Source organism: Patella vulgata, chromosome 3, assembly GCF_932274485.2.
Source record: "Patella vulgata chromosome 3, xgPatVulg1.2, whole genome shotgun sequence".
Taxonomy (NCBI): domain Eukaryota; kingdom Metazoa; phylum Mollusca; class Gastropoda; family Patellidae; genus Patella; species Patella vulgata.
The window spans coordinates 3,003,125-3,075,213 of NC_065881.2; the positions used below are offsets into that span (position 1 = coordinate 3,003,125).

Below are 72,089 nucleotides of genomic sequence, written 5' to 3' on the forward strand. Positions count from 1 at the left end.
TTAGTCTTGTTCATCCAGTCATCTCAAAAAATTAACATGGAAATTGGTTATTGTAAACCTTTTCACAAGATATTCTCAGCCAACTCTGAATTATAAACAATTTTCTTGCTTACATTATCTTTATTTGCTATTGAAGTCACCAAATATAGTAACTTTTGAAACATTAAGAGCCATATTTTAAAATTTGAAGCATATTTTCAGATAGACACTATGTACTCAACAGCCAAAAAACTCTACACTCCAAAATCCCACTGCCAACCTGTTTAATTAGAAAATATCTGCAAATTATTTATTTAATGTAATTCTTTTTCTCTATATAATCTTCATTTAGACGTAAAGTCATCAAATATTGCAATAATTGAAACATTGAAATCTATAATTAGTATTTAAAACCAGATTTTCTTATTGACACTAAATGTACTTAAAATCTGTATGCTCTATTGTATATAGGTGTGCAAGATACAGGCAATGTTTTTATTTGTATATATTATATTTTACTTTTTAATCTTTTATACATACTCAACTCTTATCCTATACATATTATAAATAATCAAAAATACCTGTTTTTATTATTGTATATTACTGTATTTTACTTTGCCTGTGTGTCTTATATAGTAACAGTGAATAAGTAAAAAATAAATTAAAGGTGTGGAAATTATAAAATACTATCAATATTATAATGTATAATTATATTCTGTGAATAAATATATTACAAGCTAAAATAAATATTAATAAATCATGTATTATATACCTGACTGATATCATTACAATATCATTAGACCTCTACTACTAATCAATGAAATTATATGTTATGATGCCTCGTTTAGTCATAAAATACTATATTACTCGTCTTATGATAGCAGGTGTTTTAATGTTGATTCATTTCACTTGAATAGAAGTTCATTATACCCATTATAAATAATTACATCACTAGTACATTATAGCTTAGATTAACATTTGTTACAATTCTGATTCATTCCACATGGGAGCCACATTGGATCAGTGAGTAAGACATTAACTCGCTAACCTGGAGGCCCCGTGTTTAACCAATGCGTTGATCGAGAAAGTCCGCCCACATCAGTGGTGTAAGACGGAGGGCCTAGCAATGGACACCGTAAAGTCTTATGGATGGGACGAAAAACCGAGGTGAGGTTCTGCGAACACAGTGGCGTGCACGTAAAAGAACCCTTGACATTTGGAATTGGAAATAAGAGTAGGCTGTAGAGTCACTGTCCGTGCAAAATTTCCCTCATAGCACACTGTATGGCGTATGTCAGGTATATAATACATGATTTATTAATATTTATTTTAGCTTGTAATATATTTAGTATACTAATGAGAACAATTTTGCCCGGACAGCGGCGTTCATCGAATGTATTTTACGTGCACGCCGATGTATGAATTGAAAAGTAATGTGGTAGTAAGCACCGTGATATTAAGGGTATATCTTTTTTTTCTACCTAAACTTCATCTCCGCAAACACGTTCAATCTAGAAAAGTCTACAAACTGTTACTTTAGTGAAGTGTGTTGAGAGATCCGGCTCCTACTTGACAAATAGGTAAGACGATATGAACATCAATATATAAGATATATAACGTGATTTAACTGACAGATGATATATATGCAACATAGATAATAATCTTCATTCAAGTTAAACCAACTGTATCTATTTATTGTTAAGTCTTACGCCAAGCTGAATAAACTATATGATTTATTGTCATTAACAAATCATTGTGTGGTTAACAGTGTCTAATTAAAAACTATAATTATATTAATTCATTTAAGGTGACAAACGGTTGCACATACCCTCCAAGTAGCACAATAAACCCTAAAATCAATAACGTAACATTCTGGAATTACAATAATCAGTAGGGGAGATTATAATCTATTGTTTAATACTGTGATTATATTCAAGACAATAAATCATATTCTAAACCACAAACAAGCCATAGCACGAAATACCTTCTAGTGCCAACATTTTAATGTATCTAGAATTTTCTACATCTAGTCTACTGCATCCAGATTTTTAAAGCGCGTTAACAATATGTCATTTTGGGATTAACATATCGTGCAATTCATATTCATTTGACAATCGGACTAAAAATGTTGATTAACTTAAAATCGACCGTTTTATAATGCTGTCATTTTGGGTTTCGAAATTTACATATAGCTTTAAATTAAAGGTCTGACTATTTATTTGATTCGTTCAAACCAGTGATGTGTTAAGATAGATATAGAATATGTTAATACAGCCGTCGTAATGCTAGGCTCTACTCGATAAGTCTCGATCCTTCGTCTCGTATGATCTTAATACGAATTCTAGATATCATGTTAGGTATCACTGAAACGCACGTTCATTTCTATTTCAAATATTTAAATAATTTTCTGGCACATTTATATTTACATACTTTGAAAAAATGAAATGAAATGGTGTTTAATGTCCTACTGTTCCAGTCCGACCGGGATAATGAAGACGGGCATACAGTGTGCTAAAAGGGAATGTTTGCCCGGGCTGCGACACTATGGCCTACTCTTATATCGAATTCCAACTGCAAAAGGATCTTTTACGTACACGACAATGTGTACACCCGAATGATTAGACAGTTTTCCTTGTCAGGCCCTGGTCCTGCAACCACTGACAAGGCGAAAGCACGAAGGAAAATCACCGACATACTTTCTCGGCCAGTGTAGGGATCGAACACGCGACATACAGGATAGCGAGCCAGCGTCTCGCCCACTTAGCTGCCCTGGCTCCTTACTTTGAAAAAAAGATAAAAAAAAATCTAATCTGTATCTTTTAACAACGGACGTGACAATGAATAGGGTCCGTCGGATACACCACTGGCAAATAAGAATGTACGTTTCCAACGTCTTCCAAAGTCCTACTCAATGAGCCAACGTGGCTCCAGAACAGTGTATAGTCTAAAAAACGAGGACATTGTGCATGTAAAAGAATCCACCACTATTGGAATTGGTTAAGAGCAGATGGTATCGCCGCCTGTCTGACAAAGCTGCCCCCCCCCCCCACATAGCACACATCGATGGTCTTGGGTGGCCGAATTGTTAGCGCGTGTGCGTTGTATCATAAGGTCAACTAGTGTAGTTTCGATTCCCCGGCTGTTCGTGACAAGGAATAGGATCGCCTGTCCAACCTCGTTGATTTTCTATGGTTCCTCCGGTTTCCTCCCACTGCTAAAGAGCTCTACGCGCAAGCGAATTATTGAAATAAGATTGAACCATGTTAGTCCCGAATAACTTGGTTTGTGTCGAGTGGTCGTTAAACACACTCTCTATCTTCCCCCTCTCTCTATCTCTCTCCATCTCTCTCTCTCTCCCTCCATATCTCCCTCTCTCTCTCTCTCTCTATCTCTCTCCCTCTCTCTTTCTATCTCTCTCCCTCTCTCTCTCTATCTCCCCCTCTCTATCTCTCTCTCCCTCTATCTCTCTCTCCCTCTATCTCTCTCTCTCTCTCTCTCTCTCTCCCTCTAATGTATCTTTAACTATTCCCCAGATTAACAAAGGACTCCACGAACGAGGCTAGACATATTCCACAAGTCATATCAAACGGCGACCCATATTCTTATCTGGAGAGCATGCGCCATAAATACTATGTAGACTGGAATAACCAGACACTAGAGATTGCCATTCAATTGAGACTTCCCCGAACAGAACTGATTTGAAATTAGAGTCTCGGTTATTCATTTTTGCATTTAATTAGTTTTCAAAAATTGTATCCCAATCCGCTAAATATCGCAGGCTAGCGATGATATCGAGAGTTGATTATGGTCTGGACAAGTTAATTAATGTCTAATTAATAATTTATATAACATTTCAGGCCTAAAGAAAGACATGCAATAATCCGATTTAGCTCTTGTATAATGTCTGTTTAAGCCACGTTGATATATACCCAGATTCGTTATTTGACACATAATTAAGAAAACAAAATCATAATACAAACGCTGGATAATCTCCCTGACTGGATTCAGTCGGATTTAAAACGGGTTTGTCATTAAATTGTCGCGACAACAAAATGGCCGCAGGCGTACTTCATAGCGAGTAACATAGATCGATGGAATTTCTATATTGTATATATCTTTGTAAATACTGGGCAAAATTGAACCAACTTATAACTGATATTACAATTAGATATTTGTCTTCCACCAGCGAGCCACGGTGGCTGAGTGGGTAAGACGTTGACTCACTGACCTAGTGGTCCCGTGTTCTATCTCTGTGTTGACAGAGAAAGTACCCCAATGTAGTTCCTCCTTGTCAGTGGTACAGGACTGCAGACCTGACAAGGGACAACGTATACTGGCTCGGGTGGGACGAAAAACCGAGGTCCCATGTATGTGGCGTGTACGTTAACGATCCCATGAGAGTAGGCTGTAGAGCCACTGTCCAGTCTAAATGTCGCTCATAGCACACTGGTAATGAATCTGGATTATCTAGTTTAGGTAGCGTAAACAGAATTAAACCGGTAGCTGAAAGAAACGGCAGTGGCACCTGAATTAAATGGAGGTATGGTCTTAACCCAGCGGGCACGCAACGTTGTTACAACATTGTGACAACGTCAATATTGGTCGTGACGTTGTACAACGTGTTTTCGACCAATATTCGACGTTGTATTTACGTCATATACAGGTTGTTGACACAACGTTGTGACAACGTTGTCACAACGTCATCAAAACGTTATCAAAACGTCATATACAGGTTGTTGTCACAACGTTGTCACAACATCATCAAAACGTTATTCTAACGTCATATACAGGTTGTTGTCACAACGTTGTCACAACGTTATCGAAACGTCATATACAGGTTGTTGTCACGGCGTTGTTACAACGTTGTTACAACGTTGCCACAGCGTTGTAACAACGTCTTCAAAACGTTATCAAAACGTCATATACAGGTTGTTAGCACAACGTTGTCACAACGTCATCAAAACGTTATTCAAACGTCATATACAGGTTGTTTTCACAACGTTGTCACAACGTTATCAAAACGTCATATACAGGTTGTTGTCACGGCGTTTTTACAACGTTGTCACAACGTTGTCACAACGTCTTCAAAACGATATCAAAACGTCATTATTATACAGGTTGTTGTCACAACGTTATCAAAACGTCATATATATGTTGTTGTCACAGCGTTGTTACAACGTTGTCACAACGTTGTCACAGCGTTGTAACAACGTCTTCAAAACGTTATCAAAACGTCATACACAGGTTGTTGTCACAACGTCATCAAAACGTTATTCAAACGTCATATACAGGTTGTTTTCACAACGTTGTCACAACGTTATCAAAACGTCATATACAGGTTGTTGTCACGGCGTTTTTACAACGTTGTCACAACGTTGTCACAACGTCTTCAAAACGATATCAAAACGTCATTATTATACAGGTTGTTGTCACAACGTTATCAAAACGTCATATATATGTTGTTGTCACGGCGTTGTTACAACGTTGTCACAACGTTGTCACAGCGTTGTAACAACGTCTTCAAAACGTTATCAAAACGTCATACACAGGTTGTTGTCACAACGTCATCAAAACGTTATTCAAACGTCATATACAGGTTGTTTTCACAACGTTGTCACAACGTTATCAAAACGTCATATACAGGTTGTTGTCACGGCGTTTTTACAACGTTGTCACAACGTTGTCACAACGTCTTCAAAACGATATCAAAACGTCATTATTATACAGGTTGTTGTCACAACGTTATCAAAACGTCATATATATGTTGTTGTCACGGCGTTGTTACAACGTTGTCACAACGTTGTCACAGCGTCGTAACAACGTCTTCAAAACGTTATCAAAACGTCATACACAGGTTGTTGTCACAACGTCATCAAAACGTTATTCAAACGTCATATACAGGTTGTTTTCACAACGTTGTCACAACGTTATCAAAACGTCATATACAGGTTGTTTTCACAACGTTGTCACAACGTTATCAAAACGTTGTCACAACGTCTTCAAAACGATATCAAAACGTCATTATTATACAGGTTGTTGTCACAACGTTGTCAAAACGTCATATACAGGTTGTTGTCACAACGTTGTTAAAACGTTGTCACAACGTTGTCATAACGTTATCGAAACGCCATATATAGCAGTTCGAACCTTGACCTCTGATTGTCAAACCAAGGTCACCACGAGACTCCCAGGGGTCAATTTACTTTAAATAGTCACGACCTCAAGATCGTCAGATCCGAATTGGGATGGGCGAGTTATCTGCCCTTAGACCACACCGCTTCAATGCTCAGCTATTTCACTTTCTAGGGAAATTTGCCCAAAAAATGTCTTCCGATCGCCCCGAGATTTAGTGACCCGGTAGACTGACCCAACATTTGTTCTTCATTTTTTAAAATCGCCAACCAAAAGTCGTGACCTTGACCCGCTAGGGGCCCGGGAAGTATTTTGGTTTTTGAACCCTAGGGGCCCATCTAATAAAGTCAGGACCACTGGACCTTGACCTTCCAAAATGTCATCTCGGTCCACATGACCCCGGTAGGTCAAGGTCATCTGAAAGGGTCAAGGTCACCAAAATATCTACTGAGTCGGATGCTCGCGGGCACATGGTGGGGCCCCGGGTCTGCGCGGGAAATCAAAGGTCATGACCATGGATAGGCAACTCACAGACCTTTCGAATGGGGCCTTGACCTTTGACCTGACCCTTGACCTTGGGATCGAAAAAGTCCCAAACTTCATGTACCACCCAGACTTTCGCTAATAAATGTCAAGGTCAAAGTCGTGACCCGCTCCCGCAAGGTCAGTTTTGGGGTTGAACCCTGAGTCAAGGTCATGACATTGCCTGACATTCCCTGTTCCCGGCAGCAATTTAGGTAAAAAGTAACATTCAAAATCCCGAGAGAAAGTGAAAGCGGAACTTTCACAATGTTATTTGGAAGAAAATATTTTGCTTGTCAGTAAAATAAAGGGCCCGAAATTCGATGACTTTTAAGTATAATAAAACATTTTCACTTTCTTGTCATTGAACACGGCGAATTTGTACTGCATTGATTGCGGATTAAAACATTTCGTCGGATCCCAATCGGCGGTGTTCGACATCGATCATTTATTTGTTTTATAATTGGTGTAATAAATAGGCAATACTGGTCTACTTTCATGTTGCTGAACACACGGGTTGGGAAAGCAAGAGAAGGCGTTTGCGTCCGTCAAGTACTATACAAAATGTATAATGGACTGTAAACGAGATGTCTGTCCCGCGCCTAAATGTCACGGTTTTTACATCCCGTGTTTTTCAATCGAAATAATAAAACAAAGCACAGAAAATAGTGATTAAAGTATATTGTGTAGTGTGCAGCGTTTGCTACACAAATTCAGTGCATAATACGGGCCTAAAACAGGAATTGCAATGCGCTTATCTATAGAAATTGACGTATGATCTCGGGTACAGTTGTATTGGTTAACGACGTAGATCGAGATTTAATAACACAATACAAACTATAATACATTTTAATTAAGATGCTTCTGATGCTTCTGGGACTCCATATTGGTTTTTTGGTTCGTGCCGAAGGTAAGTTCTATTATTATTTTAACTCGCAACTGTGTATGTGGAAATGAAATGGGGTTTAACGTCCTACTGTTCTGCTCCTAACCTGGGCTAATGAAGACGGGCATAGAACACTAGAGTTTCAGCTTACTTGTATATACAAAACCGTCTTCCCGAGTTGTTAGCCTTTTTATTTTGCTGTGTGCTTCATTATTTTCTTGGTCGGTTTCTGTTAATATGTGCTCTTGACACTCGACGATGTCATCTGCTCGTATAAAATTATAATATGTTAAATGAAATGGTTACAAAATGAAATAAAATGAAATGGATTTAACGCCCTACTGTTTGTCTATTGAATACGGGACATATTCCACATTGTACATCGAATTCAAACTGCAAAGGAATCGTTCACGTTCACGTGCACGTCCATGTATACAAAGGACCTCGGTTTTTCGTCCCATCCGAACGACTATACGTTGCCCCGATAAACTTTCTCGGCAAACACAGCGATCGAACACGGGGGGGAGATACAGGAATCACATTTTTGACAGATTCTGCGTTAAAACCTGGGATATAATTGTTACTTAGGTAATTTTTATCATGGTACCTGATGAATATTTAATTTTAGTAAGTGGGAATCTGTACCAAGATTGCCCAGGGTTCTGTCTCTCTTTAATAAGACGGCTACTGTTCGAACTGCGCGGCCACAATACCTCTTTCCCCTGAATCCATGTACTGGGCATCACGTCCTCCATCGCCTCTCCCTTCTCCATCCACACAGCTCTCACCCAAGCCATAGTGTGGCCTGAATAACAAATAGGTAAAGATCAAAGTTAATCTTAAATGCAGAAGTGATATAAGTTTGTATTGCAATCAAGATAAAAGACAGACCAAAAGGACAAATGATTATATTTTCTGAAACATGATTATTCTTTACGATACACTTCTATTTTTATTCCTTAAGTAGTTATAGATTCTGGAGTAATTCAGGGGCGTGTCCAACAACAATATTTGCAGGAGGGGATTTGCCAGGTTCCTTAGACAATGTATCCCTCCCTTGAAATCTTTTAAGAAGTACATCGTGATTATCGTCATGATACACACACATTCAGCTTTTTAAACAGAGAAATGCAACATCAGGTTTGACGTCAATTTTTATTATAAATTAATGCGATGACCTTGTGATTCAATTTTATTGATGCAAAGAATTAATTGTGATATCACACATGTCTATATCATTATCTCGCGCTTTGAGTGTCCATTCTGTCGCACCATCTGACGATAAAGGCTAAAGAACACGGCCGAGACACATTTCTCATAAAAAGTTGTTTTTTTTTTAAAAAAAAAAAATGTGTAGCTTGAGCACCACCGCCCACTGGATCCGCTCATGAAATTTCAAAATATGTTTTAGTTTACTCGGAAGGGAGATACTGAAATTACGTCGCGTCTCCGTCAGTACGACTACCTGTACATGTCGTGTCCGGCCATAACTTTCTCATGCCTTGAAGGATTTGAATGAACTTGGTATTTTTGGTTCCTGTATGAAATTTATAAAAGTCATAAAAAATGGCCTTCAAAAAATTAGTTCCCACCTTCCGTAGAAAAGTCAACTTTTTTCAGGACCATGAAGCAGTGGTATTAAAACAAAGCCATCATTGTGGGGTAGGCATAAAACTTTCCTCTCCAGCTCATCATATTCCACTAGGCGTCTTTTAGTACCATTGACATTTCGCACAAACACAATATTTAATAATTTTGAAGAACATGGCGAATCGAAAAATGCCTCTGTGTGTGTGTGTGTGTAAGGTTTAAAATGTCTGCAAATAAATGTTGTCAGCTCTGATTTCCCGAATGATGCAGAATGCCGAAGAAGTCAGTAGAAAATATTTGTTTTTCTCAGTTGTATTAATTTTGAATTTGGGGTTACATGTACTGAATTCCATCTCTGTGTCAGCTGACTCTAATTCTCGCTGCCGTTTAACGACTTGTGCAATAGGATTGTTTGAATTCCGAATTGATTTTTTAATAGATTGTAAATGATTCTCAAAAGGGAAAGCAGAAATTTCATTTAATGAACAGTCAAATGTTCGCACATCATCGGCAAGATGAACCAGGTTATGAATGTTGTAAACATTAAAAGTACCACCGTATATTTTGTAACAGTTTTTAACGAAAAATAATAATAATTGTTCCGCGTAATCAACATTGGTATTTCTGGTCGCTGGATCATCCGATAATAAAATAGACATGCCACTGTCAATGTTAAAAAATGCGTATATGCCCTATCGGATAAAACTTTTTTTAAAACTACTGGACCAGTATACAAAAGAAATTGTCTATATTCGGTAACCTTCCAGCGTTCTAGTTCATTTAGTCCTCTAGGTTGCCGCGCAAATTCACTTGGCAACAATCCTTGAAACAATTTTAAGTTGGCCGATATGGCAGATATCTGATGACCTCCTAGCTTACATCGTCTTGGTCCATTTTTTAAATAGTGCAATACACGTTTAACTACACCCAGACAAACCAAATGCATGTAGTCCAGTACAAAATTTGAAATGCATTTTATCCCATATACGCCTAATGCAGAAATGTTGTTTTGATGACCATCTGCTTGGTAACCCATTTCCAAAAATATTTCATCAGTACGAGGCACAATATCCTGCTCCGCCGTGTCATAAACCACCCCCCCATTCCAGCTACCCCGTACAATGCATCGTTCACAAGCATAATACCCCGTATGACCCTTAATACATTTCAAAAAACACCTAGCAGGGGCATCACATATAAAACATGAAATAAATAGATTAAAATGTTGGTCGCCCCAGCGTATTCCACACTGTCTAAGGTTATCCCATTCTTCCAGAAAGTCACTAATAAAGTTAGTTACCGAATCTGGTTTTTCCTTCCCATAATATAAAGCTACAATAAATAGACTAATATTTTTATCAAAAGACGCAAGGATTGGCCATAGGCTATCAGAAGTTGACTTAAATAGGGGTAGGCTATCAACATTAATTTTTAAATCTATATTTTTAATATTTTTCACACAATTCTGATTACGTGCGAAAACATTTCTTAAACCGTTCTCAATGCCGAGATAGTGTATTTGCCCCCACATTTATTCTCAATGTCGATTTTTTTAGGTGTTTGTAGTTTTGTTCGCGCATCTTTGGGCAAATCAGCATGACCGGCTCCTCTGAGTATACCAAGTAGCTCCGTGAGACTGCTTCTCGTTATTTTATTTTTAATAGCCCAAGTGGCAAGGTTGGAATTTAGATTAAACTTTTCATTTTCTGACTCATCGCTAGACTCTGACTCTACACTTTGTTGAAATAAGAAATTTGAATCGACATCACTAACATCACTCAATTCAGCATTATCTTGTTGAATGGTTTCGACTCTTTCCTCCCAGTCTGACTGGGAGTGGGGTGAATCGATTTGGTAATTGATATAAGATGTTCCCCCATCGTCGCTATCACTTTGTGTTGCAATCAAGTCAGCGTCCGCCTTATCCTTTCTCCACTTTTGCCAGCGTGACATTGAAGCTTAAAGAAGAAGGGGAAAAAATCAATGTTTTTTTTCTCTTTTAGATCTAATTCTAAGAGACGGAGACAATTGGAAAACGAATGTACGATTATTTTATCAATTTGTTTTCAAAAGAAAGAATACGACTTTAAACTGGGAATCACCTTAAGACTCATCAGATGGGTTACTATAGCTATAACGGGAAATAAATGAAACACATCTAGTATATTATTATATTTCAATCACTGTAATATTTATAATCAATGTCAGTTCAATTATGCAGGTGTATGCTCAGGAATATTGATGTTGTACATTTACTAATAAAATTACCCTAAAACCCACACATGCAATTAAAGAGCTGTGGTGTTAACAGTCGCACTAGCCTGGCATTAATATCAATTGTCCGTAGTTCGACAAAGCACAAGATTTAATTTTCAGGGCATATTAGTGTCATAAGCAGAGGAACCCTATTTATTTTCGGCGGAACAATGAATCTTATTGATTTGCAGCACTCCCTGAAGTTTTGTTATGGCGTTATTCCTATTTTCCGGTAGAGCCCCGAGTTTTTCAAGATTTATTTAAAATCTGCTCCGAAGCATCTGTGCCACAAGACAATAAACTCTGTGTCTAGCTTTATTCTAAAACAAAATATGGTCCGAAAACCATGCAAAAAATGATATTTTCAATTAAACGTCGCCCACGCATTAAATTGAAATAATTTAACAAAGGCTAACGTGGTACGGTTTAGAATTTCATATTTGGTGTGAAGTATTGGGGCTATAAGACGATGAACTCTATCGATTTTAATCATATTTCAAATTGAGTGTAAATCGTGGGTACCCTATCATTAGTTGGCAGTTTCCTTTGTAACAACTGTTAGAGTATTTTTTTGGTGCGAAGTATTGGGCCAATGGTTACTTCACAACGTGGAGACATCATACAAGGTTTCATATAAATTCGGGATCTCGAGAAAATTTACATAGGATGTCAATATCTCGAGAACAGTATTTCGAATTCTCGAGAAAATTTACACAGGATGTCGATATCTCAGGAAAATTATCAGGGGTTTTCGAGAACATTAAATTGAGATCTCGAGAAAATTATCAGGTGATCACGGGATTTCGAGAAAGTATCACAGGATCGCAGGATCTCTAGACCTTCTATAAAAGTTTGCATGACTCCTATACGCTTCCGTATGTTTAAATAACGTTCATAATTGATGTTTTCTTACAAATTTTTCCATTAAAACGTAGTACCGTAAATATGATTTTTTTTAACGTTTATGAAACGTTTATAAAGAACCCGCAATAAATAGGTAAAAATTACCCGACACGCCATTTAAAAAAAACCAAACAAATTTTAAAACCATTTATTAAACGTTTAATACACTTTTAAAACTTAATTGCAAAATATTTAATGCATATTAAAAAACATACGCTTCCGTATGTTTAAATAACGTTCATAATTGATGTTTTTTTTACAAATTTTTCCATTAATACGTAGTACCGTAAATATGATTTTTTTTTTTAACGTTTATGAAACGTTTATAAAGAACCCGCAATAAATAGGTAAAAATTACCCTACACGCCATTTGAAAAAAACCAAACAAATTTTAAAACCATTTAATAAACGTTTAATACACCTTTAAAACTAATTACGTTGATAACTTAATTGAAAAATATCTATATTTAATGCATATTAAAAAAAAAAACCAATGGTCAAGATTAATTATCTTATACATATTTTATTTTAAAACACACCCAAGGTTGACACTTGGCCCAATCAAATTTAAACATCTTTCCGCCAAAAAGGAATCCCAGCCAAACCTGAATGGCTGCTTTTGTTTAGACCTGTGATAAACTATTCAGTTTTATAGTTTGCTAAGGCGTAAAAGTTGAAAATTAGGTATGTTACAATTAATTAATATTTTGTGTTCATTTAGAAATAATTATGATATAAAAGAATTAATTGTTTCGGTAATTGTAGACTATTTTCTACATGGTGCCATTTAATCCATGTAGCCGAACTTCTAGTATCATTTCATTATTGAACCATCCTTGCAAAGTAAATTGAGTATTTTAAATATGTTTTATTACCTCTTAAATGCTTTATTTTAGTTCTGAAACTTTAGTGTTTTTATTTTATAATTGTAATGCATTTTAATAATTTAGTTTTTGGTTAATTGCTTTGTCTGGATTTGGAAATAGCTATTTCAATCTATGTCTGGAATTGGAAGTGGCCATTTCAATAATTATAGTATTGTACATTGGACTTTCCCATTATCTATCATCTTTAAATTTATAGGGTTTCGAATTTCATGAATTGTTTAGACAACTTCATACTATCCCAAGCTTTGCAGTTAGTGCTATTGATAATGTAACGTATACAAAACTTCGAGTAGGAATTAATAAGACATTAATTTTCCGTGATTTATTACAAATGACAAGTGCATGAACTTGTGCTGTATGAACTATTTACATCGTCTTTAGTGAATGAAAACATTTTTGGCTACAATTCCTGGTTTTGAAGGTCAAATATGATATGAAAACGAATATCGGTTTGTAATTTTTTTAACCGTTTCACCAGTAGAGTAACCGAACCGTGAACGGTTAACCACGTCGCGGTATACATCTTAATTATTAGGCAACCAAGTCTACGATCTTAATTAAAAAGATGGGATGACACGCAACAAAACATATATGCCCTGAAAATTAAATCTTGTACTTTGTCGAACTACGGACAATTGATATTAATGTCGAACTACGGACAATTGATATTAATGCCAGGCTAGTGCGACTGTTAACACCACAGCTCTTTAATTGCATGTGTTGGTTTTAGATTTAATTCAAGTGAAGGGTAATTTTATTAGTAAATGTATAACATCAATATTCCTGAGCATACACCTGCATAATTGAACTGACATTGATTGTAAATATTACAGTGATTGAAATATAATAATATACTAGATGTGTTTCATTTATTTCCCGTTATAGCTATAGTAACCCATCTGATGAGTCTTAAGGTGGTTCCCAGTTTAAAGTCGTATTCTTTCTTTTGAAAACAAATTGATAAAATAATCGTACATTCGTTTTCCAATTGTCCCCGTCTCTTAGAATTAGATCTAAAAGAGAAAAAAAACATTGATTTTTTTCCCTTCTTCTTTAAGCTTCAATGTCACGCTGGCAAAAGTGGAGAAAGGATAAGGCGGACGCTGACTTGATTGCAACACAAAGTGATAGCGACGATGGGGGAACATCTTATATCAATTACCAAATCGATTCACCCCACTCCCAGTCAGACTGGGAGGAAAGAGTCGAAACCATTCAACAAGATAATGCTGAATTGAGTGATGTTAGTGATGTCGATTCAAATTTCTTATTTCAACAAAGTGTAGAGTCAGAGTCTAGCGATGAGTCAGAAAATGAAAAGTTTAATCTAAATTCCAACCTTGCCACTTGGGCTATTAAAAATAAAATAACGAGAAGCAGTCTCACGGAGCTACTTGGTATACTCAGAGGAGCCGGTCATACTGATTTGCCCAAAGATGCGCGAACATTACTACAAACACCTAAAAAAATCGACATTGAGAATAAATGTGGGGGCAAATACACTTATCTCGGCATTGAGAATGGTTTAAGAAATGTTTTCTCGCGTAATCAGAATTGTGTGAAAAATATTAAAAATATAGATTTAAAAATTAATGTTGATGGCCTACCCCTATTTAAGTCAACTTCTGATAGCCTATGGCCAATCCTTGCGTCTTTTGATAAAAATATTAGTCCATTTATTGTAGCTTTATATTATGGGAAGGAAAAACCGGATTCGGTAACTAACTTTATTAGTGACTTTCTGGAAGAATGGGATAACCTTAGACAGTGTGGAATACGCTGGGGCGACCAACATTTTAATCTATTTATTTCATGTTTTATATGTGATGCCCCTGCTAGGTGTTTTTTGAAATGTATTAAGGGTCATACGGGGTATTATGCTTGTGAACGATGCACTGTACGGGGTAGCTGGAATGGGAGGGTGGTTTATGACACGGTGGAGCAGGATATTGTGCCTCGTACTGATGAAATATTTTTAGAAATGGGTTACCAGGCAGATGGTCATCAAAACAACATTTCTGCATTAGGCGTATATGGGATAAAATGCATTTCAAATTTTGTACTGGACTACATGCATTTGGTTTGTCTGGGTGTAGTTAAACGTGTATTGCACTATTTAAAAAATGGACCAAGACGATGTAAGCTAGGAGGTCATCAGATATCTGCCATATCGGCCAACTTAAAATTGTTTCAAGGATTGTTGCCAAGTGAATTTGCGCGGCAACCTAGAGGACTAAATGAACTAGAACGCTGGAAGGCTACCGAATATAGACAATTTCTTTTGTATACTGGTCCAGTAGTTTTAAAAAAAGTTTTATCCGATAGGGCATATACGCATTTTTTAACATTGACAGTGGCCATGTCTATTTTATTATCGGATGATCCAGCGACCAGAAATACCAATGTTGATTACGCGGAACAATTATTATTATTTTTCGTTAAAAACTGTTACAAAATATACGGTGGTACTTTTAATGTTTACAACATTCATAACCTGGTTCATCTTGCCGATGATGTGCGAACATTTGACTGTTCATTAAATGAAATTTCTGCTTTCCCTTTTGAGAATCATTTACAATCTATTAAAAAATCAATTCGGAATTCAAACAATCCTATTGCACAAGTCGTTAAACGGCAGCGAGAATTAGAGTCAGCTGACACAGAGATGGAATTCAGTACATGTAACCCCAAATTCAAAATTAATACAACTGAGAAAAACAAATATTTTCTACTGACTTCTTCGGCATTCTGCATCATTCGAGAAATCAGAGCTGACAACTTTTATTTGGCAGACATTTTAAACCTGACACACACAGAGGCATTTTTCGATTCACCGTGTTCTTCAAAATTATTAAATATTGTGTTTGTGCGAAATTTCAATGGTACTAAAAGACGCCTAGTGGAATATGATGAGCTGGAGAGGAAAGTTGTATGCCTACCCCACAATGATGGCTTTGTTTTAATACCACTGCTTCATGGTCCTGAAAAAAGTTGACTTTTCTACGGAAGGTGGGAACTAATTTTTTGAAGGCCATTTTTTATGATTTTTATAAATTTCATGCAGGAACCAAAAATACCAAGTTCATTCAAATCCTTCAAGGCATGAGAAAGTTATGGCCGGACACGACATGTACAGGTAGTCGTACTGACGGAGACGTGACGTAATTTCAGTATCTCCCTTCCGAGTAAACTAAAACATATTTTGAAATTTCATGAGCGGATCCAGTGGGCGGTGGTGCTCAAGCTACACATTTCATTTTATAAAACAACACTTTTTATGAGAAATGTGTCTCGGCCGTGTTCTTTAGCCTTTATCGTCAGATGGTGCGACAGAATGGACACTCAAAGCGCGAGATAATGATATAGACATGTGTGATATCACAATTAATTCTTTGCATCAATAAAATTGAATCACAAGGTCATCGCATTAATTTATAATAAAAATTGACGTCAAACCTGATGTTGCATTTCTCTGTTTAAAAAGCTGAATGTGTGTGTATCATGTTGATAATCACGATGTACTTCTTAAAAGATTTCAAGGGAGGGATACATTGTCTAAGGAACCTGGCAAATCCCCTCCTGCAAATATTGTTGTTGGACACGCCCCTGAATTACTCCAGAATCTATAACTACTTAAGGAATAAAAATAGAAGTGTATCGTAAAGAATAATCATGTTTCAGAAAATATAATCATTTGTCCTTTTGGTCTGTCTTTTATCTTGATTGCAATACAAACTTATATCACTTCTGCATTTAAGATTAACTTTGATCTTTACCTATTTGTTATTCAGGTCACACTATGGCTTGGGTGAGAGCTGTGTGGATGGAGAAGGGAGAGGAGATGGAGGAAGTGATGCCCAGTACATGGATTCAGGGGAAAGAGGTATTGTGGCCGCGCAGTTCGAACAGTAGCCGTCTTATTAAAGATAGACAGAACCCTGGGCAATCTTGGTACAGATTCCCACTTACTAAAATTAAATATTCATCAGGTACCATGATAAAAATTACCTAAGTAACAATTATATCCCAGGTTTTAACGCAGAATCTGTCAAAAATGTGATTCCTGTGTCTCCCTCCCGTGTTCGATCGCTGTGTTTGCCAAGAAAGTTTATCGGGGCAACGTATAGTCGTTCGGATGGGACGAAAAACCGAGGTCCTTTGTATACATGGACGTGCACTTGAACGTGAACGATTCCTTTGCAGTTTGAATTCGATGTACAATGTGGAATATGTCCCGTATTCAATAGCCAAACAGTAGGGCGTTAAATCCATTTCATTTCATTTCATTTTGTAACCATTTCATTTAACATATTATAATTTTATACGAGCAGATGACATCGTCGAGTGTCAAGAGCACATATTAACAGAAACCGACCAAGAAAATAATGAAGCACACGGCAAAAGAAAAAGGCTAACAACTCGGGAAGACGGTTTTGTATATACAAGTAAGCTGAAACTCTAGTGTTCTATGTCCGTCTTCATTAGCCCAGGTTAGGAGCAGAACAGTAGGACGTTAAACCCCATTTCATTTCATTTCTTACTTTTACAACATTTCTTACAACTCGCATAGTTCACATGATGTAACCCGATTTATTATCGGCTACAGCCATAAATTTTAAACATTTTACAACATCACACAAAAGATTGACCTCCTAGGTTCTAGGTTACAATTGTTGATTCTTTTGACTTCCATATTGCGTATATATACCATACCATATATATACCATTTGGTGAAGTTCCAATAATTTTTATTTTCATTTTGTGGAAATACAATGGAATACTGAATATACGATCCTCTGTCGAATTTTGAATACTTTTCTACGAGATAAAACTGCTTTATTTCAATGCTGTGCGTGACTTTATTTTTTTAAAATATGGATCTGATTATTCTTTTTTTTCTATTAAGTTAGTTAACTTTATTGTGTTTTAGGTGATGTGACCGATGACAGTCCTGATGAATCGGGTGGTAAGTCATAGATAGAACACAGATATATGTATAGTCGCTATTTCTGTACCGATATCTGGCTAGCCTCTATAGGTTACCGAGCCAGTGTATCCCAACGTATTATAATGTGGCAGTCCTTATCGTTCGAAATGAATTCGTATTATACTTTGTTCGTTTAGAAATAAACTTGCTTGATTTCTTTACCTATAATTCTAGACTGGAAACCAGGAAATAAAAATAAAACGTCCTATCGTGGATGGATAAATGTCATTATATTTACAATAGTTTTGTAGCCATCGACACATGTATGATTAATGGTAAAATAAACGAATATAGGTAAAATATCTAATACTGCCATTTGCTGTATTCAACCCTAATTTTTTTCAAATATTTGTCGCTCTTATATTTCCAGAGGAAAACTTCATAAAGCCAATAAAAAAGATCAGACGGAAAATTATTGAAAGTTCACCATCTGGTATGTATAGTACGCTTCAGACAATTTCATTTGAAGCTCTAGGTCCGACAGTGCCCTTTTATAACCAATAAGCCCAGATTAATCTATGTGGAAAACCTGGGACCCAAGTGTTACGGATCCAGATGGTAACCGATTTGTGACAAAAGTCAATATATGGGACCCTATTTGTCCCATCTTGTCTGTGCTAATTGCCATGAAACCTAAAGCAATCGCTCACCGTTATCTGCCATTAAACTGTCTTTGATTTCTGGGTTTTGATATTTTGTGTGTGTATCTTTTCTCCATTGTAGACACTGAAGATCGGATGATTCATGACTTGCCGACTCCTTCATATATCTGCCCACCGTCAGCTTCAACTCCACTGCGACAACAGACTCCAACTTCTTCTCAATACACTCGTCCACAGAGTCGTCCTGAGTCAGCCCAGACTCCTTTACATCCACAGCCCGCCAAGACACATCTACAGACTGCAGGTATACAGCCAGCCCAGACTCGTCCACAGTCAAAACTCCAGACTCCTGTTCGACAACAAGCCCAGGGGAGTCCAGTACCATCACAATCTGCACCGAATACAGTATATCCAATGCCACATGCCAGTAAGTAGAAGTATTTGTTATAACAGTATGTAAAAATCGGCAGGAACTATATAGTGAAAAAAGTTACCCCCCCCCCCTCCATTATCACACACTCTCTTATTTAAATAAAGGATATACCTCTAGACTATTCATTCGATGTAACCGCAAAGAAAGACGGACCCTCGTCTTGTCATACAATTTTCCTAGAGGTATGTGTAGCCTATATTAAGCCGACAATAGCCCTTATAACCAATAAGCCCAGATTAATCTATAGTGGAAAACCTGGGACCCAAGCGTTGAGGGTGCAGATGGTAGCCAATTTGTGACAAAAGCCAACATATGGGACCCTATCTTTCTGCGACACAACTACTGTGCTAACTGTCGTGGTACTTAAAGCAACCGCTCACCGTTATCTGCCATTAAACTGTCTTTGATTTCTGGGTTTTGATATTTTGTGTGTGTATCTTTTCTCCATTGTACTGCAGACGCTGAAGATCCGATGATTCATGACTTGCCGACTACTTCATATATCTGCCCACCGTCAGCCTCAACTCCACTGCGACAACAGACTCCAACGTCTTCTCAATATACTCGTCCACAGAGTCGTCCCCAGTCAGCCGAGACTCCTTTACATCCACAGCCCGCCAAGACACATCTACAGACTGCAGGTATACAGCCAGCCCAGACTCGTCCACAGTCAAGACTCCAGACTCCAGTTCGACAGCAAGCCCAGAGGAGTCAAGTAGCATCACAATCTGCACCGAATTTAGTATATCCAATGCCACATGCCAGTAAGTAGAAGTGTACCTCTAAACTATTCATCCTATGTAGCCGCAAAGAAAGAGGGGCCCTCCTCTTGTCATTATGCAATTTTCCTACAGGGGTTTATGTAGTCTCTATTAAGCCGACAAGAAGTGTGGACGGACCATAATAATTTGAGTTCTGTTTTGTTTACATTTAAACATGCTTGATTTTACTTTAGCTAATACTAGAAATCTTATTGTGTCTGATTTTTGTATTGCAGTTTTTAATAAAAAAAATCACCTTAATATTAACAAGGAATGTTCTTTGTTCATAAACCATATCATATACATTACAGAATTCCAGAAAAAGGTGATCAACCTGTTGGTACAGATTCGTAATTCTGTAAATAATTTAGTGCCACCCACAACGAAAACATCTCCGCAGACGGAAGGGTCACCAGTGTTTTTGGAGATCTGCGACTGTCTTTCTGATTTGGAAGAGTTTGAAAGGCAGCTCGAAAACAGATCTGTGCGTCGAAATGTGGTATGGAATTATTAGTATTTCAAATAATACACTTGTTATTAATATTCAAATTACCTGTATTAATTAACTCTAAATGCGAAACAAGAGGTGTTTATCTCCTAATTCGATGTTACTTATATACTCAATAATTCATGCTGCAACTTGTTTGTTGTGACAATGCACCCATAATGTAATTAATGCACCCATAATGTAATTACATTTAATTACAGATTCAACAGCTGGCTCGAGTTGGGGGGACGAAAGTCAGCAGTAACGTTCAAAATGTTTTGAACAGGTGAGACTATCAACAATTTACTTGTGTGATGAATTTGGTTCGATATTTAGTAAGCTTTTCAATCAGTCTTTAAAGGAGTCAAGTCTCTAACTCAATATCATCCACAGTCTTCGATAATGCAACCACGGGACTCATTGTTTAATTAAACTCAACATCGGTGTTGTAACCGTGAAAAGATGGGCTTCTAATGTCCATTATTTAACACAAAGTGAAAGTTTTAAAATTGGCACACGAATCGCGTACAAGAATGGTTTCGGGTTTCGTTTGTAATAGACAGACTCGAAGAATGAAGTTAAATATACCCAAGAGAATACTATATGCGGGTGTAAACTTGAATAACCAGACGCCAAAGACTGCCATTAAATTTGGACTCTTCGTGTATTTCGCCGAACATAACTGATTAGACATTACAGTAAAAACAGAAACGATTGAATGTAAATCAGTTAATATATACATTCATATTACATTATTATATGCGTTGCAACCCATTTATGTCCATTTCTAGGTGTCAAGGATAAACAGTATTTCTTTTTATTTTGACAGGTTGATGTCTAATTCTCTAATGGCGCAATTCAATTTAAAGGGAAATAAAGGCAAGAGGTCCATAATGGACTTGGAAATTTATAAAGTTGTCCGAGGTTTGTTTTTATCATACTCAATTTACGAACATATCCTTACATATTTGATAATCAAACATGGTATGGGCATACACGAGTTTTTTATACGCCCACATTGATCACTTCAAAAAATCTTGTGGACGCTCTAGAGGCTAAAGTTAATATCCAATTGACTTTAAATTTATATACAGTGTTTAAGGCCATGAAACGAAGAAGCCTATTGATTTTCAGCGATTTCCGATAATTACTGCCAGAGTTATGGCCCTTGATCACTTTGAAAAATCTTGTGGACGCTTTAGAGGCTAAAGTTAATATTCGATTGACTTTAAATTTATACACAGTGTTTAAGGTCATGAGACAAAAAAGTCTATTTATTTTCAGCAATTTTCAATAATTACTGCCAGAGTTATGGCCCTTGATCACTTCAAAAAATCTTGTGGACGCTCTAAAGGCCAAAGTTAATATCCGATTGACTTTAAATTTATACAGTGTTAAAGGTCATGAGACGAAGAAGCCTATTGATTTTCAGCGATTTTCGATATTTACTGCCAGAGTTATGGCCCTTGATCACTTTGAAAAATCTTGTGGACGCTCTAGAGGCTAAAGTCAATATCCGATTGACTTTAAATTTATACACAGTGTTTAAGGTCATGAGACAAAGCAGTCTATTCATTTTCAGTGACTTTCGATAATTACTGTCACAGTTATGGCCCTTGATCACTTTGAAAAATCTTGTGACGCTCTAGAGGCTAAAGTTATCATCCGATTGACTTCGGATTGATACACAGAGTTTAAGAGATTGAGACGAACAAGTATTATTGATTTTCAATGAATTTTTATGACTTGAACAGCTAAATCCATGATATTAAAAACCAAACAAGTTCTAATGGTTTTCTGATAATTACTTCATGAGTGTATTATAAAAGTTTCATTACCGAAAGAAGTAAAAATATGCGACAACACTTGTTGACTACCCGGACGATTTAGCTGCTGTGGGCGTATGTTTCGTTGCCCGGCAACCTATCTTATTACTTCATCGATGAGTGTTGGGTTTTTTTTTGTAATTTAACACCCAAGCCTTTCGTACACGTACAAATTCATGGAAAATATGAAAGTTATAACACAAGCGATGTCTCATATAGAATGTGTTATTGGGTCATATATAATATAATTCATTGGAAATGAAATGAAATGAAATGGGGTTTAACGTCCTACTGTTCTGCTCCGACTAGGCTAATGAAGACGGGCAAACGCCATACCGCGTGCTATGAGGGAAATTTTGCCCGGGCAGCGGCACTATGGCCTACTCTTATATCGAATTCCAACTGCCAAGGGATCTTTTACTTGCACGTTAATGTGTACACAAGACCTCGGTTTTTCATACCATCCAAACGACTAGACAGCTTTCCTTGTCAGGCCCACTGAACTTTCTCGGCAAATGTAGGGATCGAAAATGCGACCTCCAGACAAGCGAGCCAGCGTTTTACCCACTTAGCCACCTTTGCTCCATAATTCATTTGATGCAGAATTATCTGTTACAGCTTCAAGACGACCTTTTTGATTGGACTGAATTATATAATTTACAAAATTTGACAGAGTAAATATACAGATTTTTTATTCTTCAGATAGTGTAATGATAAGCCAGCCGAGCTGCAATGAAGCCGAGATAACAACAGCAGTTTCGGCTCATCTAAAATATGCGCCCGACAGAAGAGGGGTTGGCGGAAGGGGCGGGTCTGGGACCAATTAAGTACAATGTACATATGTACAGTTTTTATTTGTTTATTACATGCCATATTTTATTATAATCTTTATATCCCATTTTAATTTCTTTTATCATCCATTTGTTTTTATTTTATTTTCTATGTGTGATGTCCACAAAATGTTAACTGTGCCATTGAGCAGTATTTTATATTGGTAATAGGCGCATTATAAATAAATAAATTATTATTATTATTATTATTACAGTACCAATTGCATTAAAATTACTTTCTCATTTTTAGCAATATCATTCATTACGATTACCCATTACATTGAAAGTAAATAATTACATTTTATTACTATTTAAAGATTGGTGCTAATTTAGCATTTAATCAATCAGATTTAAAGACAATAGTTTTACCATCTGATTGATTAAATGCTAAATTAGCACTAATCTTTAAATAGTAATAAAATTTAATAACATTAAATATGTTTCCTTGTTATATGCTTTTAAAACTCAAGTTATCACTGAATGCATAAGAGTATGGTTTTAATATATTTCTGTAAATCCTCTGTTTGATCTTTTATGAATGTATATTTAGTTAATCATAGTATATAGATCTATGCCTTATTTTATTTTAAACATGTTTCATTTATATAGTATAATGTGTATGGCTCTTGATCACTTCAAAAAATCTTGTGGACGCTCTAGAGGCCAAAGTTAATATGTAATTGACTTTAAATTTATACACAGTGTTTAATGTCATGAGACGAGGACGCCTATTGATTTTCAGCGATTTCCGATAATTACTGCCAGAGTTATGGCCCTTGATCACTTCAAAAAATCTTGTGGACGCTCTAGGGCCAAAGTTAATATCCGATTGACTTTAAATTTATATACTGTGTTTAAGGTCATGAGACGAAGAATCCTATTGATTTTCAGTGATTTCCTATAATTACTGCCAGAGTTATGGTACTTGATCACTTCAAAATATCTTGTGGATGCTCTAGAGGACAAAGTTAATATACGATTGACTTTAAATTTATACAGTGTTTAAGGTCTTGAGACAAACAAGTATACTGATTTTCAATGAATTTTGATAACTTTAACAGCTATATTCCATGATATTAAATGTTTCGTATACTAAACATTAGCATGAACAGAACTTTATAAAAACCAAACAAATTCTAATGATTTTCTGATAATTACTTCATGAGTTGTTACTCTTAATCAGATTTTAGTGTATTATAAATTTTTCATCACTGAAAGAAAGTAAAAATATGCGACAACTCTTGTTGACTGCTCGGACGATTTAGCTGCTGTGAGCGTATGTTTCGTTGCCTGGCAACCTATCTTATTTATTTGTGTATATATGCTTGATAACGACTTGTGAAATCTTGTTGAAACGTTGCAGTGAAATAAACCATAGTAATTGTTATTCCATAAAAGTGTGTTATTTGATCAGGTTCCAATTACTAAATGTCATTCAAAGAATGCACCATTAAATGTAATTGAAATGTAATTGACCATTACATGATTTTCGGAATGTAATTAATTACATTTCCATTACTCATTACTTTTGAAATCTTCCATTACTCATTACATGACCGTTACTTAAAATCTAATGATCAGATTCTATTACCTTTACCCATTACTGCAAAGTTATATGACTAGCATTAATATTGACTGCAATATAGTCGTTTGAATTGAATGTTTTGAAACTACGTACTGTTCTATGACTCACTGTTCTATCAATCGATACTGATTTTATATATCAGAAAGAAGCAATTAGTTTGGTTGTGATGGGGCACGATGACTTTGATTCTAATTGAGTCGGGCATTTAAGCCCCCACCCTTCCCCGCACACACACCTAATTTAACTTCCATCGTGCCCGTCCGCATATTCCCGTCTTCATTAGTCCAGTGGGGGCAGAACTGTAGGGAGTTCGGGTGGGACTTATACTGGGTTTTATACAACCTCAAAACAACAAATTCTGACGTCGTGACAACTTTTCGCCAACCACCACACAACGTTGCAAAACAAATTCTGACGTCGTGACAACTTTTCGTCAACCACCACTCAACGTTGCAAAACAAATTCTGACGTCGTGACAACTTTTCGTCAACCACCACACAACGTTGTGACAATGTTGCTTTGACGTCCGTACCACGTTGTCACAACTTTTCGTCAACCACCACACAACGTTGTGACAATGTTGCTTTGACGTCCGTACCACGTTGTCACAACTTTTCGTCAACCACCACACAACGTTGTGACAATGTTGCTTTGACGTCCGTACCACGTTGTCACAACTTTTCGTCAACCACCACACAACGTTGTGACAATGTTGCTTTGACGTCCGTACCACGTTGTCACAACTTTTCGTCAACCACCACACAACGTTGTGACAATGTTGCTTTGACGTCCGTACAACGTTGTCACAACTTTTCGTCAACCACCACACAACGTTGTGACAATGTTGCTTTGACGTCCGTACAACGTTGTCACAACGTAAGAGTTTGTTGCAAAACAACCTACAGCTGACTTATTTCAGACGTTGTGATACAACCTCTGAAAAACGTTGTCACAACGTTCTGTGCCCGCTGGGAATCATCTAAATTTCACATATAAAAAAATAATATAAAGTAGTTTTTAATTTTAAATCATTGAAGTAACTTTCTACACAAAATACAATTGATGATCCAATGTTCCTCTGATTTTTGAGCAATCCTGGCTGATAACGAAGTGTCCACCTTTCCGGAATTTGAACAGGGCACTACACGTGATGAGATTCCACTTGAATCGGACGAATCGGAAGAGGGACCTAAACGAGAGGAGCCTGCCTGTAGTTAGTATTTAAAAATGGAAATCATCGAAATTATATTTTCTACAGGGGCTCGCTGTGGCTAAGTGGGTAAGACGCTGCCTTAACAGGTTTACAATAGCCCTTTTCAATGTTAAATTTTAAGAGCACTGGAAGAACTGGACTTATATGATGTATAGTGTTAAAAAAGAACTGGAAAGTAGAGTCTTGTATAGCTGACACAGATTGAGTGTGTATAGTAGGTCAGTAATTGGGACGCGCCGCGCAGGCGGCAGAAATCTCGTCTGCTAGATACTGTGTAAAATCTTATCAGCTCGTAAATATAAGCTAAGATTTGTAATTGTCGTGACACCTTAAATACACTAATTAATATAAATGATTAGAAAACGATGAAGTAATTAATATTTGATTTTAAACTATACATTATACTATTCGTATTGACTTAAATTACCATTACTGAATATCAAAATAGCCAAAACATCTTTAACATTATGTACATACTATGTAACTTTGTGTAATTATATCTCGATTGAAGTTTCAAATTGAATGGCACCTTCTTTTAATACATATTTTAATTAACCTAATATAAATATATTTATGAATTAATGTATGGATCCATTGAATTATTGATTTATTATTTCATCAATGTGTTAATGTGTCAATGGTTTTGTATTTGGATTTTAAAAAATAAAATAAAAAAATAATGCTTTTAATTAATTAAGAATATTTTGTGCTTTTCCATCATTAAAATGTATGTACAGTGTATTATGATTATATTTTTATTGAATAAACATATTTACAAGAAAAAAAAAAGACCCTGGCTCGCTAGCATGGAGGTCGGGTGTTCGATCCCTGCATTGGCCGAGAAAGTTCATCCAGATTTTCCGGCGTGATTCTCCCTTGTCTGTGATGCAGGACAGCAGTCTAGTCGTTCGGATTGGACGAAAAACCAAGGTCCCATATACGAGTATGGCGTAGTGCCGCTGTCCGGGCAAAATTTCCCTCATAGCACACTGTATGGCGTATGTCCGTCTTCATTAGCCCAGTTCGGAGCAGAACAGTAGGACGTTAAACCCCATTTCATTTCATTTATATTTTGTACAGGTCATTTATAAACCGGGTCCACGAGTTCTTAAGTCGCTGACTCATTAACCAGCAGGTCCGGGTTCGATCTCGGTGTTGGGTGAGAAATGTCCATATAGGATTTATAAGTGGTGTAGCACGGATAGTGTGACAAACACGACTCGCTCCCGGTGTTGGTCGAGAACGTTCATCGAGATTTTCCGATGTGGTTTCCTTTCCCCTTGTCATTGCAGGACGTAAAAGATCCCATGACAGTTGGAATTCGATATAAAACTAGACCGTAGCGCCGCTGTCCGGGCAAAATTGCTTCATAGGACATTGCATGACGTATACCCGTTTTATTAGCCCTGTCAGAGCAGAACATTTTACTTGGTTAACCGCGGTGGCGAACAAACCCATTTAATTTCCTTGATAAGTTTGGAAAATGGTTCTTATTATTGAAAAGTTCATGAATAAATATATACGTCAATGTTTGATGGGTCGTCGCAAAAATACAAGTCCAAACCCAAATAATATGACACATTAAGGGCGTGGCTTATAAACATTCCATGGACGACTTTGATGTAAAAGGACCCAGACACGTACTTTTCAGTCTGATTCAAACACAAATCCTATTTCGTTTCGTTTTTTATAGTTCAAAATTTCCTTTTACTTGTCTTCACAACACTAGGATCTGGATGAGTTGTTATATTTAATCTCTATTTTAATCGGAATGTCTAACACATTCGAACCATGTATGTTTTTTGATTAAATATTGGACAGTTTTGAGATATCAATAAAGAAGAATAAATGCTTGCATTGTTTTAAAATATTGGACAGATTTGAGATATCAATAATGCAGAATAAGTATTTGCATTGTGTAAACAGTACATTTGTTAAACTAAACATACATCATGACGTCACATTAATAATGATGTCATGGTTTAAACAGTACATATTTTGTTAACTATTCCCCAGATTCAAAAGAAAATACATCCAAAACAGTTTTCTGTTAACACTGTGGGGTTCTTCAGAAGCAGATACGAGAATTAGAAGAGAAGCTGGATAAAGCCAACCATAAACTGGAAGCTAACCGAAACATTGATATACACGTCAATACCTACACAGGTATGTAGATATACCTACAGTGTTTTATCAAAATTCAGATTTTTCACTCAAAATTTAAAACACACCCTTGAACGCTAAGACCTTGAACAGGATCAACTGTTTGTTGCTAGTTAAGCTATGGTCCTGCTTAAGCTAGTTTTGTCCCGAATGAAAGCAATACTGATGTTTTGCTCCCCTGATGTAAATCTTGTTCCCCATTTAGGGAGCAATGGTGCCTCAGTAAAACATTGGCTCGCTAACCTGTGGGTCCCATGTTCGATCCCTGCGTTGTCCGAGAATGTTTATCGCGACTTTCCGGCGTGGTTCCTCCTTGCCAGTGGTGCAGGACAAAGGGACAACATATGGCCGGTCGGATTTTGACGAAACGCCGCGGTCCCGTGTACACATTGATGTGTACATGAAAGATCTCTTGGCAGTTGGAATTCGATATAAGAGTAGGCTGTAGAGCCAATGTCCGGGTAAAATTTCCCTCATACTACATGTGGCGTATGCCCGTCTTCATAAATCCAATCGTAGCAGAACAGTAGGACGTTAAACCACATTTCATTTTCGTTCTCCAGTTAAAGCGATACTTGTCAAATGTTTAACATGTTGAAATCTGGAGAGAGTCCTATAATCCTATATATAAACAAACATGTTTTGATTTTTTAGACAAGGTATTGCCACGAGCCGGTAGAGTTAATAAAAGAACAGCAGAGAAATATAAAGTAAGCAGGCCTATTTATAATTCGGCCGAATGGTTAGCTTGTTTCATTTGCAGTAAGCCCCCCCCCCCTCTAAAATCAATCATAAAAAAAACCTTTGTATACAATTTACAGGTTCAGCCATGTCGGACTAGATTACGCGACTCATAGTCATGGAAATATTTTTATGACGCGTTTAATCAATGACGTCACATATTTCTGACGTCAATGAAAATAATTCTCACACTTTTTTTTTTGTTAACAAAATAAATCATACAATTTAGATCTAAATTAAATTCAATTCGGAAAAACGAAATTATTTAACATTATTTGTATCACTTGAGAAACTTAATTATGAAGGTTTTATATTTAATTACAGGTAAGAAAATCTTTGGGGAAATCCAATCACGGGGAGTCAATGCACACCGTGTCGATAACGGTGTGAGCTGACTCCTTCAACTGCGCATGTGCTAAACGGTGATCATAGCCTACACCAATGCCCTGTTTCTCGAAATCTTAACTAAAGATAAAGTCCAAATATTAGTAGATACTTCAATTTTGATTGGCTAAGTACTCAAATCGATCTAATATTATCCAATCAAATTACTAAAATTTGGATTTTATCTTAGTTAAAATTTCGTGAAACAGGCCCCAGGAACTAACTCACACTGTACCGGTCTAAGAGACGAGAATTAAAATTAAAGTCAGTGGGTGAATCATTGGTGATCTGTGGCTGTTTAACTACAGTGACCTAAATCTAATTATAGCTGTTATAAGCTCCGACAGTTTAGGCGCCTACAGACTATAATTTAAGTAAATAAAATTGTACTAACAAAATGAAACTAGATTTGCCACGGCTAGATCTTTTTCTTAAGGCCAACTCAATTCTCGTCGAGGTCGCGGAGATGTAATAAGTAGAGCGCGTGAGATTGTAGGTTAGGGTTAGATTAAGTATTAGGGCTATGTCCAGGGTTCGGGTTAGGGTTGGGTTTAGCGTTAACCCTGTTTACATCTCGTGACCTTTGACCAAACTTGAAGTTGGCCTTATCAATTAGATTTAACTCTCTGTGCCTATCTTCCTATAAATTTTACTCGAAACGAAACATACTTTTATATAATTAATGTTGCAGTGTTTTCGGCACTATATCCTTCCGGTACATTTAACCAAATGTGAATATTTTTGGACATGGTAGGCCAACATTAGATAAATTCAATGACTTAATATTGAAAATGACTGAAAAGTAGATAAATTTCGTTTCGTGTGAAATTCTGTGATTCAAATTTGAATTTGCTAGAGTTCAACAAGGTCATTTCCTGATCGGTTTGCCGTGGAGTTTTTGGAAATCTCGTTAATAAATCAACAGTAAAAAAATATTTTGAAGAACAAAAATGGATATGATATGTAAGTTTAACGTGTTAGCAGAGTAGGTAACTGAAAATTATGAATTTTACTGTCAGCTGAAAGAAGCAAACCAGTTGTCAACATTTGGCTGCGTCGAGTTGTTTTGTTTAGATTTTGAGCGGATACCAAATCACCGGAATTCACTTTGCAAATATCAAAATTTGACCCCAAGGCCTACCTCTGTACATATATTTTGCATTAATATTAATAATAAATAATTGAAAAACACCGATGATCACCGGAATTCACTTTTAAAAACATATAAACACCGGAATTCACTTTTAAAAAATGGGGGGTTGGATGGCCGAATGGTTAGCACGTGCGCGCTGCGCTGTATCATACGGTCTGTCATTGAGTCAACTGGTGGGATTTCGATTCCCCGGTTGTACGTGACAAGGAGTAGGGTTGCTGTCCTACCTCGTGGGTTTTCTCCGGGTCCTCCGGTTTCCTCCCACTGCTAAAGACCCCTACGTGCAAGTGAATTATTGAAATAAAATTGAACCATGTGTTAGTCCCGAAATGACCTAGTTTGTGTCGAGTTGAGGTTAAACCCCATTTCTCTCTCTCTCTCTCTCTCTCTCTCTCTCACTTTCAGGGGGGTTGGATGGCTTAGTGGTTAGCACGTGCGCGCTGTATCATTAAGTCTGTCATTGAGTCATCTGGCGTGGTTTCGAATCCCCGGTTGTACGTGACAAGGAGTAGGGTCGCCTGTCCAACCTCATGGGTTTTGTCCGGGTCCTCTGGTTTCCTCCCACTGCTAATGACCCCTACGCGCAAGCGAATTATGGAAATAAAATTGAATCATGTGTTAGGCCCGAAATGACCTAGTTTGTGTCGAGTGGACGTTTAAACCCCATTCTCTCTCTCTCTCTCTCTCTCTCTCTCTCTCTCACTTTCAAAATATGAGAATTCGCCCACAAGCCCTTCCTGCTTACATATATTTTGCATTAATATTAATAATGAATTTCCTTAAATACACCAAAAATGACTACTACATACGCCTTTTAGATTTAACTTGTCTCTTTGTAAATTTCACATGAATGGTCAATTCGAGACTTACACATGGTTCAATTATATTTCAATAATTCACATGCGCGTATGGGTTTTTTGGGGAGGGGGCAGAGGAATCGGCTTACACTACATAAAGATCTGACCAGTTGTACTGGGAGGTCATGTCAGGTGTCATACGGGCGGCTTTTGACCCTATGAAAGATATTGATTAATCAATCAGCTTTAACGTTTCTAGGGGTTTACCCACAGTTCCGTGAAGATCACGCCAAGAACTCGCCGTAACAGACCGTTTCATTAGCTAATTTCTCACATCAACTAGAACGCCTGTTACATAACAACTCTTCCAGTGTAGTAAAGAAAAGAAAACAAAATTTTGTACTATTAAAAAACATGAAACAAAATATGATTTATAAAGAGCCGTTACCTTCAATGTGCCTACATATTTCTTGTAGCATATAGTCGATCATGACTCGTACTGGCTTTATATAACTTTTGGGAAATATTCCCCCTTATTTTTATTTTGTTTTTTATACGCCTACATTGAAATGTAGTCATATATTCAATTGTGTCACCCCCATTCGTCAATTCGTTGGTCCGGCGTCCACAATTGTTTGTGGACACTCTAGAGGCCAAAGTGAATATCCGATTGACATTAAATTTATACACAGTGTTTAAGGTCATGAGACGAAGAAGCCTATTGATTTTCAGCAATTTCTGATAATTACTGCCAGAGTTATGGCCTTTGATCACTTCAAAATATCTTGTGGATGCTCTAGAAGCTAAAGATGATATCCGATTGACTTCAAATTTACACTCAGTGTTCGAGGTCATGCGACGAAGAATCATATTGATTTTCAACATTTCTGATAATTACTGCCAAAGTTATGACCCTTGATCACTTTGAAAAATCTTGTGACTTTCTAGAGGCTAAAGTTATCATCGGATTGGCTTCAGTTTAAGGTCTTGAGATGAACAAGTATATTGATTTTCAATGAATTTTGATAACTTGAACAGCTAAATCCATGATATTAAATGTTTCGTATACTAAACGTTAGCATGGGGCAGAACTTTATACAAACAAATCAAATTCTAATGATTTTCTGATAATTACATGAATTGATGAGTTGTTGTTACTCTTAATTGGTTATTAGTGTATTATAATTGTTTCATTACTAAAAAATGTAAAAATATGCGACAACAATTGTTGACTGCCCGGATGATTTAGCTGCTGTGGGTTGCCTAGGGGGTTGGATCGCTGAATGGTTAGCGTGCGCGTGCTGTATCATAAGGTCTGTCATTGAGTCAGCTGGCGTGGTTTCGAGTCCCCAGTTGTACGTGACAAGGAGTAGGGTCGCCCGCCAACCTCGTGGGTTTTCTCCGTGTTCTCCTATTTCCTCCCACTGCTAAATACCCCTACGCGCAAGCCAATTATTGACATAAAATTAAACCATATGTTAGTCCCGAAATGACCTAGTTTGTGTCGAGTAGTAGTTAAACCCCAATTCTCTCTCTCTCTGTCTCTCTCTCCTCTCTGGACTTTCGGGGATCACGTGGGTAAGACGCTGTCTCGTTAGCCTGGAGGTCGGGTGTTCAATCCCTGCATTGGCCGAGAAAGTTCCCCCTTGTCAGTGATGCAGGACGGAGGGCCTGACAAAGACGGCTGTCTAGTCATGCGGATGGGACGAAAAACCGAGGTCCTGTGTATACATTGGAATGCACGTAAAAGATCCCTTGGCAGTTGGAATTCGATATAAAAGTAGGCGATAGTGCCACTGCCCGGGCAAAATTTCCCTCATAGCACACTGTATAGTGTATGCCCGTCTTCATTAGCCCAGCATAGGAGCAAAACAGTAGGACGTTAAACCCCATTTCATTTCATTTCTCTGGACTTTTACGGTCGACCTCCTGGATCCATTCACTCGATCTGACATGTACAGTTGTTGTGTGGTGCAGTAGCAGATATTGGACAGGTCAGTCGATTTGCACTGGCCAAGACAGTTAACATGGATTTTCCACAGGGTTCCCCCTAGTCACTGGTGCAGAATGGGACACTTGTCAGTCTGATTCCAAATCAGAGTAGGCCGCTGTCCGGACATAATTTCCTACATAGCACACCGTATGACATATGCCCATTTTAATTAGCCCAGTCGGAACAGAACAGTAGGACATTAATCTTGATTTCATTTCAAACATTTAGAAATATTTTTTTCTCTATTTTAGATAAAACAAACTGAACAAGTTGGATCAGGAAAGACTACCACAATGCCTAGAAGAAAAAGGAGCAAATGGATTAAAAATTTACAACAACATTGGCGTAAATGGCGTGATAGCATTGCAGATAAGTCCCTACTTGATTCACCAAATGAACCCCTTCCTGATTCAACAAATGAACCCCTTCCTGGATCACAAGATCAACCTGGATCACGAGTTGAACCCCTTCCGGGATCAATAGATGAACCCTTTCCTGGATCACGAGATGAACCCCTTCCGGGATCACCGGATCAACCCCGTCCTGCTTCAAGAGATCAACTGGTATGTTTGATATCTACATGTAAGCTTATCTACAAAAAAAGAAAAGCAGTTCATGTTTTTTTTTTGTTGTATATTTTTTTTTTTGGCTGAGAAATTTCATCAGCTGTTTCCGACGTGGTTTCGCCTTGTGAGTGGTGCAGGATGGGGATAAAAGACTGAGGTCCTGTGTACACATTGGTGCACACATAAAAGATCCCTTGGCAGTTGGAATTCGATATAAGAGTAGGCTTTTGCGCTGCTGTCCGGGCAAAATTGCCCTCATGGCACACTGTATGACATATGCCCATCATCGTTAGCCCAGTCGAAGCAGAAAAGTAGGACGTTAAACCCCATTTTATTTCATCAGTATTTTTTCAGACAATCCTTCCCTTATAGAAGATTGTATGGCTTATGCCCGTCTTCATAAGCCCAGTTGAAGCAGGCTTGTAACAATCTATACCCCGACGCCCGGGCCTACCAAAATTAACTTACAGGCTAGTGATCTATTTAACCGTACTAGTCCTGGGCTAGTGGCCTTTTACTGGTTTGTAAATTAATCTAGAGATATAGATAAATAAACTGTAAAAACATCCTACATTTATTTCTCCAATTCCACACAAAACTCTATTATAACAATAGATTTTCTGTATAAAACTTAGGGCAGTATGGACATTTTTAGTACCTCGTCGATTCATTCATTCTTGACATTTTTCTCCACCTTGCACTCTTTGACAAGTCACGTATTCAGCAGTTGAAATCAGGTTGATTTTTTTTAAAAAAAGCCTACATAATATTTTATAAGATTGGTTTTGACATAAATATTTGAAAGCATGCCATTGGATTTTCAAATACAAAATAATTTTGATTATTTAATATGTCCGGTATTTCCAAAGAATTTACTACACGTGTTCGTTGCACATGGCATGCTCAATGGTACCCTATCGACACACAGCATCGTGCTCGAGTGATAATGTAAACAATTTTACTATCCTGTCTATTTTAATATTATATCATTAATTATATTAATTTTATTGAAATAAAATTAAACCATATGTTTTTGTCGAGTGGACATTAAACCCAGTTTCCCTCTCTCTCTAAAGTCTTGTTTCCATTATTGTACAGGAATAGTGCATCCTACTGACAAAGGTTGTAGAAGAATCGAAGAGAGAGAAATGAAATGAAATGGGGTTTAACGTCCTACTGTTCTGCTCCTAAACTGGGCTAATGAAGATGGGCATACGCCATACAGTGTACTATGAGGGGAAATTTTGCCCTACAGCCTACTCTTATATCGAATTCCAACTGCCAAGGGATCTTTTATGTGCATGCCAATGTGTACACGGGACCTCGGTTTTTAGTCCCATCCGAACGACTAGACAGCTGTCCTTGTCAGGCCCTCTGTCCTGCATCATTGACAAGGGGAAACCACGCTGGAAAATATGGATGAACTTTCTCGGCCAATGCAGGGATCGAACACCCGACCTCCAGGCTAGCAAGCCAGCGTCTTACCCACTTAGCCACGTGATCCCTGAAGAGAGAGAAATAGGGTTTAGCACTTGACATGGAATGACCCACAGGGGACTTTACTCCTTTTCACGTACAAGCAGGGATTCAAAACCACATCATGACTCAATGAACCATTCAGCCAGTTCGCTCCAATTGCTCAAGGAATGACCTAGTTTGTTTTGAGTGGATGTTAAAACCACTTTCTCTCAATACATAACATTGTTATAACTTTTATATATTACAGGAAACTAATAATATAACTTATCACAGGAAACTAATGATGTTATAACTTTTATATATTACAGGATACTAATAATATAACTTATCACAGGAAACTAATGATGTTATAACTTTTATATATTACAGGATACTAATAATATAACTTATCACAGGAAACTAATGATGTTATAACTTTTATACATTACAGGAAGCTAATAATATAACTTTTATATATTACAGTAAACTAATGATTTTATAGCTTTGATGTTATAACTTTTATATATTACAGGAAACTAATGATGTTATAGCTTTTATATATACTATTCAAAAAAAGTAGGGGATATTTGATTTTGGGGGCATAATACTAAAATATGCAAATGACTACGAAAAAAGTCACTATAGAACCTAACAGAAGAAACATTTCCAGTTACATGTGACGCCCAAACGCACCAATAGCTACCGCATGGAATGCAGGTGATGCTTGTGATCATCATGGGGGTCCAACCCAAGATTTGCACGACTCTGACTTTGAATGTTACAGTCATTGTGGCATTGAATTCCAGGGTGGAAACATCAGTTTAATTGTTTTAGTGACCAGAAAACAAATTTTGATATGCGTCGGCTTACCCAAAATGAAAGGTTACGTGCCCTTGGCATGCTACAGATCGGCACAACACAGGCGGTTGTGGCACGGACGATGAATGTTTCTCAGTCTGTCATAAGCAGGCTATGGTCCAGATACCGTGATACACAATCTGTACAGAACAGACCACGCTCAGGTCGACCAAGGGCGACAACTCAAGCCCAGGATCGATTTATCCGTACCTTGGCCTTGAGAAATCGTGTCATCACAGCAAATCAGATCAGCGCTCGTCTTCAAACAGACACTGGTGTGAGAGTGAGTGGCCAGACGATTCGGAATCGACTGCATAGGGGTCACCTTCGCGCCGACGTCCAGTGATGCCTTGTTTGAGAGATCAACACATTCAGGCAAGACGTCGTTGGTGTAGGGATCGTCAACACTGGGATAATCGACGCTGGAGCAATGTGATGTTTTCAGATGAGTCAAGGTTCACTGTTGATTTTTTGGACAGACGTAGGAGGGTGTGGCGTCGTCGAAACGAGCGCTTCCAAGACGTTAACGTCATCAGACATGATCGATTTGGGGGTGGTTCTGTTATGGTGTGGGGAGGCATCACTGTTGCTGGAAGAACGGCTTTACATGTTGTTGCAGGGCGTGTTACAGGCCAGTACTACCGGGACAACATCTTGGCAGTCCATGTTGTGCCGTTCGCACGACGTCATGGCCGCCGTTTCATCTTCCAGGATGACAACGCAAGATGTCACAGGGGCAGGATCGTTACATGTTACCTCCAACAACATAACATCACCACATTACCTTGGCCAGCACTGAGTCCCGACCTCTCCCCCATCGAGCATGTCTGGGACATGCTTGGACAGAGGTTACGTCAACGTCAACAACGTCCTGCCAATGTCCAAGAACTTGCTGCTGCGTTGCAACAGGAATGGGACAATCTGGACCAAAATGACCTTAGACGTCTCATTAGGAGTATGCCACGTCGGATCAATGCTTGTTTGGCAAACAGAGGAGGATTTACCCGTTACTGACTTGGTTGTGATGCTGTGGTAACTTTGCTGTTTGACCCCGGGTATCATTTTACCCTTATAATGGTCAGTCTATGCCTTACTTAGTCTACGATCATTTGGAATAAATCGATGAATGTGAACTTCATTTCATTTTGTCATTTGTTTCTTCGTCAGTTTCATTAGGTGACTTTAATAACACTTAAAAATCAAATATCCCCTACTTTTTTTCAATAGTATATTACAGGAAACTAATGATGTTATAACTTACATATTTCAGGAAACTAATGATATTATAACCTTCGTATATTTCAGGAAACTAATAATGTTAAAACATTCCATCATTGTGTTTTTTGTGATGAGATTTTTAAAGAGTACAGTGATCTAGATCTTCACTATGAACTACACGTGAACAAGAAGATCCATGTTGAAGGAGAAAAAATTGACAGTATCGTAAAACACTGCAAAAGACATGTTAAAACGGGGCAAATTGCTAATGTTGTAAAACACCGCAAAAGACATGTTAAAAAGGGGCAAATTGCTAATGTTGTAAAACACCGCAAAAGACATGTTAAAACGGGGCAAATTGCTAATGTTGTAAAACACCGCAAAAGACATGTTAAAACGGGGCAAATTGCTAATGTTGTAAAACTCCGCAAAAGACATGTTAAAAAAGACGATATTGATAATGCGGTAAAACTCTGCAAAAGACATGTTCAAGAAGAAAAAATTGATGTGGAAAAACTTCACAAGAAACATGTTAAAGGAAAAAAAAATTGATGTGGAAAAACTTCACAAGAAACATGTTAAAGAAGAGGAAATTGATAACTTGAATTATTTTCAGTGTAACTTGTGTGAAAGAAAATTTGATTTATACCCTGATTTAGAAGAACATTGTAAAATACATATGGAATATGAAGAATCTCCTATCATAGGACAAAATGTTAAAGAAAGCGAATCTATTGCAAGTACTTTATATCAATGTACATTATGTCAAATTTGCTTTGAGCAATATTTTCACCTGGAAGAACATTGTAAACTTCATGGATATCAATGTACAGGCAGAGTTAGGTCTTCCATTAGGTACATGTATATTTAATGTATATTCTATGTTATAGGAAACTAACGATGTTAAACCTTTCCATCAGTGTATTGTTTCTACCTTTAGACAAACCTTTTAGGAGCTGCGGTGGCTAAGTGGGTAAGCTGCTGGAGGTTGCGTGTGGTTTCCCTTTGTCAGTGGTGCAGGACGGAGTGTCTGACAAGGACAGCCGTCTAGTCATTCGGATGGTACGGAAAACTGAGGTCCCGTGTACACATTGGCGTGCACGTACAAGATCCCATGACAGTTGGTATTCGATATAAGAGTAGGCCGTAACCCCGCTGTCCGGGCAATATTTCCCTCATAGGACACTGTATGGCGAATGCCCGTCTTCATTAGCCCAGTTCGGAGCGGGACAGTAGGACGTTAAACCCCATTTCATTTCTTTTGTATTTTGTACAGGTCATTTATAAATCGGGGCCACGGGGTCTCGGTGATTTAAGTCGCTGAAGCATTAACAAGCAGGTCCGGGTTCGATCCAGGCGTTGGCCGAGAAATGTTCTCTTGTCATTGGAGGACGTAAAAGATTCCATGGCAGTTGGAATTCGATATAAGAGTAGACCGTAGCGCCGCTGTCCGGGTAAAATTGCCTTCATAGCACATTGCATGACGTAAACTCGTTTTCATTAGCCCTGTCAGAGCAGAACATTTTATTTGGTTAACCGCGGTGGCGAACTAACTCATTTCATTTCCTTGACAAGTTTAGAAAATGGTTCTTAGTATTGAAAAGTTCACAAATAAATGTATTTGCTTGATGGGTCGTCGCAAAAATACAAGTCTAAACCCAAATAATATGACACATTAAGGGCAGGGCTTATAAAAATTAGGATGGGATTGCTTCCTTGTACGACTTTGATGTAAAAGGACCCAGACACATACTTTTAAATCTGATTAAAACACGGTCCTATTCGTTTCGTTTTTTATAGTTCAAAATTTCGTTCTACTTGTCTTCACAACACTACGATCTGGAAGAGTTGTTATATAACAGGTGGTCTGCTTGATGTGAGGAATTAGCCAATGAACCGGCCTGTTACAGCGACTTCTTGGCATGTTGTATATGGAACACTATAGAAACGTCAACGCTGATTGATTAATCAATGTCTGACGTAAAGGGTGAAAAGACACTCATATAACCCCTAAAGCGACCTCCCACTACCGTCAGATCTTCGAATAGTAGAGGCCGTCGAAAGTATCAAAAACGAAACGAAATATAGATCTGTATTTTAATCGGATTGGAGTGAAATGTTTGTATTCTATAAACGTAATGTCTAAACACATTATTTGAACCATGTATGTTTTTTGATTAAATATTGGACAGCTTTGAGATAGCAATAATGTAGAATAAATGCTTGCATTGTTTAAACTACATTTGTTAAACTAAACATACATTATGACGTCACATTAATAATGATGTCATTGTAATAATCATATTAAACATAGATTATGCAAGAGCTAAATCTGTCTATTGCAGGTTTTTCTTTAGGCCTAAAATGTTATCTAAATTATTAATTACACATTTATTAACAAAACAAGACCATAATCGACTCTCGATGGCATCGGATACTCGAGATTTTAACTAGATTAGAACGGTTCGCCATTTAAAAATTTAATGTAAAATTGGGAAAGCGAGGCTAAGTCCCGATTTCAATATTTCTTTTTTCATCATCTAATTTTGAATTATTATAGCAAGAATGGCCAACTCTTTATTAAACTCTTAACTAATGTATCTTTAACTATTCCCCAGATTCAAAAGAAAATACATCCAAAACAGTTTTCTGTGAACACTGTGGGATTCTTCAGAAGCAGATAAGAGAATTAGAAGCGAAGCTGGATAAAGCCAACAATAAATTGGAAGATAGTCGATATGTTGATATACCTGTCAATACCTACACAGGTATGTACATTTATATATACCTACAGTGTTTTATCAAAATTCAGATTTTTCACTCAAATTTTAAAAAAAACGCCCTTGAACATGTGTAACACTTTGGTCCTTAAGACAATTTTGGTTCTTTGAAAAATTGTTACTTTACTCTGTCTATAGAGTCAAATCACACGTACTTAATGAACGTGAATAGATAGTTATACATAAAAAAACCCAGTGATATTTTGGTAAAATCATAACCATTGTCAAGATATCCATCAAGTTCTGTCTGTTAATTGACCTATGGTTGGTAGACTAAATAATATAATGTCTCCTCCTTTAGTCCTGTGAAATAAAGAGATTTATTCCATATTTGGGATGGAAATTAACGTCAAGGCTATCTAAGACGTACAGAAATTAGGGGGTATAAATTAGGGTGTAGAGCGAAATGGATCAAAGCTCATTCAGATATTCCTAGCAGCTATTATTATTGAGGACGAGGAACATTTAAAGCCATTACAGCTTAGCAATAAAGTTGTAAAATCATTGATTCTGTAGTGTTATTACGATCATGAAGAAACAAGTCCGATAGCTTGTTAAGCCATGGTCTGGCTAAAGCTAGATTTGTCTGGAATGAAAGCAATACTGATGGTTTGCTCCACTGATGTAAATCTTGTTGACCATTTAGGGAGCAATGGTGCCTTAGTAAGACGTTGGCTCGCTAATCTGGGGTCCCATGTTCGATCCCTGTGTTGGCCGAGAAAGTTCATCGCGTCTTTCCGGCGTGGTTCCTCCTTGTCAGTAGTGCAGGACAACAGAACAACGTATGGCCGGTCGGATTTTGACGAAACGCCGCGGTCCCGTGTACACATTGGTGTGTACATAAAAGATCCCTTGACATGTGGAATTCGATACAAGAGTAGGCTGTAGAGCGACTGTCAGGCAAAAATCCCCTCATACTACACTGTATGGCGTATGCCCGTCTTCATAAGACCAATCGTAGCAGAACAGTAGGACGTTAAACAACGTTTCATTTGGAGACAGTCCTTACAATCCTATAATCCTCTAAGTCAGTTTTCAAAACTAAAATGTTTAAATTTTGAATGTTTGCTGGGACAGGTAGAGGCACCTCAAAACAAGGAAAGTAATATGCCTCGACCAAGTAGACCTCCCCACTTCCATTATGTAGCTTTTATTTTCAAGCGAAATATAATACAATTTCTAAGTATTATTGTGTAGGAAATATAAACCATTATTCAGAAAATATGAAACTATCGTTAAAACATGTAAATTCTGATGAACGAGTCGTTATTATATTTTTTACAGACACCGTATTGCCCTGAGCCGGTAGATTTAATAAAAGAACATCAGAGAAATATAAAGTAAGCAGGCCTATTTATAATTCAAGGGTGGGGGGTGGATGACTGAATGGTTAGCATGTGCGCGTTGTATCATAAGACCTGTCATTGAGTCAACTGGCGTGGTTTCGAATACAAGGAGTATGGTCGCCTGTCCAACCTCGTGGGTTTTTTCCGAGTCCTCTGGTTTCCTCCCACTGCTAAAGACCCCTACGAGCAACACCCGCAGTCTATTTATAATTCATTCATTTCATTGTTATTTTGTTGTTTTAGTTTGAGTAAAGTCCCCTCCCCCCCTGGCCTATTTCAGATTCATTGTTAGTTTTGTTGTTTCATTTGGAGTGTAGTCTGTATCATAACAATCCCAGGACTGTACAACACAGTTGGAGGTTACGGTTGGGTTAGAACCCCGAACCCATTCACTTATAAAGATGTGACGTCATACTTTGATTTGGTTGTCGAGTGGTTTTGAATCCCCGCCTGTACGTGACAAGGGGTAGGATCGCGAGCGAATTATTGAAGTAGTACTGAATCATATGTTAGTCACGAAATGACCTAGGTTTGACACACCCCCCTCTCTCTCTCTCTCTCCCCGCCCACCGCCCACACATCTATTTGTATACATAGCTATATTATTTTGTTTCAGATGATTGAACTCTGTCATGGGTATGGTGTGTTCATATATCCATCAGATCTCGTCCACGTCAAGAAATTATTCGAGAAAACAAAGAGTGGACAATCCGTGACTCGTCACCTTCTGAGCGTCATGTTTACAAAAGAAGAGCTATGTTTTGGTTCAGTATCAAAAGATCCTAAACCTGGTCTGATGTCATTGGATGCAACCGTAGTTCAAGCCATTAGAGGTAAAGTCTTGTTTTCACAGTGTGGCATGGTTACTATGGTGCCGGCATATTAACACCACGTTCGATCGCGGTGTAGGTCGAGAATATTTCTCGGAATTTTCCATTCCGGTTTCTTCTTGTCAATGGTGCTGGGCGGTGTGTCTGACAAGGACAAGATCTAGCTCTTGTCAATGGTGCTATGGGCGGGGTGTCTGACAAGGTCATAATCTAGCTCTTGTTAATGGTGCTAGCCGGGATGTCTGACAAGGTCATAATCTAGCTCTTGTTAATGGTGCTAGCCGGGATGTCTGACAAGGACACGCCTCTAGCTCAAATGGTTAACAGAAAATCAGGATTTATCCGTGTCGTGCTAAAAAAGGCGCTTGACAGTTGGTTTAGACCCTGCACTGTAACAAACATATCCATGTAAAAACGTAAAAAAATTACGGAAACAAAAATTACCATGAAAATTTTATCCGTATTTATTTATCCTTTAATTTACAGAAATTCCTTCAATTAACATAAATTCCATTTGGTAAATTTTGTTTCCTGAGCATGAAGGTGATAAAAATTTCATTGAACGAACCATTGACTTTATACGTGTGCATTAATGACTTTATTTACTGTCCGCTTCCACCGAAGTGATATCGCAGGAAATCTTTAAACGTAACCTCTGTTCGCTAATATAAGAATCGAGAGCAAGGTATCACAAACCGCTACTCGACGGTGGTTGGAGGCTTTCAGATGTGAGTTTGCGGTATTATCAATTTGCAGGTATGTAGACGCTGTCATAGAGACAAACCGACTTACACTGGCCAACCGGTTATACTATCCAGATTCAAGCGTGCTTGATTACCAGATACTACCTTTTCACACACCCAGCGTTAAAACATATTTTTACACATTTATGAAAATACTTACAATCTGATTACCGTATGATGAATAACAATAAACTTTATAGATCTTATAAATAATGGAAATTAGATATACATGTCAAATTAATATACCAAACGGTACAAAATATGATTCTTCATATTATGGTTAATATATTGAAATGAGTACTTTAACATGATAATTATTAGGAATGATTATATATGTATACGATTACTTATCGGTACCGATAACAGAATTACAGAAGGGAATAAAACATTATATCCCTAATATTCACGAAACCTCCTGGTCATTCCACCATTTATTCCGTAAAATAACAGAATTAAGTCCATTATAGAAGGGAATAAAACATTGTTCCCTAAATGTCACGGAAATTTCCTGTTTAATATTGAATATTCCACTGAAATAGATAAAACACGTAATTTGAAGAAATAATTCATACTATTAACACAATTTCTCCAAAAAAGTTATCAATTGACAAAAAAAGGTGCTAAACTACTGAATTCGCTCACATTAAAAATGGATATTTTTTACAGTGTGGGGTTACCCAGCCCATACCTAATACATATTAGCCAACTAGACTGAAACAATGGCCATTTTATAATGTATGTTAATCATTTCAGATTACTGTGTAGCAATGTCAAAGGACAAGAATGTGGCCATTAATCAAGCTCTTCACAACAAATTAACCACGTACAGATATAAGGCGAGGTGTAGGGCAACAAGTCCTGAATACTGATCATTGACAGTGCTTATCTAGATGAAATTATGGATGACGAAACCCCCGTGCTTATTGAAGGAGTCAAGTCGCTAACTAACTCAATATCATCCAGTCTTCGACAATGCAAACAGAAACGATTGATGTTTCAGTCAAAATGAAAATATTAACATTGGCACTTGAATTGCGTGTAGAATGCTTCGGGTACCATTTGCATTAAGGGACTCGATGAAGGAGACTTAATATATCCCACGTAGAAGAATATCACCTTTTAAATTCAGACCCTTCGCGTATTTCGCCAAACATAACTGATTATAAATTACAGTATAATAGAAACGATTGAATGTAAATCAGGTTATATATATTCATAATACATTATTATTTGTTGCGATCTATTTGTGTCCATTACTGGGTGCCACAGAATAGAGATTTAGCTCTTTCTGGGTTGATTGCTTATTATATTCAAATACTAGATTGGTGGGGAAAACCCGTTCTTATTTAATCAAGATGCTGAGTTGGTGGAGAGATTTAAGGCCAAGAGTAGCGGAAAGATATCAGTAGAATATACCACAAGTTCCAAATACCGATTATTGATAGTGCTTTTATTGCTGGGTTTGTGGGGGAAACACCGGATTGTTTAGTTAAAGTGCTGGATGGTGGGGGATACCCTGTGATTATTTAATAAATATACTGGGTTGGCGGGGAACCCCAGGCTTGTTTAGTTAAAATATTGGGTTGGTGGGGAAATCCCGGGCCTGTTTAGTTAAAATACTGGGTTGTTGAGGAAAATAAATTTATCTTTAAATTGAATCCGACCTCTGTTTTATTGTCTCTGAAACATTTCCACCGCGGCGCCCTAACCTAACCAGGCGGTGTGGCGTGTTTCATTGACTTGAAGACCATGATAAAAGTGACCGTAAATATAAAAGTAAATATAAAAGTAAACATAATCAATCGCTGTTTTAATGAAATGCAAATATGCTTGTTTTTGTTCAGTTAATATCGATGTGATTCATGATGTCATAAATCAACCTCTTCTATGTACCAGTTTGCATACATGAAATTAAAGGGAGTAAAATGAGATTTAACCTGTTACGAGTTTGCTCCAACTGGGATAATGAAGACGGGCATAAGCCGCTACGCCCTCCTCTTATATCGAATTCCAACTGTCAAATGTACGTCAAAGTGTTCACCGGAAAATCACAGAGAACTTTCGAAATCAACAACGGGATTGGACCACTTGCCCCTAGTCAACGAATAACTGAGCCACGGCGGCTCCCATTTTTTAAAGTATCAAATATATCAAGTATCATCAAGTCTATAATACCCGCCCTTGTCTTCTGCCCCGATTGGGTTAACAAAGACGGACATACGCCACACACAAGGCGCTATGAGGGGAAATTTAACCAGTCAACGACGCTACGGCCTACTTTTATGTCAAGGGTTCTGCACGGGACCTCAGTTTTCTGTACCATCCGAATGACTACACCTTTTTTCTTGCCAGGTCTGAAGGCCTACACCACTGCCAACCCAGGATGAGTCAATAGGGGGACGATTAGGTTAACGTCCGCTTTAATTGAATCAATTGGTGTGGGTTCGATCCCGGCTTATTACTGGCCACCGTCGTGCTAAAGACCTGTACACGTGCAGGCTAATTAATTGATGGATTAGAGAAATATCATATGTCGACGGTGTTAAAAAAAACTCAACTAGAACGCCCAGGGTCACATCCCACTTGTCCGGGATCCCTGTCAGCGAGAGGCGTGGGGGGTCGATGAATGTTAGAAGGGCAGAATCTGAAATACCCGAAAACATTTCGGTTTACAGAAAGGGAGATTTCGGGACTAACATGGTTTGTTTTATGTAAAGGATTCGCTTAAGGATCTTTAGAAGTGGGAGGTAACCGCAAAACCCGGTGAAAACTTATGAGGTTGGACACTACGTCTTGTCACGTACAAGTGGGGAATCGAAACCATGCCATTTGACTCAATGACAGACCTTATGATCTAACGCGCTCGCGTTAACCATTCGGTCACGCAACCCCAAGCAATATTTGGAGAATTAATCTCTCAACTAAATATTCGCTTCAACCACAAGGATATTAAAGATACATTGTCACAAATGTATTTATCAGGTGGTTATTTCCAGTAAAAGTATGACATGATATATATGAAAAGTTTAGACGCCCAATCTTACTAGGAAACTACTCGATTACCGTATCATCTCAATGGAAGCGGACGTAAATTAACCTTGATATTATATCAAGTATTATAATATCAAGGGAGTCGCGGTGGCTCAGTGAGTAACGTCTACCATAGAGTCAATTGGCGTGGATTCGGTTCACGCATGTACTTGACTAATACCCCGTTCAGACGCTTATTTTTAAACCAGTTCAAAATCGCCGGGGTTTTTAAGACAGCGTCGTGTTGCGTTCACACGTACTATAAGTCAAACCTGTTTAACTATTCTGACCTCTTCGGTCGGAGGTTAGAGTTAACTATGCATGCGTACATACCATTTCCTGGTAGAATATGTAAACATCCTGTGAAAAAAAATCCGCGAAATTTGTTTCTCTTACTCTCGGATAGTTTATACACATTTCCTAGAAATGAATACTAATGCTTTGAGACATAGAATTAAACAATTTAGACAACGACAGAGTCAACAAAGGTACTTCTTTCTGATGCTAATGAGTGTCACTTCTGTGATATTCATGCCAACCAACAGGAGAATATGGTCACGGTATCACAGTGGCAATTGGTGGAATCACGCATACAGGTTTGGTTTGATATATTCATATATATTGTTTTAAAATTTATAATCATTATAATGTAGCCAAATATGTACACGGACAAGGTGTATAAAACAAATATTAACCAAGGGGTCATCAATTAAATATTTATAGAAAATATAACGTCCCCCCCCCCCCCCAAAAAAAAAAACAACCTAAAAAAACAAAACAATCTTCACACAAATAGGCCTGTGCTATTATATGTGCCATATAGACAATTTTTAATTTCGAATAATAATAGTTGCATGCTTAAAAGAGCTAAATTGTTAATATTTGGGATCTAGAAATTGACACAAATGGGTCGCAACACATAATTTCTAATTAGTTATATTCGTTGAAATACTCTAGATGTCTAAATCGAATGGCAATGTCTAGCAACTGGTAATTCCAGTCTACACTGATAGTATTTATTGTGCATGCTCTCCAGATAAGAATATGACTTGTGGGAATATGTCTAGCCTCGTTCTTCTAGTCCCTTGTTACAAATGACACTGAAATGCATTACACAATTCGTGTACCAATGGTTAAATGTTTGTTTTGTCTCAAATATTGGATATCAGAAACCCATCTTTTCCCCGTTAAGATCACAAGATCAATGTTGATTGAAATTGACAAATACTTTGTGTTTTCAATGTCGCAGATTTTGGATGATATTGACTACTTTAAGTTTAATTATTTACCTAATCTTATTCCTTTACATTTTATTTTCAGCTTTTATGATGATATACAGTATTTAGAAAACTTCAGAATGTCAAAATGTACATTTGAATATCTGTGCAGAATTTTGAGACCATTTCTTGAGAAACAGGTAACAAGTATGAGGGAACCAATATCTGTTGAGCGACAGGTAGGCTATTTTGCATTTTATGATCGCTGTATCATACACAGACAATGGATACCTGACCCAAAAACAAAAGACATTTAATTATAAGCTAAGTAGTTCACGCATGACGGTAGAAAATTCCTTTGGTCGCCTAAAAGGTCGCTGGCGCTGCTTATTAATATGATATGAATGTTGACAAGGTCCCCAATATTATTATGACCTGTTGCATACTTCATAACATATGCGAACAAGCAAAAGACCCATTTAGGGTTGAATGGCTAGAGGATGTAGCAAAGGGAGAAAACTAAATGCCTCAGCCAAATCAAAGTAACGAAGAGGCAATTAATGCAGACTGCACTAACATTAGAAATATCCTGGCTGAATACTTCCAGGAATAATTTAACCTTACAAAACAAATAATTAAGAAAGTAATAATTGGCCATACTGTTACATACACTCACTACAAAGAATTTCTATGTGTATATGCCATCTTTTGTTTACTTTTATTGTTTCATTTTGTGTGTTTGCAGAAAACTAAAAAATGGTCAAACTAAATTGGTTTATTTTCATAATAAAAATCATACAACAGAAAAATAACTGATAATCTTATAACACAGTGGGTCTATTATAACTATATATGTGATCAGCTCTGGCCAAATGGTTGCTATGGAGTTCAATTTGTTTCCAAAATTTTCAATATCTTCTTTCTTAAAAGTAATATTATGGTACATTCAAATTTAAATATTCCAAGCATATTTCTAAGTCACATACTAATTTAAAGGTATTTGGATACAGAATTTAAATTGACACCTTTTGGCATCTTGATTTTTGATCCATGCATCTCATTAAGCCAGAGTTGGATTATATAATAAGAGGTCCAATTGTCATCTTTGTTGTCCATCATTGAAGAAGTGTATGTAATTAAAAATATACAGTGGACTCTTTCACTTTCAACATTGTACAGGACCGATACAATGCCGGATTATACACCATGACGGAATACTTAATTGTCTCAAAACCGCAAGTATTATTGTACCTCGAATACCAAAGTATTATTTTAATGCACCTTCGAATACCCAGAACTTAAAAATATGATAAACCTTTCTGTACATTTGAAACTTTATTATATAAAATTATTATGTTTTTACTTTGGGTGCGTACAAAACACTTGTGCGTCGTTATGAACAAAATATTATAATGATAGTGATTCTTCATCTCAGCAATTTATATTTAATGTTGCTGTATTTGACGTGAAAAAATCAAATGAAATACCAAGCACTCTCTTACAAGAAATTATAAAATTATCAAGGTTTTATTAACAAAGACTGACACATACTTTAAGCTCACCGATAATTGATTGCTTGTCGGTTAACACCCACTGATTGAAGGCAGGATTATCCAATGTTAATTCAACAGAAATCGTTTAACGGGGGTCCCCAGATTGGTCTAATAATTCGGAATATTCCGAGTCCACTGTACAAGCCTACACTATAAAGTTATTGATCAATTTAAATAAAAGAGAATTTACCATTTTTGAAAACATAACAGACTGTTTTGTTCTTATTAGGGGCTTATCAATTGACTTACAAAGAAGAAAACACCCACCTCATACCGTTTCGCATTATTTGATAACGATAAGAAGCCAAGTCAAAACTTTGCTTTAGATATAAACAAGGATTGTCCTGTGTATTCCCAGTTCAATTGCTAAATGCCATTGAAACAATTAATCTCATACTGGTAATTTAAATTCATAAAAACTGAAATCACATAAAACGTGTTACAACTACAGTTAACTTTCACAACCAAGTACATATATCAGCTTCATGACACATTTGATAATGATATGGATATTAATAATTAAAACATGGAAATAAATTTATTAAAACTTGAGCCATGGTAAAATGGAATGACAAATAAAATTCATGTATTTGTAGAAACAAAAATAAACTGTTATCAATGACAATAATTGCGCTACATGTCAGATATTTTGGCACAAAATGGTATATCTTGAAAATAATATGATTCAGCTTCATGATACATTAAGTTAAATGATATGGATATTAATAATTAAAACATGGAAATTAATTTATTAAAACTCTAGCCTTGGCACAATGGAATGATAAATAAAACTATGTATTTCTACAAACAAAAATTAACTGTTATCAATGAAAATAAATGCTCTACATAGCAGAACTTTTGGCACAAAATGATAGGTCTTGAAAATAATATGGTTTTATAAATTTGTATATGTGTGTCCATTAGCTCCTTGTAAAAATTGTGGCTGCGGAACATGTCCATTTTGTTGTTGAGAAAATTGATGCTGCTGAAATCCCTGATTGGCAAACAAACTCCATAATCTTAATTCATGTTGCCTATCTCTTTCCCTATCCTCGCGTCGTTGTTCCTCAGCTCTAAGTCGATCCTCCCGTCTCTGCTCTTTTCTAAGTCTCTATGAATCTGCCTCCATTCTCATTCTTTTTTCTTCGAATTCAAAATATGATCTTTCTTGTTCTCTTTGACAATTTATAAAGCTGGTTGTTGTCTCATTCAGAACACGTTGAATTATATCCTCTCTGTTTCTTTTTTTCTTTTCTGGTCCTGTAAGTAAATAAAATAACTCTTTAATGTTTAAATAAATGAACAATGATTGACAATTCGGGCCTCGAAATATCCCTTCAGTAACTAACCTGTCACTCTTAATTATCCAAAAACAACCACAATATTTACCATGGTGCCGTTACACATGTACTTCTGTGTAGATACTTCAAAATGCTATAGATGAAAACTTGTGTGGATGGTGTGTTAAAGTTCTTATACAATAATTGGGCGTGGTTCTGTCCCTGGAGGTCAGGCATGTACCAAAAATAACCATATTGTAAAGGAATAATGAAATAAATGTGACATCATAATGAGTAGGCCTATTGTGGTCTGGAGTCAATTTCCTGAACATTAGTAAATTTAGTCCACCTACTTACTACCTGTCAGAGAACATTTCAAGTCCTGCATTTTATTTCCATATAGGTATACACCTTATTAAGTCACTCTTCTGTTTTGTTTTACCTATTCATGGCTACACTATTTTGAATTCGATCTTATTATGTATTAAAATCATAAACAAAATTCTTTAGGTAAATAATAGCTATATAAAGTAGTTAAGGGCGTTGTCACAGGTATGACTTTTTTGAACACCTATAATTTCTAATTTGATTGGGGGGATCACGTGGCTAAGTGGGTAAGACGCTGGCTCGCTAGCCTGGAGGTCGGGTGTTCGATCCCTGCATTGGCCGAGAAAGTTCATCTCGATTTTCCGGCGTGGTTTCCCTTTGTCAGTGATGCAGAACGGAGGGCCTGACAAGGACAGCTGCCTAGTCATTCGGATGGGACGAAAAACCGAGGTCCAGTGTACACATTGGCATGCACTTAAAAGATCCCTTGGCAGTTGGAATTCGATATAAGAGTAGGCCGTAGCGCCGCTGCCCGGGCAAAATTTCCCTCATAGCACACTGTATGGCGTATGCCCGTCTTCAATTAGCCCAGGTTAGGTGCAGAAGAGTAGGACGTTAAACCCCATTTCATTTCATTTTCTAATTTGATTGGGATACAAAATCAAATGTTCCGTGTACTTTATAACCAGTAAACATACCATTTGTCCTGCACAACACTCATCTATACGTACAGCTAGTTTTCAGTGGGATGTTATTCTAGCATTTTTTAAAATTTATATTGAATCACAGAAGGAATTAGTGACCGGTTTACCACGTTCTTAGACAGAAAGCAGCTCCAGTGTTGTACTCTTTTCAAATATTGATAACCATTTAGAATAAATAGCAACTGAACCTTTTTTTTCTGGCTGTTTACGGAGGACGGTTTCTGTAGGCTCATTTTCTTCATTTTCCAAATTGACTCTTGTTGGTTCCTCATCATTATCATCATCATCAAAATCATCCAAATCTTGTGTTTCTATAAAAAAAAAAAAAAATACCATTATATAATTTCCATAAGTTTTGATTTTAAAACACTAATTCTCCAATGGCTATTATGCAAAAAAATTTGATTTAATTTGTTTTGTGTGTATATGTGAGTTTGATCCCATGTTTGTAGGCTTATATTGCCTGCCAACTATCGCATCGATTTAGTCTTGCTCCTGACAATATAATAACAATAACATGTTCGCTTACCTGAATTAATACTTGTCTCCAGAATATGTGTTGGACGGGTAGCGGGTCTGGTTCCTAATATTTTATCCATAGCGTCAAAAAACTTGCTAGTTTTCTTGCCACTCCCACTTTTATTGTTGTGGTCCTTTATTTTTTTTATAAGAATGCTTCATATTCTTTATGCGATTCTTGCAGGCGTCTGCAGATTTTCTGTACCCATTTTCCTGATAGATAGAAAATATAAAATAAATTTACTACTAGAATATGAGAAAACCGGGATTTATGAAAAATGCTTACGCTGTTATAAATAGTATTACTAAAAGAGAACTAAATTTTATTAACTTGTAATATACACAACTAAAAACAGTTGTTTATGTAACTGTAACTCGTGGCTTACTGTACTCCAAACAATAGAGGGTATGAGTCTTCAGATTTCTATTTAATTGCCTAACTATAGACACTCTGAATTTAAATTCGCTGTTAAATTGGACACATTGAAGAACACACTATTTTTTATACAACTTTTACAAAGTACAATTGTGTGCCCAAATTTTCCCAGCATTTGGTGCCCAAAATGGGGGGGGGGGGCGCCTATGGACAAACAATGATAACTTGGCTGAGAATGAAGTAAATCAAGGGGTTTCCACATTTTGCTCCATCTGTCTAAGATACGATCGAGAATTAACATTGTGAATGGGGAAATCTTTAGTGGTCTGTGACCAAATAAATAAAACTGTGCTAACAAAATGAAACTAGATTTGCCATGGCTAGATCTTATTCTTAAGGTCAACTCAATTCTCGTCGATGTCGCTGAGATGTAATAAGTAGAGCGTGTGATTGTTGGTTAGGGTTAGATTAAGTATTAGGGCTAGGTCCAGGGTAAGGGTTAGGGTTGAGATTAGCGTTAACCCTGTTTACATCTCGTGACCTTTGGCCAAACTTGAAGTTGTCCTTATTAATTAGATTTAACCCTTTGTGCCTATCTTCCTATAAATTTTACTCGAAACGAAATATAATTTTATATACTTAATGTTGCAGTGTTTTCGGCAATATGTCCTTCCGGCACATTTAACCAAATGTGAATATTTTTGGGCATGGTAGGCCAACATTAGATAACTACAATGACTTAATATTGAAAATAACTGAAAAATAGATAACTTTCGTTTCGTGTGAAATTCTGTGTTTCAAATTTGAATTTGCTAGAGTTCAAAAGGTCAGTTTGCAGTAGAGTTTTTGGAAATTTCATTAATAAAAAATCAACAGTAAAAAAATATTTTGAGAAAAAAAAAATTAATATGATATGTAAGTTTAACGTGTTACTAGTGCAGGTAACTGAAAATTACGAATTTTGCCGTCAGCTGAAAGAAGCAAAGCAGTTGTCAACATTTGGCTGCGTCGAGTTGTTTTGTTTAGATTTTGAGCGGATACTAAATCACCGGAATTCACTTTGCAAATATCAAAATTTGACCCCAAGGCCTACCTCTGTACATATATTTTGCATTAATATTAATAATAAATAACTTAAAAACACCGATGATCACCGGAATTTACTTTTAAAAACATATAAACACCGGAATTCACTTTCAAAATATCAGAATTCGCCCGCAATCCCTTCCCTGTTTACATATATTTTGCATAATTAATATTAATAATGAATTTCCTTAAATACACCAAAAATGACTACTACATACGCCTTTTAGATTTAATTTGGCTCTTTGTAAATTTCACATAATTGTTCATTTCGGGACTAACACTTGGTTCAATTATATTTCAATAATTCACATGCGCGTATGGATTTTTTGGAGAGGGGGCAGAGGAATCGGCTTACACTACATGAAGATCTGACCAGTTGTACTGGGAGGTCATGTCAGGTGTCATACAAACGGCTTTTGACCCTATGAAAGACATTGATTAATCAATCAGCTTTAACCTTTCTAGGGGTTTACCCACAGTTCCGTGAAGATCACGCCAAGAACTCGCCGTAACAGACCGTTTCATTAGCTAATTTCTCACATCAACTAGAACGCCTGTTACATAACAACTCTTCCAGTGTAGTAAAGAAAAGAAAACAAAATTTTGTACTATTAAAAAACATGAAACGAAATATGATTTATAAAGAGCCGTTAATACCTTCAATGTGCCTACATATTTCTTGTAGCATATAGTCGATCATGACTCGTACTGGCTTTATATAACTTTTGGGAAATATTCCCCCTTATTCTTAGTTTGTTTTTTAAACGCCTACATTGAAATGTGGTCATATATTCAATTGTGTCACCCCGTCCGTCCGCCCATTCGTCGGTCCGGCGTCCACAATTGCTTATGGACGCTCTAGAGGCCAAAGTAAATATCCGATTAACATTAAATTTATACACATTGTTTAAGGTCATGAGACAAAGAAGCCTATTGATTTTCAGCAATTTCTGATAATTATTGCCAGAGTTATGGCCCTTGATCACTTCAAAATATCTTGTAGATGCTCTAGAAGCTAAAGATGATATCGAATTGACTTCAAATTTACGCGCATTATTTGAGGTCATGAGACGAAGAATCCTATTGATTTTCAACATTTCTGATAATTACTGCCAAAGTTATGACCCTTGATCACTTTGAAAAATCTTGTGACTTTCTAGAGGCTAAAGTTATCATCGGATTGGCTTCAGTTTAAGGTCTTGAGATGAACAAGTATATTGATTTTCAATGAATTTTGATAACTTGAACAGCTAAATCCATGATATTAAATGTTTCGTATACTAAACGTTAGCATGGGGCAGAACTTCATTCAAACCAAACAAATTTTAATGATTTTCTAATAATTAATTGATGAGTTGTTACTCTTAATCGGATATTAGTGTATTATAATTGTTTCATTACTAAAAAAAAGTAAAAATATGTGACTGCCCGGATGATTTAGCTGCTGTGGGCGTATCTTTCGTTGCCTGGTAACCTATCTTTTTCATTTGAGTAAATCTGTTGTCTGCATCACTACAGTCCAGGGACTGTACAGGGGAGCTGGATGGCCGAACAGTTAACGTGTGCGTGTTGTATCATAAGGAGTAGGGTCGCTCGCCAACCTCGTGGGTTTTCTCCGGGTCCTCAGATTTCCTCCCACTACTAAAGACCCCTACGCGCAAGCGAATTATTGACATAAAATTAAACCATATATGTTTGTCCCGAAATTACCTAGTTTGTGTCGAGTGGATGTTAAACCTCATTTCTCTCTCTCTCTGTCTCTCTCTCATTTATATTATGAGATAAAAAAGTTCATTGTTGGTGGCACAGAGATAAACTGTTCTAATGATTACCATGGGAACTGCCAGATCCAAGTTATAAACCATAAAACTACACTGTTTTTTAATTTTAAATGTAAATATGTTTAGATGATTTATATAGAGGGGGTGGGTGGAGCTGCAATTTTAAGGCCCTTCTGACTTGGGGAAAGCCCCACATTAATGGTTAGATTTTCGAAAAATACATTTTCCATGCATGGAACAATATTTCTGGTAAGTTGCAGCCATTTAACTGATGACCATATAAAAAGTCCCATTTTTAGGCCGTGGCCAGGTGGGCTTTAGGACCATCTGACTTGACGAAAGCCCCAACATTTTTGGTTAGATTTTTGAAAAATATGTTTTCCAAGTATGGATCTTTGTTTCCAGTAAGTTTCAGCCATGTAACTTGTGACCATATAAAAAGCCCCATTTTTAGGGTGTGGTCGGACATACTTTAGAGCGATCTGTCTTGGGGAAAGCCCCCAAATTTTTGGTTAGATTTTTGAAAAATATGTTTTCCAAGTATGGATCTTTGTTTCCAGTAAGTTTCAGCCATGTAACTTGTGACCATATAAAAAGCCCCATTTTTAGGGTGTGGTCGGACATACTTTAGAGCGATCTGTCTTGGGGAAAGCCCCCAAATTTTTGGTTAGATTTTTGAAAATTGTATTTACCAAGTGTGGATCTTTGTTTCTGGTAAGTTTCAGCCATGTAACTGATGACCATATTATTAGCCCCACGAGGCGATATTGGGTGTGGTCTGACTTGGGGAAAGCCCCGGAAATTTTGGTAAGATTTGTGAAATATTTACTCCGACTATGGATACCATTGTCCCTACAAAGTTTCAGCCATGTAACTTATGACTTAATTTTAGGCCTACTTTAAGGTGCTGCTGCAGCTATACGCCCCACCAGTGCCCGATCTGACCAACTGATTTTTACTCGTACGGACACCTGCTACGAATTTGGGTGTTCAAACCTTTTGTAACTGATGACCATATTATTTTGTCATTAGCTCCTGGACTATAAGGCACCTGTCACTGACAATATCAGGCACCGATTCAGGCTTTTTCAGACACTAAACCTCTGATGCCTGTCATTTTGTCTGGCACTGATTTGTCTTTTTTATTGATATTATTAATACATGTGTTAGTCCCGAAATGACCTAGTTTGTGTCGAGTGGACGTTAAATCCCATCTCTCTCTCACTTTGATAACTATTCAATGATTATTCCCTCGAACACCTCTTCCGAAGAACTTGTAATTAAATATTATATTGTTAATATAATATAATAAGATCAAAACCTTCAAACATCCTTATTAGATTTCTTTAAGGTAGAAAAATTTATTGATGAGAATGCTTGAATATTCCAGAACATCCCTAAATATTCCTTCTAACACCTTATCCGAAGAGCTTCGAAATGAAATGAAATGCTCCGAACTCGACTAATGAAGACGGGCATACGCCATACAGTGTGCTATGGGGGAAATTTATCCCGGATAGCGGCACTACGGCCTACTTTCATATAGAATTCCAACTGTCAAGGGATATTTTACGTGCACGCCAATGACTAGACAGCCGTGCTTGTCAGGCCCTCTGTCCTGCATTACTGACAAGGGGAAACCACGCTGGAAAATCTGGATGAACATTCTCGGCCAATGCAGGGATCGAAAACCGACTTCCAGGATAGCGAGCCAGCGTCTTACCCACCTAGCCACCGTGATCCACTCCGAAGAGCTTCGAAGTCTTTCATCTATTTCAATCTAATATAGAACAAATCTACTTTGTTTAAGAAATAACTTTAGATATGAAATAAGGCTAAAGGGTAATTGTCATACTTAGAAATCACAATAAAAAAACTCAATCCCAAATATAACATCTAAAGTTACTAAATTAGATACCCTTAAAGTTGATATAACTGACAACTTAAATCCTTTATGAAAATATCTCTCTAGAATAGCAGACGAATTGCCGTCTGCAAGCATTCGACCCATCTTTTAACCCCTAACATAAACACCCAATGTTTGTCAGTGATACAAGCCCCTACTATCCAGCTCTTTCTAAACTATACAAATCATATTAGTCTTGCTCATCCAGTCATCTCAAAAAATTACCATGGAAATTGGTTATTGTAAACCTTTTCACAAGATATTCTCAGCCACCTCTGAATTATAAACAATTTTCTTGCTTACATTATCTTTATTTGCTATTGAAGTCACCAAATATATTAACTTTTGAAACATTAAGAGCCATATTTTAAAATTTGAAGCATATTTTCAGATAGACACTATGTACTCAACAGCCAAAAAACTCTACACTCCAAAATCCCACTGCCAACCTGTTTAATTAGAAAATATCTGCAAATTATTTATTTAATGTAATTCTTTTTCTCTATATAATCTTCATTTAGACGTAAAGTCATCAAATATTGCAATAATTGAAACATTGAAATCTATAATTAGTATTTAAAACCAGATTTTCTTATTGACACTAAATGTACTTAAAATCTGTATGCTCTATTGTATATAGGTGTGCAAGATACAGGCAATGTTTTTATTTGTATATATTATATTTTACTTTTTAATCTTTTATACATACTCAACTCTTATCCTATACATATTATAAATAATCAAAAATACCTGTTTTTATTATTGTATATTACTGTATTTTACTTTGCCTGTGTGTCTTATATAGTAACAGTGAATAAGTAAAAAATAAATTAAAGGTGTGGAAATTATAAAATACTATCAATATTATAATGTATAATTATATTCTGTGAATAAATATATTACAAGCTAAAATAAATATTAATAAATCATGTATTATATACCTGACTGATATCATTACAATATCATTAGACCTCTACTACTAATCAATGAAATTATATGTTATGATGCCTCGTTTAGTCATAAAATACTATATTACTCGTCTTATGATAGCAGGTGTTTTAATGTTGATTCATTTCACTTGAATAGAAGTTCATTATACCCATTATAAATAATTACATCACTAGTACATTATAGCTTAGATTAACATTTGTTACAATTCTGATTCATTCCACATGGGAGCCACGTTGGATCAGTGAGTAAGACATTAACTCGCTAACCTGGAGGCCCCGTGTTTAACCAATGCGTTGATCGAGAAAGTCCGCCCATGTCAGTGGTGTAAGACGGAGGGCCTAGCAATGGACACCGTAAAGTCTTATGGATGGGACGAAAAACCGAGGTGAGGTTCCGCGAACACAGTGGCGTGTACGTAAAAGAACCCTTGGAATTGGAAATAAGAGTAGGCTGTAGAGTCACTGTCCGTGCAAAATTTCCCTCATAGCACACTGTATGGCGTATGTCAGGTATATAATACATGATTTATTAATATTTATTTTAGCTTGTAATATATTTAGTATACTAATGAGAACAATTTTGCCCGGACAGCGGCGTTCATCGAATGTATTTTACGTGCACGCCGATGTATGAATTGAAAAGTAGTGTGGTAGTAAGCACCGTGATATTAAGGGTATATCTTTTTTTTCTACCTAAACTTCATCTCCGCAAACACGTTCAATCTAGAAAAGTCTACAAACTGTTACTTTAATGAAGTGTGTTGAGAGATCCGGCTCCTACTTGACAAATAGGTAAGACGATATGAACATCAATATATAAGATATATAACGTGATTTAACTGACAGATGATATATATGCAACATAGATAATAATCTTCATTCAAGTTAAACCAACTGTATCTATTTATTGTTAAGTCTTATGTCAAGCTGAATAAACTATATGATTTATTGTCATTAACAAATCATTGTGTGGTTAACAGTGTCTAATTAAAAACTATAATTATATTAATTTATTTAAGGTGACAAACGGTTGCACATACCCTCCAAGTAGCACAATAAACCCTAAAATCAATAACGTAAGGATATCGACCTATGAAATCAAAGACAATCAAACATTCTGGAATTACAATAATCAGTATATAGGGGAGATTATAATCTATTGTTTAATACTGTGATTATATTCAAGACAATAAATCATATTCTAAACCACAAACAAGCCATAGCACGAAATACCTTCTAGTGCCAACATTTTAATGTATCTAGGTGATATACGAGGTGATATGGGTTGGACGGCGCCCTCAACCCGACACAAGATTGAATCCATTAAACCCTGGCGTAAACTATCCGGTATAGACTCTAACAGAATGGCCTATAAAATCAACCAATGGTCAAGTAAATTCCGTAAATCATGGCATAACAGAATCAAACACTTCATAATTTCCCATTTTGCATTTATTGACATTTATGATATTACAGATACTGATTATCTTTATATCAAAGACTGGCTTATATTGAAAGATCACAACGATTGGCTTGCCGGTTTGTGGAACGACCGTAATCTACAAAATGGAAACAAACTCCGCACTTACCGCCTTTTCAAGGATACTTTATCGCCTGAACATTATGTTAGATCTATTCTTAATCGAACTCATCGAAGTATTTTCAGCAAGCTATGCTGCGGATCACTACCTCTTGAAGTTGAAGTTGGACGTTATACACGTCCTGTGACCCCACTATAGAAAACCGAGTATGCAAGTACTGTAACAGTAATTCTATAGAGGACGAGGTTCATTTTCTTGTTGAGTGCAGTCTCTATAAAGAATTACGGTCTGAGCTCTTTTATAAACTTAATGTATGTACCCAGTACTTTCACAATTTATCTTCTCTTGATAAGGCCATTTATCTGCTGTCCAATAAACACCATGTCAGATCCATCGCCGCAACAGTGTATTGCATGTATAGCAAAAGATATAACTCAACCAATTAATATTGTATTTTATATAAATATAACCTAACAGTGTTATTTCCATGTATTATAAGCTAGGTTTTATAATGTCGGATTTTAATATATATCACTCTTATTTATATCTGTATTATAATGATCTTAGTGTCTCATAGGTCACTTTTGGCCGGACACTTTTATGTGTGTGACACTTAAATAAAAACAAACTTACTTTACTATCTAGAATTTTCTACATCTAGTCTACTGCATCCAGATTTTTAAAGCGCGTTAACAATATGTCATTTTGGGATTAACATATCGTGCAATTCATATTCATTTGACAATCGGCCTAAAAATGTTGATTAACTTAAAATCGACCGTTTTATAATGCTGCCATTTTGGATTTCGAAATTTACATATAGCTTTAAATAAAAGGTCTGACTATTTATTTGATTCGTTCAAACCAGTGATGTGTTAAGATAGATATAGAATATGTTAATACAGCCGTCGTAATGCTAGGCTCTACTCGATAAGTCTCGATCCTTCGTCTCGTATGATCTTAATACGAATTCTAGATATCATGTTAGGTATCACTGAAACGCACGTTCATTTCTATTTTCAAATATTTAAATAATTTTCTGGCACATTTATATTTACATACTTTGAAAAAATGAAATGAAATGGTGTTCCAGTCCGACCGGGATAATGAAGACGGGCATACAGTGTGCTAAAAGGGAATGTTTGCCTGGGCTGCGACACTATGGCCTACTCTTATATCGAATTCCAACTGCAAAAGGATCTTTTACGTACACGACAATGTGTACACCCGAATGATTAGACTGTTTTCCTTGTCAGGCCCTGGTCCTGCAACCACTGACAAGGCGAAAGCACGAAGGAAAATCCCGACATACTTTCTCGGCCAGTACAGGGATCGAACACGCGACATACGGGATAGCGAGCCAGCGTCTCGCCCACTTAGCTACCCTGGCTCCTTACTTTGAAAAAAAGATAAAAAAAAATCTAATCTGTATCTTTTAACAACGGACGTGACAATGAATAGGGTCCGTCGGATACACCACTGGCAAATAAGAATGTACGTTTCCAACGTCTTCCAAAGTCCTACTCAATGAGCCAACGTGGCTCCAGAACAGTGTATAGTCGATCGGATAGGTCTAAAAAACGAGGACATTGTGCACGTAAAAGAATCCACCACTATTGGTATTGGTTAAGAGCAGATGGTATCGCCGCCTGTCTGACAAAGCTGCCCTCCCCCCCCCCCCCCCCCATAGCACACATCGATGGTCTTGGGTGGCCGAATTGTTAGCGCGTGTGCATTGTATCATAAGGTCAACTAGTGTAGTTTCGATTCCCCGGCTGTTCGTGACAAGGAATAAGATCGCCTGTCCAACCTCGTTGATTTTCTACGGGTCCTCCGGTTTATTGAAATAAGATTGAACCATGTTAGTCCCGAATAACTTGGTTTGTGTCGAGTGGTCGTTAAACCACATCTCTCTCTCTCTCTCTCTCCCTCCATCTCTCCCTCTCTCTCTCTCTCTCATATTATAAACATTGATCATTACATGTAAACACGTCAAGTAAAGACAGTCATGTAAAATGAATGCCGTACCAATTATTTATATACAACACGAACAAAGTGAGTAAAATAGTAAAGACTTCCCTATTACAACCACTATATCAATCATTACAGTCACGAACATTCAGTTGTGCGACATCATCGCACTAGGTGTAAGCGGACTTTAACAACGACACACACACACACACACAACAGTAGAATCCGGTGTTAAGCAGCAGTTTATAGTGAAAAACTGTTTTCGTGTCCAAATCGTTTAGAACATTATTACAGAGAGATTTAAAGTATTAAAATTCTTCAAGGTGTAAGGATAAGTTGAGTGGGAGAACGACGGTAGCTACTCAGTAGTATCTGTGAAAGATATCGACGAGTCTACGAAGGTGGATAGGCCTACACCTTACAGAACAGGAGATAAAGCTAAGGTTAGAGGTCACAAGAAGATTTACAGCCGTAAGCAAGCTACAGTACCTGGTGGGTCTAATTGTTAAAGTAGCTAAGTCGGTTAGAGGTCACAAGATAGCGATGATATCGAGAGTTGATTATGATCTGGATAAGTTAATTAATGTCTAATTAATAATTTATATAACATTTCAGGCCTAAAGAAAGACATGCAATAATCCGATTTAGCTCTTGTATAATGTCTGTTTAAGCCACGTTGATATATACCCAGATTCGTTATTTGACACATAATTAAGAAAACAAAATCATAATACAAACGCTGGATAATCTCCCTGACTGGATTCAGTCGGATTTAAAACGGGTTTGTCATTAAATTGTCGCGACAACAAAATGGCCGCAGGCGTACTTCATAGCGATTAACATAGATCGATGGGGTTTCTATATTGTATATATCTTTATAAATACTGAGCAAAATTGAACCAACTTATAACTGATATTACAATTAGATATTTGTCTTCCACCAGCGAGCCACGGTGGCTGAGTGGGTAAGACGTTGACTCACTGACCTAGTGGTCCCGTGTTCTATCTCTGTGTTGACAGAGAAAGTACCCCAATGTAGTTCCTCCTTGTCAGTGGTGCAGGACTGCAGACCTGACAAGGGACAACGTATACTGGCTCGGGTGGGACGAAAAACCGAGGTCCCATGTATGTGGCGTGCACGTTAACGATCCCATAAGAGTATAGGCTGTAGAGCCACTGTCCGGTCTAAATGTCGCTCATAGCACACTGGCAATGAATCTGGATTATCTAGTTTAGGTAGCGTAACATAATTAAACCGACTGCTCAAAGAAACAGCAGTGGCACCTGAATTAAATGGAGGTATGGTCTTAATCATCTAAATTTCACATATAAAAAAATATGGAGTAGTTTTTAATTTTAAATCATTGAAGTAACTTTCTACACAAAATACAATTTATGATCCAATGTTCCTCTGATTTTTTAGCAATCCTGGCTGATAACGATTAAGTGTCCACCTTTCCGGAATTTGAACATATGGCACTACACGTGATGAGATTCCACTTGAATCGGACGAATCGGAAGAGGGACCTAAACGAGAGGAGCCTGCCTGTAGTTAGTATTTAAAAATGGAAATCATCGAAATTATATTTTCTACAGGGGCTCGCTGTGGCTAAGTGGATAAGACGCTGCCTTAACAGGTTTACAATAGCCCCTTTTCAATGTTAAATTTTAAGAGCACTGGAAGAACTGGACTTATATGATGTATGGTGATAAAAAAGAACTGGAAAGTAGAGTCTTGTATAGCTGACACAGATTGAGTGTGTATAGTAGGTCAGTAATTGGGACGCGCCGCGCAGGCGGCAGAAATCTCGTCTGCTAGATACTGTGTAAAATCTTATCAGCTCGTAAATATAAGCTAAGATTTGTAATTGTCGTGACACCTTAAATACACTAATTAATATAAATGATTAGAAAACGATGAAGTAATTAATATTTAATTTTAAACTATAAATTATACTATTCGTATTGACTTAGATTACCATTACTGAATATCAAAATAGCCAAAACATCTTTAACATTATATGTACATACTATGTAACTTTGTGTAATTATATCTTGATTGAAGTTTCAAATTGAATGGCACCTTCTTTTAATACATATTGTAATCAACCTAATTTAAATATATTTATGAATTAATGTATGGATCCATTGATTTATTGATGTATTATTTCATCAATGTGTTAATGTGTCAATGGTTTTGTATTTTGATTCAGGAATGTATTTCTTTTCTTTTCATTTTTCTTGTTTTTTTAAAAAAAAAAAAAATAAAATAAAAAAAAAAAATAATGCTTTTAATTGATTAAGAATATTTTGTGCTGTTCCATGATTAAAATGTATGATTATATATTTATTGAATAAACATATTTACAAAAAAAAACCGCTGGCTCGCTAGTCTGGAGGTCGGGTGTTCGATCCCTGCATTGGCCGAGAAAGTTCATCCAGATTTTCCGGCGTGGTTTCCCCTTGTCAGTGATGCAGGACAGCAGTCTAGTCGTTCGGATTGGACGAAAAACCGAGGTCCCGTGTACACATTGGCGTTCACGTAAAAGATCCCTTGACAGTTGGAATTAATATAAGAGTAGGCCGTATTGCCGCTGTCCGGGCAAAATTTCCCTCATAGCACACTGTATGGCGCATGCCAGTCTTCATTAGCCCAGTTCAGAGCAGAACAGTAGGACGTTAAACCCCATTTCATTTCATTTCATTTATATTTTGTACAGGTCATTTATAAACCGGGGCCACGGGGGCTCGGTGATTAAGTCGCTGACTCATTAACCAGCAGGTCCGGGTTCGATCCCGGTGTTGACCGAGAAATGTCCATATAGGATTTATAAGTGGTGTAGCATGGATAGTGTGACAAAGAAGACTCGCTCCCGGTGTTGGGTGAGAAATGTCCATATAGGATTTATAAGTGGTGTAGCACGGATAGTGTGACAAAGAAGACTCGCTCCCGGTGTTGGTCGAGAACGTTCGTCGAGATTTTCCGATGTGGTTTTCCCTTGTCATTGCAGGACGTAAAAGATCCCATGGCAGTTGCAATTAGATATTAAAGTAGACCGTAGCGCCGCTGTCCGGGCAAAATTGCTTCATACCACATTGCATGACGTATGCCCGTTTTCATTAGCTCTGTCAGAGCAGAACATTTTTATTTGGTTAACCGCGGTGGCAAACAAACTCATTTCATTTCCTTGATAAGTTTGGAAAATGATTCTTAGAATTGAAAAGTTCATGAATAAATGTATACGTCAATATTTGATGGGTCGTCGCAAAAACACAAGTCCAAACCCAAATAATATGATACATTAAGGGCATGGCTTATAAACATTAAGATGGGATTGCTTCCATGGACGACTTTGTTGTAAAACGACCCAGACACGTAATTTTAAATCTGATTATAACAAGGTCCTATTCGTTTCGTTTTTTATAGTTAAAAATTTCGTTTTACTTGTCTTCATAACACTATGATCTGGAAGAGTTGTTATATAACAGGCGCTCTGCTTCATTTGTGGAATTAACCAATGAACCGGCCTGTTACGGCGTTCCGTGCATGGAACTGTGGGTAAAGCACTAGAAACCGCAACGCTGCTTGATTAATCAATGTCTGACGTCATAGGGTGAAAAGACGCTCGTGTGACCCTTGAAACGACCTCGCACTACAGTCAGATCTTCGAATAGTAGAGGCCGTCGAAAGTATCAAAAACGAAACGAAATATAGATCTGTATTTTAATCGGATTGGAGTGAAATGTTTGTATTCTATAAACGTAATGTCTAACACATTATTTGAACCATGTATGTTTTTTGATTAAATATTAGACAGCTTTGAGATAGCAATAATGTAGAATAAATGCTTGCATTGTTTAAACTACATTTGTTAAACTAAACATACATTATGACGTCACATTAATAATGATGTCATTGTAATAATCATATTAAACATAGATTATGCAAGAGCTAAATCTGTCTATTGCAGGTTTTTCTTTAGGCCTAAAATGTTATCTAAATTATTAATTACACATTTATTAACAAAACAAGACCATAATCGACTCTCGATGGCATCGGATACTCGAGATTTTAACTAGATTAGAACGGTTCGCCATTTAAAAATTTAATGTAAAATTGGGAAAGCGAGGCTAAGTCCCGATTTCAATATTTCTTTTTTCATCATCTAATTTTGAATTATTATAGCAAGAATGGCCAACTCTTTATTAAAACTCTTAACTAATGTATCTTTAACTATTCCCCAGATTCAAAAGAAAATACATCCAAAACAGTTTTCTGTGAACACTGTGGGGTTCTTCAGAAGCAGATAAGAGAATTAGAAGCGAAGCTGGATAAAGCCAACAATAAATTGGAAGATAGTCGATATGTTGATATACCTGTCAATACCTACACAGGTATGTACATTTATATATACCTACAGTGTTTTATCAAAATTCAGATTTTTCACTCAAATTTTAAAAAAACGCCCTTGAACATGTGTAACAGTTTGGTCCTTAAAACAATTTTGGTTCTTTGAAAAATTGTTACTTTACTCTGTCTATAGAGTCAAATCACACACACTTGATAAACGTGAATAGATAGTTATACATAAAAAAAAAACCCAGTGATATTTTGGTAAAATCATAACCATTGTCAAGATATCCATCAAGTTCTGTCTGTTAATTGACCTATGGTTGGTAGGCTAAATAAGGTAATGTCTCCTCCTTTAGTCCTGTGAAATAAAGAGATTTATTCCACATTTGGGATGGAAATTAACGTCAAGGCTATCTAAGACGTACAGAAATTAGGGGGTATAAATTAGGGTGTAGAGCGAAATGGATCAAAGCTCATTCAGATATTCCTAGCAGCTATTATTATTGAGGACGAGGAACATTTAAAGCCATTACAGCTTAGCAATAAAGTTGTAAAATCATTGATTCTGTAGTGTTATTACGATCATGAAGAAACAAGTCCGATAGCTTGTTAAGCCATGGTCTGGCTAAAGCTAGATTTGTCTGGAATGAAAGCAATACTGATGGTTTGCTCCACTGATGTAAATCTTGTTGACCATTTAGGGAGCAATGGTGCCTTAGTAAGACGTTGGCTCGCTAATCTGGGGTCCCATGTTCGATCCCTGTGTTGGCCGAGAAAGTTCATCGCGTCTTTCCGGCGTGGTTCCTCCTTGTCAGTAGTGCAGGACAACAGAACAACGTATGGCCGGTCGGATTTTGACGAAACGCCGCAGTCCCGTGTACACATTGGTGTGTACATAAAAGATCCCTTGACAGTTGGAATTCGATACAAGAGTAGGCTGTAGAGCCACTGTCAGGCAAAAATCCCCTCATACTACACTGTATGGCGTATGCCCGTCTTCATAAGACCAATCGTAGCAGAACAGTAGGACGTTAAACCACGTTTCATTTGGAGACAGTCCTTACAATCCTATAATCCTCTAAGTCAGTTTTCAAAACTAAAATGTTTAAATTTTGAATGTTTGCTGGGACAGGTAGAGGCACCTCAAAACAAGGAAAGTAATATGCCTCGACCAAGTAGACCTCCCCACTTCCATTATGTAGCTTTTATTTTCAAGTGAAATATAATACAATTTCTAAGTATTATTGTGTAGAAAATATAAACCATTATTCAGAAAATATGAAACTATCGTTAAAACATGTAAATTCTGATGAACGAGTCGTTATTATATTTTTTACAGACACCGTATTGCCCTGAGCCTGTAGAGTTAATAAAAGAGCAGCAGAGAAATATAAAGTAAGCAGGCCTATTTATAAATCGGGGGGTTGGATGGCCGAATGGTTACCACGTGCGCGCTGTATCATAAGGCCTGTCATTGAGTCAACTGGCGTGGTTTCGAATACAAGGAGTATGGTCGCCTGTCCAACCTCGTGGGTTTTTTCCGAGTCCTCTGGTTTCCTCCCACTGCTAAAGACCCCTACGAGCTACGAGCAACACCCCCCAGTCTATTTATAATTCATTCATTGTTAATTTGTTGTTTCAGTTTCAGTAAAGTCCCCCACCCCCACCCCAATAAGCAGGCCTATTTATAATTCATTTGTAGTTCCCCCCCCCACCTTTGTTTCATTTTGAGTGATGCCTGTATCATTACAATCCCAGGACTATACAACACAGTTGGAGGTTACGGTTGGGTTGGAACCCCGAACCCATTCACTTATACAGATGTGACGTCATCCTTTGATTGGGTTGTCGAATGGTTTAAAGCATGCTCGTTGGATCATAATGTCTGCCATTAAGTCACGTGGCGCGGTTTTGAATCCCCGCCTGTACGTGACAAGGAGTGGGATCGCGAGCGAATTATTGAAGTAGTACTGAATCATATGTTAGTTACGAAATGACCTAGGTTTGACACACCCCCCCTCTCTCTCTCTCTCTCTCTCCCCGCCCACCGCCCCCACATCTATTTGTATACATAGCTATATTATTTTGTTTCAGATGATTGAACTCTGTCATGGGTATGGTGTGTTCATATATCCATCAGATCTCGTCCACGTCAAGAAATTATTCGAGAAAACAAAGAGTGGACAATCCGTGACTCGTCACCTTCTGAGCGTCATGTTTACAAAAGAAGAGCTATGTTTTGGTTCAGTATCAAAAGATCCTAAACCTGGTCTGGCGTCATTGGATGCAACCGTAGTTCAAGCCATTAGAGGTAAAATTTTGTTTTCACAGTGTGGCATGGTTACTATGGTGCCAGCATATTAACACCACGTTCGATCTCGGTGTAGGCCGAGAATATTTTTCGAAATTTTCCATTCCGGTTTCTTCTTGTCAATGGTGCTGGGCGGTGTGTCTGACAAGGACAAGATCTAGCTCTTGTCAATGGTGCTATGGGCGGGGTGTCTGACAAGGTCATAATCTAGCTCTTGTCAATGGTGCTGGGCGGTGTGTCTGACAAGGTCATAATCTAGCTCTTGTCAATGGTGCTAGCCGGGATGTCTGACAAGGACACGCCTCTAGCTCAAATGGTTAACAGAAAATCGGGATTTATCCGTGTCATGCTAAAAAAGGCGCTTGACAGTTGGTTCAGACCCTGCACTGTAACAAACATATCCATGTAAAAACGTAAAAAAATTACGGAAACAAAAATTACCATGAAAATTTTATCCGTATTTATTTATCCTTTAATTTACAGAAATTCCTTCAATTAACATAAATTCCATTTGGTAAATTTTGTTTCCTGAGCATGAAGGTGATAAAAATTTCATTGAACGAACCATTGACTTTATACGTGTGCATTAATGACTTTATTTACTGTCCGCTTCCACCGAAGTGATATCGAAGGAAATCTTTAAACGTAACCTCTGTTCGCTAATATAAGAATCGAGAGCAAGGTATCACAGACCGCTACTCGACGGTGGTTGGAGGCTTTCAGATGTGAGTTTGCGGTATTATCAATTTGCAGGTATGTAGACGCTGTCATAGAGACAAACCGACTTACACTGGCCAACCGGTTATACTATCCAGATTCAAGCGTGCTTGATTACCAGATGCTACCTTTTCACACACGCAGCGTTAAAACATATTTTTACACATTTATGAAAATACTTACAATCTGATTACCGTATGATGAATAACAATAAACTTTATAGATCTTATAAATAATGGAAATTAGATATACATGTCAATTAATATACCAAACGGTACAAAATATGATTCTTCATATTATGGTTAATATATTGAAATGAGTACTTTAACATGATAATTATTAGGAATGATTATATATGTATACGATTACTTATCGGTACCGATAACAGAATTACAGAAGGGAATAAAACATTATATCCCTAATATTCACGAAACCTCCTGGTCATTCCACCATTTATTCCGTAAAATAACAGAATTAAGTCCATTATAGAAGGGAATAAAACATTGTTCCCTAAATGTCACGGAAATTTCCTGTTTAATATTGAATATTCCACTGAAATAGATAAAACACGTAATTTGAAGAAATAATTCATACTATTAACACAATGTCATCAATTGACACAAAAAAGGTGCTAAACTACTGAATTCGCTCACATTAAAAATGGATATTTTTTACAGTGTGGGGTTACCCAGCCCATACCTAATACATATTAGCCAACTAGACTGAAACAATGGCCATTTTATAATGTATGTTAATCATTTCAGATTACTGTGTAGCAATGTCAAAGGACAAGAACGTGGCCATTAATCAAGCTCTTCACAACAAATTAACCACGTACAGATATAAGGCGAGGTGTAGGGCAACAAGTCCTGAATACTGATCATTGACAGTGCTTATCTAGATGAAATTATGGATGACGAAACCCCCGTGCTTATTGAAGGAGTCAAGTCGCTAACTAACTCAATATCATCCAGTCTTCGACAATGCAAACAGAAACGATTGATGTTTCAGTCAAAATGAAAATATTAACATTGGCACTTGAATCGCGTGTAGAATGCTTCGGGTACCATTTGCATTAAGGGACTCGATGAAGGAGACTTAATATATCCCACGTAGAAGAATATCACCTTTTAAATTCAGACCCTTCGCGTATTTCGTCAAACATAACTGATTATAAATTACAGTATAATAGAAACGATTGAATGTAAATCAGGTTATATATATTCATAATACATTATTATTTGTTGCGATCTATTTGTGTCCATTACTGGGTGCCACAGAATAGAGATTTAGCTCTTTCTGGGTTGATTGCTTATTATATTCAAATACTAGATTGGTGGGGAAAACCCGTTCTTATTTAATCAAGATGCTGAGTTGGTGGAGAGATTTAAGGCCAAGAGTAGCAGAAAGATATCAGTAGAATATACCACAAGTTCCAAAATACCGATTATTGATAGTGCTTTTATTGCTGGGTTTGTGGGGGAAACACCGGATTGTTTAGTTAAAGTGCTGGGTGGTGGGGGATACCCTGTGATTATTTAATAAATATACTGGGTTGGCGGGGAACCCCGGGCTTGTTTAGTTAAAATATTGGGTTGGTGGGGAAATCCCGGGCCTGTTTAGTTAAAATACTGGGTTGTTGAGGAAAATAAATTTATCTTTAAATTGAATCCGACCTCTGTTTTATTGTCTCTGAAACATTTCCACCGCGGCGCCCTAACCTAACCAGGCGGTGTGGCGTGTTTCATTGACTTGAAGACCATGATGAAAATGACCGTAAATATAAAAGTAAATATAATCAATCGCTGTTTTAATGAAATGCAAATATGCTTGTTTTTGTTCAGTTAATATCGATGTGATTCATGATGTCATAAATCAACCTCTTCTATGTACCAGTTTGCATACATGAAATAAAAGGGAGTAAAATGAGATTTAACCTGTTACGAGTTTGCTCCAACTGGGCTAATGAAGACGGACATACGCCGCTACGCCCTCCTCTTATATCGAATTCCAACTGTCAAATGTACGTCAAAGTGTTCACCGGAAAATCACAGAGAACTTTCGAAATCAACAACGGGATTGGACCACTTGCCCCTAGTCAACGAATAACTTAGCCACGGCCACGGCGGCTCCCATTTTTTAAAGTATCAAATATATCAAGTATCATCAAGTCTATAATACCCGCCCTTGTCTTCTGCCCCGATTGGGTTAACAAAGACGGACATACGCCACACACAAGGCGCTATGAGGGGAAATTTAACCAGTCAACGACGCTACGGCCTACTTTTATGTCAAGGGTTCTGCACGGGACCTCAGTTTTCTGTACCATCCGAATGACTACACCTTTTTTCTTGCCAGGTCTGAAGGCCTACACCAGTGCCAACCCAGGATGAGTCAATAGGGGGACGATTAGGTTAACGTCCGCTTTAATTGAATCAAGTGGTGTGGGTTCGATCCCGGCTGATTACTGGCCACCGTCGTGCTAAAGACCTGTACACGTGCAGGCTAATTAATTGATGGATTAGAGAAATATCATATGTCGACGGTGTTAAAAAAAACTCAACTAGAACGCCCAGGGTCACATCCCACTTGTCCGGGATCCCTGTCGGCGAGAGGCGTGGGGGGTCGATGAATGTTAGAAGGGCAGAATCTGAAATGCCCGAAAACATTTCGGTTTACAGAAAGTAGTTCCGGTCGTCTGCGAGCGGCGAAGGAGGCCATTCCCGCAAATGCGTTTTCTTGCTGTTCCAGCCCATGAATGCAGCAACTTCAAAGTGATCTAATGTACCCTTACTTAGGCAGATGACTCGAATACCAACCAATCATTCAGAGTCCACGGAGACGGGAAAGTCGGGAGAAAATTTTGAAACTTTAACTGCCGCAAACCCGTTTTCCTGGCTGGTACACCTATGAGAGAGAGAGAGAGAGAGGGAGATTTCGGGACTAACATGGTTTAATTTTATGTAAAGGATTCGCTTAAGGATCTTTAGAAGTGGGAGGAAACCGCAAAACCCGGGGAAAACTTATGAGGTTGGACACTACGTCTTGTCACGTACAAGCGGGGAATCGAAACCATGCCATTTGACTCAATGACAGACCTTATGATCTAACGCGCTCGCGTTAACCATTCGGTCACGCAACCCCAAGCAATATTTGGAGAATTAATCTCTCAACTAAATATCCGCTTCAACCACAAGGATATTAAAGATACATTGTCACAAATGTATTTATCAGGTGGTTATTTCCAGTAACAGTATGACATGATATATGAAAAGTTTAGACGCCCAATCTTACTAGGAAACTACTCGATTACCGTATCATCTCAATGGAAGCGGACGTAAATTAACCTTGATATTATATCAAGTATTATAATATCAAGGGAGTCGCGGTGGCTCAGTGAGTAACGTCTATCATAGAGTCAATTGGCGTGGATTCGGTTCACGCATGTACGTGACTAATACCCCGTTCAGACACTTATTTTTAAACCAGTTCAAAATCGCCGGGGTTTTCAAGACAGCGTCGTGTTGCGTTCACACGTACTATAAGTCAAACCTGTT

General features: G+C 37.2%; 1 protein-coding gene, 3 long non-coding RNA genes and 1 other non-coding gene across 8 annotated transcripts; 4 read left to right on the top strand and 1 right to left on the bottom strand.

The window, feature by feature from the left end:
* Positions 1-17,683: 17,683 nt before the first annotated feature.
* On the top strand, positions 17,684-23,078 carry LOC130012314 (protein transport protein SEC24-like). The gene is made up of 8 exons (XM_056099926.1): positions 17,684-18,121; positions 18,513-18,575; positions 18,866-19,171; positions 19,636-19,941; positions 20,250-20,437; positions 20,647-20,711; positions 21,255-21,349; positions 22,954-23,078. Exons 3-8 carry the CDS (start codon positions 18,880-18,882, stop codon positions 23,076-23,078), a joined length of 1,071 nt encoding a protein of 356 aa, XP_055955901.1. The 5' UTR covers positions 17,684-18,121; positions 18,513-18,575; positions 18,866-18,879.
* Positions 23,079-27,896: 4,818 nt separating this feature from the next.
* LOC130012230 (uncharacterized) lies at positions 27,897-28,756 on the top strand. The gene is made up of 2 exons (XR_008787616.1): positions 27,897-28,045; positions 28,697-28,756. It is a non-coding gene; the product is annotated as an uncharacterized LOC130012230 (long non-coding RNA).
* A 1,258-nt stretch (positions 28,757-30,014) lies between these two features.
* On the top strand, positions 30,015-44,852 carry LOC126815406 (uncharacterized). 2 transcript variants are annotated; one of them, XR_008787613.1, is made up of 7 exons: positions 30,015-30,130; positions 33,362-33,692; positions 37,298-38,065; positions 39,829-39,978; positions 41,275-41,330; positions 41,953-42,169; positions 43,663-44,852. It is a non-coding gene; the product is annotated as an uncharacterized LOC126815406 (transcript). The 2 variants fall into 2 exon arrangements; XR_008787612.1 differs by having other exon boundaries at positions 33,362-33,673.
* A 3,064-nt stretch (positions 44,853-47,916) lies between these two features.
* LOC130012228 (uncharacterized) lies at positions 47,917-54,837 on the bottom strand. Of its 3 annotated transcripts, none has more exons than XR_008787611.1 (4): positions 54,712-54,837; positions 51,550-51,752; positions 51,209-51,331; positions 47,917-49,969 (listed from the first exon to the last, which is right to left on the bottom strand). It is a non-coding gene; the product is annotated as an uncharacterized LOC130012228 (long non-coding RNA). The 3 variants fall into 3 exon arrangements; XR_008787610.1 differs by lacking the exon at positions 54,712-54,837 and adding an exon at positions 51,926-52,081; XR_008787609.1 differs by lacking the exon at positions 54,712-54,837 and having other exon boundaries at positions 51,550-52,080.
* A 10,190-nt stretch (positions 54,838-65,027) lies between these two features.
* On the top strand, positions 65,028-70,202 carry LOC130012231 (uncharacterized). The gene is made up of 4 exons (XR_008787617.1): positions 65,028-65,545; positions 66,844-66,899; positions 67,599-67,815; positions 69,297-70,202. It is a non-coding gene; the product is annotated as an uncharacterized LOC130012231 (long non-coding RNA).
* The last annotated feature ends 1,887 nt before the right edge of the window (positions 70,203-72,089 follow it).

Coding starts and splice junctions, on each gene's coding strand:
- LOC130012314 (XM_056099926.1), top strand. CDS start 18,880: ATGATTCATGACTTGCCGACTCCTTCATATATCTGCCCACCGTCAGCT. Junction 20,438..20,646: donor GATCTGTGCGTCGAAATGTG/GTATGGAATTAT, acceptor ATTTAATTACAG/ATTCAACAGCTGGCTCGAGT. Junction 20,712..21,254: donor GTTCAAAATGTTTTGAACAG/GTGAGACTATCA, acceptor TTATTTTGACAG/GTTGATGTCTAATTCTCTAA.